At 34.6% G+C, this 72,089-nt stretch overlaps 2 protein-coding genes across 5 annotated transcripts; one reads left to right on the top strand and one right to left on the bottom strand.

Moving 5' to 3' along the window:
• The first annotated feature begins 17,509 nt into the window (after nucleotides 1-17,509).
• On the top strand, nucleotides 17,510-23,883 carry LOC110660279 (geranylgeranyl transferase type-2 subunit beta 1). 3 transcript variants are annotated; one of them, XM_021818528.2, is made up of 10 exons: nucleotides 17,510-17,740; nucleotides 19,133-19,186; nucleotides 19,328-19,478; nucleotides 19,668-19,784; nucleotides 20,124-20,187; nucleotides 20,340-20,488; nucleotides 22,807-22,940; nucleotides 23,024-23,122; nucleotides 23,227-23,302; nucleotides 23,620-23,883. In XM_021818528.2, exons 2-10 carry the CDS (start codon nucleotides 19,133-19,135, stop codon nucleotides 23,712-23,714), a joined length of 939 nt encoding a protein of 312 aa, XP_021674220.1. In that variant the 5' UTR covers nucleotides 17,510-17,740; the 3' UTR covers nucleotides 23,715-23,883. The 3 variants fall into 3 exon arrangements, with proteins under 3 accessions (XP_021674220.1, XP_021674218.1, XP_021674219.1); XM_021818526.2 differs by having other exon boundaries at nucleotides 17,515-17,740; nucleotides 20,121-20,187; XM_021818527.2 differs by lacking the exon at nucleotides 17,510-17,740 and adding an exon at nucleotides 17,759-17,889 and having other exon boundaries at nucleotides 20,121-20,187.
• A 4,370-nt stretch (nucleotides 23,884-28,253) lies between these two features.
• On the bottom strand, nucleotides 28,254-42,650 carry LOC110660281 (probable RNA 3'-terminal phosphate cyclase-like protein). Of its 2 annotated transcripts, XM_021818531.2 has the most exons (8): nucleotides 42,381-42,650; nucleotides 42,184-42,240; nucleotides 41,155-41,433; nucleotides 40,726-40,875; nucleotides 30,017-30,195; nucleotides 29,763-29,938; nucleotides 29,431-29,641; nucleotides 28,254-28,934 (listed from the first exon to the last, which is right to left on the bottom strand). In XM_021818531.2, the coding sequence occupies exons 3-8, from the start codon at nucleotides 41,357-41,359 to the stop codon at nucleotides 28,725-28,727; spliced, it is 1,131 nt and encodes a 376-aa protein (XP_021674223.2). In that variant the 5' UTR covers nucleotides 41,360-41,433; nucleotides 42,184-42,240; nucleotides 42,381-42,650; the 3' UTR covers nucleotides 28,254-28,724. The 2 variants fall into 2 exon arrangements, with proteins under 2 accessions (XP_021674223.2, XP_021674222.2); XM_021818530.2 differs by lacking the exon at nucleotides 42,184-42,240.
• Between the last annotated feature and the right edge of the window lie 29,439 nt (nucleotides 42,651-72,089).

The raw sequence follows: 72,089 nt of genomic DNA on the forward strand, positions 1-72,089 counted from the left end.
GTACCACAACCTAAACACAATTCACAACATATTGTTGGTCATTTTGGTAGCTTACAATCACACTCAATATGCACCATATAGTACAGAATTTTTCAAGCTCAAATTACAACAATTCAATCACCTAACCTAGCTCATTTACATGTCCAACCTCAAACCCTTATACACATATACAATCTGCCATAACAAGCACCACAATTCAACATTAATATTCCATAAACCAAACATAAAATAATATTTTTATGGTTCACCAAATCAAGCTGTCGATTCATACATCACACTCCATTAGTTTCTAAGCTTCTAAATTCAAGTACACATTTACATATACTTAATATACATCACCCAAATAAATTCCTACACACATAAACACTTAATCAACCCTTTAATCTACCATTTACAAGCAAGAATAAACTGTCCTTAAGGAGTTTCCATGGCTGCCAAAAATTCACCTCTCCCTTTAAACATCAAACCTCAAAAATCTCTCCATAATTCAAGTACCCATAACATTCCTACTAACTTTAATGAAGCAATAACCCAAAAACACAAACTTACCACTTTGGAAACTCTTCAAAATCTCTCCAAGACTTGATCTTCTTGCTTCCTACCTACTGCCCAAGTAGTGTAGAACAGTTTTTGTGAAGGAAGCTAGTGAAAAATATGGCTAAATCATGGTTGCATGGCTTGGTTAAGCTTTGGCCATGGAGTTTCTTCAATGGAGGCTCACGGCTGGTTCTTTAGCAAGGTGAGGAAGAAGATGCAATCTGCCCAAATGAGGAGATAGTGGTCCACTTAGGTGAGTTAGTGGAGCACTATGTTAAAATTTATTATTAGTTTAATCTTAACTTTCCTTATTCCCACATTAAGCTCCTAACTTTAGTTATTTACATTAGGTACCACCAATTTAATTTTTCATGACATTTTTCAAGTGTAATATCATTTATTTTTAATGGACATTTAGGTCAAAAGACAACTCGGGGTGTCAAATGACCACAATGCCCCTGTTCGGATTGCATTCTCGATTTTTCGGTAACACTGGATTTTGTCCGTTTTTCGATTTCTCACTTTTCTTTGTACTAATTTTTTTTTTTTAATATTTCTAATGGCATTTATACTTCAATAGACATTTATTTAAGTCCTAAAAATATTTTCCATGGTTCCCCGTGGTCCAGGGCTAATCAACGGTCCACGCCGCGACTTCCCAATGCGGTCACCCATCGCTAGGGTTCTCGGCTCGCTTAACTTGGTTACATTTCTTTGCTATTATTTTTCCTTTGTTTTTTTTGTATTTTCTTTTCTTGTATTTTATTATTTGATGTCTCCTCATCATATCTAAGTGTAGTTCTAGGCATCCTAACTGTCGGGACAACACTGGTCACCAGAACAGTAGAACGCACTACCGAACTTTGGGGTGTTAAAGGAAGTAATTTGGTAAGTGTTGAATATGTAATTGGTAAGTGATGAGGAGTGTGTAGTAGGGCAGTGTATGTTTTGGCATAGAATTTAAGTGTGTGACTTCAATTGGTATGAGACCAATTGGAGGTGAAACTAGGCACAAAATGTGCCAACTTTCATGAAGGAAGCTTACCTAAATTCTGCCTAGAAGGTGACTTGAAAAATGACCAAATCCGGATTAGTGACTTGAAAGCCTGAAAATTGACCATTTGAGCAGTAGTTAGTGTTTTGATCATAACTTACTCAAAACAGGTCCAAAAGACCTGAAATTTTTACCATGAATAGTTTAGACATAGATCTACAATTCTTATGAAGACACCAAAGCCCAGAAATGGCCAGAACCAAGCCAAATAGCTTGCACAAGTTCAGGTACCAAAACTGGCCAAACCAAAAGTGACCTAAAAATGACCTAAGCCTACCATTTTAGTGCATTCTGTCCAGTATTGGTAAATTGACTATATCTTGGTCTACACAACTCAGAATGACCTGAAATTTTTCCCAACATGCAATAAGACATAGACCTAAAAGTTTGTAGTTTGGACCGAAACCCGAAAACCGAGGGCACTAGGTCGTCCAGGTAGGTCAAAAAAGTACATCGAAATCTAGTAAATTGCAATAAAATGCAATACACTTAGAAATGAAATCGGTAACATATACAAATTCTAAAGGGCTATAAAATGTGACATATTGGTAACAGTAGAATTGACTCACTTAGAGTGCATTAAGGGTTAATATTATAGGTTGACTAATGAAATGAATTGAAGGGAATAGTGCCAAGAAAATTTAAATATTAGATTTTATTGTTAGAAATAAATTCATTGAGTACCGATGTAACACCCTCCTTGTAGCAACTCCGTACATTCTACTGTTCCGGTGACCAGTGTCGGTCTGGACAGCTAGAACGTTCGGAAAAATATTTAAACTAAAGTGAGGGACCATAATTAACTCAAATATTAATAAGAAAAATTTAGTAAAAATTTTAGAAATAAAATACAACTAAGTCAAATGAGCCTGCCCAAGCAATGGGTAACCTGGAGGAAGTTACGGTTCTCGCAACTAGGAGCCCTAGACCTGGGGAAAAATTCATAAAATAATTTTTGGGACTCCAGAGAAGGGTCATTGAGGTTATTATGGCATTAGAATGCCAAGAAAATATTTAGAAAAATTTTTCAATCGGTACAGATAATTTTGACCCGTTAAGCCAAACGGAGGGCATTTTGGTCATTTCGCCTTCAGAGGCGATTTTTGGCCGACTTGTCCAGTTAAATAAATAATTATTATGATCTAAAATATGAATAAATATTGCTAAAAATTAAGTTGAAATTTGGTAGAATAGAAAAGAAAAGAAAAATAAAGGAAATTAGGGATAATGACATCACATGATGTCATGTACTTACTCCCAACCAATCAAGTTTCAACAAGCTATTAAACACCACTTAAAAGAAGATAAAAATGAAGGAAATAATTAAAACCTATCAGCCATCTTCTCCCATTAAACCAGCCGCACCACATAGCCATGAAAGTCCTCCATTTTTCCTTCTTCATTCTAGCTTGAATATCTCTCTAATCTTACCCTAAAACCCTTAGGTCCCTTCACTAAAATTGGTCACCCAACCTTGCTAGAGTGTTTGGCAGCCTAGAAAAAGAAAGAAAGTGAAGTTCAAGCTTGGGAAAATTCTGCTCTACTAAGGTTAGTGCCTATTTGTACATACATCTCTCTTATTCCATGTTAAAGACTTAAAATGAGCAAGAATTTGTAAATTAAATGAATAAAATTTATATGCATGTCCACCATGGATTTCGGCAGCCCTAAGGAAGGGATGAGATTGATTGTTTTTTTGATGGACTTAGAGTGGACTAGAGATCATGTTTAAAGTATATATATATGTGGATAATGAATTAGTGATTTAACTAAGGTATCTTGTGTAAATTTGAAATGGGAATTAGGGTTTTGGAGAGAAACTTGGACTTTGCTTATGTAATGGTGAAAGAACATTATAATGGTCAATTATTGACCATTTGAGGTAAGTTGACCATAATTTGGAGTGAAGTATAGTATTACAAACTGATTGGGTATGCTGCCTAGTGAGAGCAGCAGGTGAGGCTGTGAGTCCAGCCTGTTTGAACTGCCATAACTTTGGCTATGTAGGTTCAATTGGTGTTTGGCCAATTGGACATGAAACTAGACACATAATGGCACAATTTTGGTGAAGAAACCATGCCCAAAAGTGAAGGAACGGAAGCGTGAAAAACACAAGTTTATACCATTGAATTCAAAAATTTTCACCTAGGGTCACATGCATCATGCAAGATTTATTTTTATCTATTTGATCTCAATGATAAACAACATATTAAAACTCTTTTAATATGTTTTTGGATCTGTATTTGCCATTTAAGATTTTAAAATTAATCAGATTAATTTTAGAACCCTAGATTAAATCAAGAACGATTACACTAACCTCTTGATGCACTGCAGCGTGTCTGCGCCTTTGAGATTCGTCTTTAGGACACCAGATGTTGTCCCTCTAGCTTGTCCACACCAAGAACACCTATGGCAGCCCTTGAATAGCTTCTAAAGCTTTTTCTATTAATTAGAAAATCAAGTTCTGCCTTTTAAGAGATTAAAGATGTAAACAGGACACTAGAAACAATTTCTAGTGTTCTTAATTCAAGAGATTGATGGCTAATCTCTTTGAATTGATAAGAGATGAAGAAGAAGAGATAAAAACCTTCAAAGTGGCGTGACAAAGGAGTGTGGCTGCTGGTTGTGTTTTATTTTCTCATAACAACACTTCAATAGCTAGGTTAACACATTAAACCCTTGCCACATGTCACCCTTTGATTAGCTCTAGGTTTAACTGACCCAATCACATTGTGCCAAGTGTCAAACCTATATTTAATCTTGATTTTAATCATCTTACATGATTAAAAAACATTTGGCAAGCTTATGTGTTATGCCATGTGTCACCATCTCATGGTGCCATGTGTCACACTGCAAAATGACCAAAATGCCCCTGTGTCTTAATTTTGAGTTCTTAACCCAAAATAATTATTTTTCTTCTTCTAATTAATTTATATCAAATATAAATTAATTAATTAATCTCTATTAATTAATTTCTCATTAATTAAATTCATATTTAAACACTTTAAATATAAATTTAATTTATACTACACATCCAATAATCTAGATTTGGTTTCAAGTCATGCTAGGGACTTTGCAATTTAATTGCAAACCAAACCTATTTAATTAATCAATTAAACTCTTTAATTAATTAGTTAAATCATATTTAAATAGGTGATAACTTGTGTATGTGTGTGACTTACTAGGCTCATCACTAATTGGCAATGAGACATGATATCAACTCTTAATATCATCAGAACTCTTTCTTACCATAAATGATTTCTCTAAATCATTTTATGAACCTCATAGACCATGGTTAACACCTAGCATAGCATGCCATGGCCACCCAATTAGTAATAAGGTTTACCTTAAATGAACCTATAATCATATGTTACCATGCACTAGAATCTCTCTGTTATAAAATCCCAACTCAAGCCGAGTCATGGTTTATGTCAAACTCCATTTGCTATGAATATTATGTTCTCTTTTAATTCCAGTTCTTGATTAAAAGATTTTCTCATCAAAAACTCTTTTACGAATAAATCTATCTGTCTGGCCAGAACTTGAAACATCAAGAACAATTAAATGAACATAGGATTTTATCTCTATTTACTTAGAGGAACAGATTCCATCTTGATCAACACCTACCTCCATATATAACTAGTAGGAGCCAACACATGCCCATATACCCATACAGTACAAGTATGAAAGCGAGATCAAACTCAAACTACCTATATACAAGATAACTGTGCTATCTCAGTCTAAAGATTATATGCATCGATATGATTTATGACAAAACATTGACAAGAGTAAACTCCATGTGTTTGTCATAAGTGTCACTGGTTCGGCCTACTTATCATTTATAAGTGCCTATCATGTTTGTTATATGGCATGAGACTCACCATTCCATCTTATTTATATCTCATATAAATAACTTGGGAACAAACATGAATACAATCTTTCTGGATAAGTCATGTCCTTATTATGAAGTATCCTCGATTGTGAACCTATTTATGATACTTTGTGCTAGAAATATTGTCACTCATATTCTTAACAACTTAAGAATAATATTTCTAACAAAATATCAATGGACCTTTTCTATTACACATAAATATATTATATAAACAAAAAAGTGGAAATGCCATTTATTAATAAAATATGTACAAGATACATACTAAATGATATGCTCTAGGGCATACTACTAACAATCTCCCACTAGCACTAGAGCCATTCATTACAATATCTTAGACCTATCTTCTCAAGATGTCGGTCTAACTGAGTCTGTGACATAGGCTTAGTGAATGGATCAACTGGATTTTCAGCTGATGCTATTTTCTGCATGGTTATATCGCCTTGCCCAACTATATCTCTGATAATGTGGTAGTGCCTTTCTATGTGTTTGGATTTTGGGTGAGACCTTAGTTCCTTAGCTCAGTATGATCGCTCCATTGTTGTCACGATGTAGTGGAACTGGCGACTCAATGGAAGGAACTCTGTAAGTTACATCACGAACTTCTTTATCCAAACGACTTCCTTTGCGACATCGATGCGAGAATATACTCGACCTGCGTAGTGGAATCTACGATGCGTGCTCTGCTTGGAACTCTTCCAACCGATCGCACCTCCATTACAAATGAACACATATCCAGAGGTAGACTTTCTATCATCGATATCGATTGGAAATCGTAATCGGTATAACCATCCAATTGCAAGTCTCTACCTCCATAAATCAAGAATAAATCCTTAGTTCTTCTCAAGTACTTAAGGATATTCTTGGATGACTATCCAGATGTTCCAAACTGGATTGGATTGATACCGCTAGTCAAACTAACGACATATGCGATATCAGGCCTAGTACACAACATTGCATACATTAAACTTCCAATAGCGAAGCATATGGAATCTGGCCATCTTATCTCTTTCTTCAGGTGTCTTTGGAGACATCTCTTTAGAAAGATGGATACCATGTCTCACTGGTAACAATCCTCTCTTGGAATCAAGCATGTTAAACATCTTTAACACCTTTTCCAAGTATAGACTTTGGGATAAACCAATTATTCTTTTCACTCTATCTCTATAGATGTGAATCCTAAGAATATAGGTTGCCTCCCTAAGTCTTTCATGGAGAATGTATTTGACAACCATACCTTTATAGTCGTCAACATACCGTGTCATTACCCATCAACGTATGTCATCCACATATAAGACAAGGAAAGTGATAGCACTGTCACTAACCTTCTTATATACACATGGCTCATCCTCATTTTTGATAAAACCAAAGGATTTAATGGCTTCATCAAATCGGATGTTCCAACTCCTCGAACCTTGTTTCAACCCATAAATGGATCGCTTGAGCTTGAATACCTTGGAACCATCTTGGGATTCAAATCCCTTAGGTTGTTCCATGTAAATGTTTTCTTCAATGTATCCATTGAGAAAAGTCGCTTTGACATCCATCCGCCAAATCTCATAATCATAGTACGCAGCTATTGCTAATAAAATCCTAATTGATTTAAGCATGTCAACAGGAAAGAAAGTCTCCTCATAGTCGATTCCTTGCCTTTGTCGAAACCCTTTCGCTACTAGCCTTGCCTTATAGGTCTCTACCTTTACATCATTAACAATTTTCATCTTGAAAAAACATTTGTTCCCTATAGGTATAATACCTTCGTGGGTCAACAAGATCCCAAACTTGATTCTTATACATGGAATCAATCTCGGATTTCATAGCATCAATCCATTTTGAAGAGTCTATATCTGATATAGCTTCTTCATAGGTAAGTGGATCATCTCCATGATCTACTTCTTCATGAGTAGACAACTCTTGTTCTTCTTCATGAAGAAAACCATATCTCACTGGTGGGTGAGATACCACAGTTGTTCTACGAGGAATAGCCAGAGATGTTTCATCAACGGGTATTGGTTGACTAGATGGATCTATATCCATCTGATCTGTTGGTTGGTCAGAATTCTACAATTCTAACTCTATTTGCCTTCCTTTGCCTCCTTCTTGAACAAACTGTTGTTCAAGAAATGTGGCATCTCTACTTATCACAACCTTTTGTGAAGTAGGCAAATAAAAATAATATCCAAAACTATCTTTTGGATATCCAACAAATCGACCTTTTCTCGATCCGTCTCCAATTTATCGTTGTTTAGCTTTTTGATATAAGCTGGACAACCCCAAATCTTAACATGCTTAAGACTTGGTTTTCTTCCATGCCATATCTCATAAGGTGTGGAAGAAACTGATTTTGATGGAATCCTATTCAGAATATACAAAGCTGATAAGGAGATTGGCATATCAGTATAGCTCATCATACTACGTACCATATCCAATAGGGTACGATTTCTCCTTTCAGATACACCATTCACCGTATGGCGTTCTGGAGGAGTCACCGAGAAATAATGCCATGCTCTCTCAAGTATTCATCAAATTCAGTACTCAAATATTCACCTCCACGATCTGATCGAAGAGCTTTAATATTCTTTCCTGTTTGATTTTCTACTTCAGATTTAAATTCTTTGAACTTTTCAAAAGATTCATGTTTGTATTTCATCAAATACAAATACCCAAACCTTGATTTATCATCAGTAAAGGTAATAAAATAATGAAAACCCCCTCTAGCCATTTCTTTAAATGGACCACATACATCACTATGTATTAGCTCCAAAATATTTTCACTCTTAGCCCCGTCCAACAAAGGGTGATCTAGTCATTTTGCCTCAAGGCAAGATTCACAAGTTGGAGTAGGCTCAGAGCCCAATGAGGATAGAATCCCCATTTTCTCCAGCTTTGCAATCCTATCTTCTCGCAACATGACATAACCTTAAGTGCCAAATATATTTTGAACTTGAGTTGGTTTTCACCATGGCATTGCATTCATTTAGATTGCTATACTCGCCGATGGAAACACTTTCTTCTTGCAATGGAAACACTTTCCTATTGGCAATGGAAACACTTTCTGTTGGCGGTGGAAACACTTTCCTTTGCCTTCATCACTTTAGTCTTCCTTTTCTGCTTAGCTATTTTCTTAGAAGGACCAGAATCGAGGTTTCTTTTTCTTATTGCCCTTCTTCTTGTTGGACTTTCCAGTAAGAAGATGCAACCAAAGCTACCTCTTTTCCTTTATTGCACAGCATATTCTTTTGGGCAATAACCAGATGTTGAGTAAACCAGCTAAGGTGCATTCTGTTGAGTCATATGGAAATTTGTCACAAAATTTCCCAAAAGACCTGTGAAGGGACCGAAAGATCAAATCCGTCTGTAGTTGGAAATCCATGTTGAAGTCAAGATATTCCAACCGCTCAATCACCGAATCATCTTGTGGACATGATCCCCAACATTCTCATCCCTCGGACATCCTCAAGCGAAATAGTGCCTAGATATCTCATACCTAGCATTCTCTTTGTGCTCACCATACAACTCTTGTAGGTGAAGGAGGATCTCACTCGCACTCTGCATGTTCTCATGTTGCTTCAGAACTCATTACTCATGGAAGCAAGCATGTAACACTTAGCTCTCATATCATGCTCCTTCCACTTGTCCAAAGTTTTATGTTCCTCTTGTGTGGCCTCTGGAGGTAAGGGACCAGAACATTTGAATCTAGAACATATCCTATATGTTCAAGGTTCAGACAAGTTTCAAATTTCTTAGCCAATTAGATGATTAGGTTCTGTCAACCTATTGTGATCAAGTATGCTTGCAAGGATATTGGATGGTGGTGGTTGTTTTGTGATCATTTTTATCAGAAAATTAACTGCAGAAAATAACCAGATTAATTAGTAAATGTATCATGTAATTAACCAAAATGATTATGGTCTTTTAATCAAATTGGTCCTCCCACTAACTTAGCGAATCCTACACTTCCAAAGTAGAAAACGGAAATCCTAATTGGATGGATTTCTAGTGGGTGATTGAATTCTTATAATTCTATTGATCATCCTCAGGTACATCCATTATTGGAATTACAATAAACTATAAGTGAGCAACTCTTTGCCCATCACATCTCATGTGAGGTTCAATCCTTTACCTAGCCCCTAATGCTCAAAATCTCAGGTACATCCATTATTGACTTATCTTGCATTAGTTAAGTTGATCCCATTGAGCCAGTAATTATGCAAATAATTTTAATGTCCTCAGGTACATCCAATATTGGCCACTAAACCATTTACATATTTACAACATCTCATGCTTAACAATTATTCTTAAGAAAATCTCTTAAATAAATTGCATCTTATGCAACTATTTAAATTTCTTAAAATAATTGCCCCAATGGAGGGTCTATGTTATAATTACTTTAATTATAGCATTTCCAACTTAATCATTTGTTTGGAAGATTTTATGGTCATTCTATTTACTATTAAGGTCTCACTTTGCACATTATCCATTTAGCATGCATATATCATATAATTGCATACATTCCCATACATCTCATGCATTCATGGATAAGCAGTAAATATGGTATGATGATGGACTTTCTAAGGGATTCAATTCTGAGCCACCAAGAATTGAATCAGGGCATTCCTAGGTGCATTTCATTCATTCATTTTACAAGAGTTGCTGAAGGAGTACATAATCAACACTTGATCTTGAATTCCTCCCACTGGTCCCACCAATGCTCTTGACCTCCTTGAACTTCTTGCAATCCAATATTACATAGTAATCCTTGGCATACCAAGGCGAATTTACAAGAACTTAAATAAATGAAATTACAACCCAAAAATTATTACAAACTTAATAATACATGCCCAAAATAAATTAAAATAAATTAATTAATTTACAATCCCAAAGAAACATAAAAGAAATAAATCCAATCACATTGGTCTTTTATAGTCCATGATCATCCATCATGCATATCACTATTTAACAATTAAATAAAACATACATACTTAAATTAAATTGAATATCTCATATTCAACTTAAAAATTCAGATTTGAATATGATTCAAATAAATTTAAAAATTCAGATTTGAATCTCATTCAAACAAATTTAAAAATTCGGATTTGAATCACATTCAAACAACTTTAAAAATTCAGATTTGAATCACGTTCAAACATTTTTTAAAAAATCAGATTTGAATCACATTCAAATATTTTTTAAAAAAATCAGATCTGAATTTTATTCAATCAATTTTAAAAAATCAGATTTAAATATGATTCAAACAACTTTAAAAATTCAGATTTGAAATACATTCAAACAACTTTTAAAATTCAGATTTGAATCACATTCAAACAATTTTTAAAATTCTGATTTGAATCATAATTTAATTGTGTGATAAAAATTCTAATTAAACAATTTAATTAGACATAAAATGGATCTTAAATCATACAACAACTGTACATTCACCATCCATTTACCTTTGCACACCATTGTGATGCATCAACCATGCACACCATGGTGTTCATCATTTGTGCCGCCACTTTGACTTTACAACCAGCAATAAACTCTTGATCTCATGATCAAACACACAATTAAATCATATAATCAACAATCTAAATGGCAAATATAGTGGCTCTGATACCAATTGAAGGAACGAAAGCGTGAAAAACACAAGTTTATACCATTGAATTCAAAAATTTTCACCTAGGGTCACATGCATCATGCAAGATTTATTTTTATCTATTTGATCTCAATGATAAACAACATATTAAAACTCTTTTAATATGTTTTTGGATCTGTATTTGCCATTTAAGATTTTAAAATTAATCAGATTAATTTTAGAACCCTAGATTAAATCAAGAACGATTACACTAACCTCTTGATGCAATCGCAGTGTCTGCGCCTTTGAGATTCATCTTGAGGACACGGATGTTGTCCCTCTAGCTTGTCCACACCAAGAACACCTATGGCAGCCCTTGAATAGCTTCTAAAGCTTTTTCTATTAATTAGAAAATCAAGTTCTGCCTTTTAAGAGATTAAAGATGTAAACAGGACACTAGAAACAATTTCTAGTGTTCTTAATTCAAGAGATTGATGGCTAATCTCTTTGAATTGATAAGAGATGAAGAAGAAGAGATAAAAACCCTCAAAGTGGCGTGACAAAGGAGTGTGGCTGCTGGTTGTGTTTTATTTTCTCATAACAACACTTAAATAGCTAGGTTAACACATTAAACCCTTGCCACATGTCACCATTTGATTAGCTCTAGGTTTAAGTGACCCAATCACATTGTGCCAAGTGTCAAACCTATATTTAATCTTGATTTTAATCATCTTACATGATTAAAAAACATTTGGCAAGCTTATGTGTTATGCCATGTGTCACCATCTCATGGTGCCACGTGTCACACTGCAAAATGACCAAAATGCCCCTGTGTCTTAATTTTGAGTTCTTAACCCAAAATAATTATTTTTCTTCTTCTAATTAATTTATATCAAATATAAATTAATTAATTAATCTCTATTAATTAATTTCTCATTAATTAAATTCATATTTAAACACTTTAAATATAAATTTAATTTATACTACACATCCAATAATCTAGATTTGGTTTCAAGTCATGCTAGGGACTTTGCAATTTAATTGCAAACCAAACCTATTTAATTAATCAATTAAACTCTTTAATTAATTAATTAAATCATATTTAAATAGGTGATAACTTGTGTATGTGTGTGACTTACTAGGCTCATCACTAATTGGCAATGAGACATGATATCAACTCTTAATATCATCAGAACTCTTTCTTACCATAAATGATTTCTCTAAATCATTTTATGAACCTCATAGACCATGGTTAACACCTAGCATAGCATGCCATGGCCACCCAATTAATAATAAGGTTTACCTTAAATGAACATATAATCATATGTTACCATGCACTAGAATCTCTCTGTTACAAAATCCCAACTCAAGCTGGAGTCATGGTTTATGTCAAACTCGATTTGCTATGAATTTTATGTTCTCTTTTAATTCCAGTTCTTGATTAAAAGATTTTCTCATCGAAACTCTTTTACGAATAAATCTATCTGTCCTGGCCAGGAACTTGAAACATCAAGAACAATTAAATGAACATAGGATTTTATCTCTATTTACTTAGAGGAACAGATTCCATCTTGATCAACATCTACCTCCATATATAACTAGTAGGAGCCAACACATGCCCATATACCCATACACATTACAAGAATTAAAGCAGTATCAAAATCAAACTAACTATATAAAAGATAAAAGAGCTATCTCAGGTCTAAAGATTATATGCACTGATATGATTTATGACAAAACATTGACAAGAGTAAACTCCATGTGCTTGTCATAAGTGTCACTGGTTCGGCCTACTTATCATTTATAAGTGCCTATCATGTTTTTTATATGGCATGAGACTCACCATTCCATCTTATTTATATCTCATATAAATAACTTGGGAACAAACATGAATACAATCTTTCTGGATAAGTCATGTCCTTATTATGAAGTATCCTCGATTGTGAACCTATTTATGATACTTTGTGCTATAAATATTGTCACTCATATTCTTAACAACTTAAGAATAATATTTCTAACAAAATATCAATGGACCTTTTCTATTACACATAAATATATTATATAAACAGAAAAGTGGAAATGCCATTTATTAATAAAATATGTACAAGATACATACTAAATGATATGCTCTAGGGCATACTACTAACAAAACGACCAAAGCAAGTGGACCAAAAACTGGCCCCAATCCGGATGCCCTGCAACCAGATTCTGCAGAATGACTAAATGAACAGTAATTGTTCATTTGGCCATAACTCATAGTAGAATGGCCCAATTGACCTGAAATTTTTACAGCAACAAGTTAAGATATAGACAAACTACTTTCATGAAGAAACCTACCCCAAATTATGACCAGAACCTATCCAACAAGGCAGTTGCAGTCACTGTTCACTGCACTGTAGATATGGTCAGTTCTGCAATTTTTCAATCCGACCAGCTGTGGTTTTTGGACCATAACTGGAGCTACAAAACTCCAAATGAAGTGATTCAAAAAAATAAATTCAACTAGACAAAATAAGGAACAACTTTCATGTTTATCACTTTCTCAAATTCTCATTGCAACAGTAACTAATGGAACAGTAAAGTTAGGGTACAAAAACTGAAAATTCTGCTTCCTTAGTTTTAAGCTTAGGAATGGTATTGGTGATTAATTCCAACAAGTTTTGAATGCAAAATGTGGTACATTGGGAGTGTTAAAACCAATGTACCTATTTTCTATGCAAAAGTCAACATTTTTATTGACTAGTGAAGTGAATAGTGACACCAAAACTTGAAATTCAAAAATTGAAGATTTCAAAAGTATCAAATGCCCTAGTATACCTAACAAGATTGGTTTGGATAGTTTGGCATGCCAATAGGGTTCAGTTAGCAGTACTGCACATGGCATTATGCCATTCTGTGATTTCATGGCTTTTAGTCATTCTGACATTGTGTTGATATTTGGCCTTGTGCCTATTGTCATTACAGTTTATTAACTGTTCTGTTGCACACCAGGAGATGCATATGTGACCAATGGTGTGACGGCCCGAGGTACTAGATACCTAGTGCCAATTTACCCGTTTATCCGTTCATCCAGTCCAGTCGTCCAGTATAGGTTACTTGGGCAACCAAAAATGAAAGTGGATAAATTTAATGAAATCATGAATATAACAAGTACAAAACAAGTAAGACATCGATACATTCAATACATATTTATTTTCTGTTATTTCCTTTTATTTTATTATTGCACCACTAAGCATTATTGCTTAGCGCGTTGCTTTTACCACGCGTAGGTTCTGGAGATACTGACCGAGAGCCCAGTAGACCGCAGACTGGGTGAGACCTCCTGCAGCTCTGCATAGTGTCGGTGTCACCTCACCATCCACAGTGCATTGGTAGGACACTAGGTTTCATTTTGGTATTTTGTAATTAACTTTTATTTCCTTTTGTATAATTGAAACTTATGTAATGTATTTTGATGTTCATGTAAATAATGAAAATTGTGGTTATGAATGGAAAATTTAAGTATTTATTTATTGTTTGTATATGAGTACCATGAGAAATGAATGTTTGAGTAATGGAAAGGTTGTTGAAAATCATATTGAGACTTTGTTGATGAAATGGAGTTGGGATTGTTTGGAAATGATTTTGGAAGTGTTTTTCACAGGTTCCGAAGAACTGTTTTCTCCATTTTTAGCCGGTACTCTGCCGGATTTTCTATAAAATTTTCGGAACCTCCAATAAATTATGATTTCAATAAATGACTTAAATAAATTATATTCCACAAGTTATATTCAAAACTATGATAAAAATTAATTAAGATAAAATAGAGTGTTCCGGTACACCGTATGACATAACTTACTCGGATATACTGTAGACGGGTAAAGGGTGTTACAACCGAAACACTTTAAATTGTGTATTTTAGTTGAAAAGGATATTGAGAAGCGTAAGGAACACTGAGTCAGGGCTAAGAGACATATATCAAAGGTTTGTGCACAATACTTTTTATATTCACTGCTTTTACCAGAAAATTTATTTGGAGAAATGAGTTATGAATAATTTTTTATTGTTTTAGCTTTGGGAATATTATTTAGAAATTATTGTGTTACCTACTTTATAAATGGAAATTTTGAGATAAAATGTGATTTGTGGTTTGCATGAAATATTGCGATTTGGAATTATTTTGATTCACACTTAGCATGACAATGTTACTATGTTCCTCCTCCATTTATGGGGTGAGTGTGATTATATTCCTCCCTCTTTGACTTGCCAGTCTGAGGTGAGTGTGGATGAGTTCTCATAATCTAGCTAGCTTCCTCCCTCATTGATTTCGATTATTGGGGTGAGTGTGCCTTGTCGTGATGTACACATGGCATGTTCGGAAAAATTTCTGTCATGGCTTAAATTGTGTTATTGATTGGCAAAACTGTGTTACTCAGTTATTTGATCAAATTGTATTATTGATTAGCAACATTGTGTTATTCAATTGTTTGATCAAATTTGTGTTATATGAGCTTTGAAAAATTGTGATTGGATTGTAAATTGTCAATAAAAATTTTACACACCGCATTTTAAATTGTTATTGTACACCACTGAGTAAATTTTACTCAGCGATAGCTTTTCATTGCTGTCGCAAATAGACAGACTGACAGAGCAGCAAACTAGGCTGCTAGTGCTACATTGAGAGTTCATCTGGTATATTGAGTATACCATATTTGCATTTTGTAATGTAATGTATGTTCACTGTATATATATATATATATATATATATATATTGTTCTTGGTTTTGAGCAGTTGTAAATTAAAATTGTAAATTAAAATTATACATTAAAATGATACATTAAAGTTGTAAATTAAAATTATAAATTGTTTTGCCTTGTAAAAATATTGTGATATATTTCTTTTATCTCAGCTTTTAAAAACACAGGAAAATTATTGTGGATTTGAGTTGAGAAATATTGAGAAACTTATTGTGTTGACTAGATATTGGAGTTTGGGGATTGAACAAAATATTAAAAGTGCTTTTTACAGGTTTTTGAAGAACTGTTTTATTCAAAATACAGATGACACTCTGCTAAAATTTTTACAGAAATTATTAATACTTTAAATGTGTTATCTGGTTTCATTTCAGTTAAAAAAAAATTTTAACACCTGTAAATAGTGCTCACCACTGTAAAAAGAAGTAAGAAAATGTTTAAAATCCCTTATAGGGTATTTAATGGGTTATCAGTAGACGAAGTTAGTAATTCATTAGATATATTACGAGATCATGTTTTGCCTTACGGAAGGGAAGGGTGTGACATTTTCGCCAAAGCCAATAGATTTTATTTTTTTTTGACATAGTTACATTTTAGAAAACCACTAACCCAAAACACTTATTTCTCTAAAATTAATACATTGGATTTGCTTCTACCCAATCATTCTTCACTGCCTTGAGGATTACTCTTTCTTGTTGATGTTATAAATAGCTTTCATGTTTGATAATAGAGATAAAAAGAATTCTCACGTTGTTAAAATGCAAGAAAGGGAAGAAGTGAAAAAAAAAAGTAAAATATATAGAATTATATATATTTAAATAATTATTTACTATTTTTTTATAACACTTAATATGTATGTGTATAAAATAATATTATTATTTTATTTTAATTTTATAATTAAATTATTAACAGATGTGTTTGTTAACAAGTAGATGTATCTATTAATAAATAAATTTATCTATTACACAAATAGTTACATCTATTTATATGAATAGAATTTATAAAAACTAGAAGAGAAAAAAAAAATAGAAGTAATATATATAATTTGAAAACCTTATCTATATTTATAGATTCATATAAAATTAAAATAAAAAATTATTTTATTTCACATACATGAAGTGTCATTATAAAATAATATATATTTATTTAAATATATATAATTTTATATATTTCACTTTCTTTTCTATTCTCCTCAATTTTTTCTTTTTCTATCATGTAGCATACAATTTATTTATAACGGTTGATACCTGCTATTGTGGAATCAATATGCCATTTTCATTCAGTTATTTTTCAATCATAGATACTTTTGAGAATTAATTTATATTAGAGATTGAAAGAGCGATAATGTCATTTAAGAAAAAGAGACGACGAGAAAAGAAATTTACATGAGTAGAGAGAGAAAGAGGGAGAAAGAGTAAGGGACAAAGAAATTTTTAAAAGAGTGAAAGAGACCGATGTGTCCTATGTTCCGTACTCAAATAATTTTTCTTGACTTTACGGAGAGAAGTTGTGCGATCCCAATTTTTTCTAACATAAAATTTAATTTAAATTATAGAAAAAATTAAATAGTGTACAAAATAAAAGTGCATGATTAATGATTAAATTTTAAAATAAAAAAATTAAAATAATTAATTTTATTAAACTAATATAGAGGTTAAATAATAATTTTCTATTGAGAAATTGTCAACTGAATTGCCACCCCATTAGTTTGCCTAGTCCCTGTGGAATTTGGCCAGAAAAGTATCATCCAGTATCAATTTGAAGTTAGAGGATTTTTCGACTGAGAAACGATCGGTGAAGTTTAGCTCAACCGAGAGATTAAGGCGGTCGTCTTCCTCTCTTTTTCGCCGCCCATCATCCTCATCCTCCTCTTCTGATCTTATTGACTCCTATTCTCCTATCACTAGGTCTCACTTCACTCGACTTCTCTGTTTGGCGGCTCACGGCAGCTGAAGGTATCGTAACTTACAACCCAATTGATTTTCCTGGGTCTTTTTTTCTCAGGAATCCGATTCCATTGTAGAGTTGAGCTCCAAAGGTTTTGTTGAATTTTGTTTGCAAATTCTAAATCTGTCTTCCTGCTTTGAGATCTTCATAGGGAACGGTAAACTGGAATTAGATGTTTCAATTTTTAATTATGCAAGGCAAAAGTGTTTCTGGGATTCAATTTGGAATTCTTGATTTCATTTTCTTTTCTTTTCTACTGGCTGATAGCTTGAATGTTAATCATGTTTTGAATTTTTTTTTTCTTATTACTTGTGAAATTGGGATTTGGGATTTGCATGATGTTGGTGAGCAATCTGGCGTGTGTTGGATAACAATATGCTAAGATTGTTTCCTTTGACCGATGAGTTTGAGACGTTTCAGATCAGATTGTTTCCTTTTGCTTTCATTTTTGTGATTTTAGCCTCGAACCGATGGACCGAACCTAATGGTTCAATTCGGTTAGGTCATGTTATTCGGTTTGATTGGATCCATTATCCTATTAAATGCGGTTTATTTGGTTTTTCCTATTTTAAACCGAATCGAACCCAAAGAGGCTCAGCCCTTTCATCTCTACCCGTCTTATTCACATCCTGACTCGCTTACTGTCCCTCATTTGTCTCTACCCTTCCTTACCATCAATTCCTATAGGCTCTATCAAGTTCAGTCTTTTTGAGTGCTTTTTGTTTTTGTTACTGTTTTGAATATGATGTACCCTTTTTAGTTTTTTTAGTATTGATTAATCAACTTCAACATTGCTTTTCTTCTGATTGTGAATTCTGAGCAAATGATTTTTTAGAATAAGTGCATTTATTTTTTTGTCGTAATTTCTTTGGCTGTGTTATGATTAAAGTTTCAGAAAAATAAAAGAAAATAAACTGGTTCTGGAATTTTTCCAGTAGTTGATATCGGTTTTGATATGAGTTCAGATGGGAAGGTGGATTTCTAATCAGGGTTAGACTGATTTGGGCAATTCAAAATATGTGGATATGTAATTCCCATTTTATTATAATTGTTACTTTAAACTATAAAATTAATAGTTAGTTTGGATATTGGGAGTATTAAAGATTTCACATATTTAGTTAAATTCTTGTCAAACCATAAATCTTATCCATTTTCCTAATCTTTTTATAAAAAAATCACTGGAGTTCTAGCTGATTCTGTTTTTATGGTCCAATTTGGGGATTGTGACTGGGGTTGGGACTGATACTGTTATTCAAATCCTATATCTATTTCAGTTAAATTTAATTCAAGTACCCAAGTTCTTTTTTGAGCTCAACTTTATTTCTTGGTGTCTGCCATTGAAAAGTATGCAAAATTAAAATTTACTGTGAGTGTGAAATAAAATTTTCTTAATGTTACAGATGGGGGAATTAGCAGTTGATAACCATGTTGAATACATTTTATCAGTTCGAAAGGTTTGTTTTATTTAACACTCCCTGCTTCTATATCTGTATTCTTCTTTCTACGTTACTTAAGTACATAATCGTGTCATTGAACCTGACTGCTTACTGCTTTGATTACATTCTCTGGATTTATGGTTGATTATGTAACAAAAGAGGAAGGATAGTTTTGAATCTTTGGTGATGGAGCACTTGACAATGAGTGGAGCATACTGGGGATTGACCTGTATAGATCTTTTAGGAAAGCTTGATGTAGTTGATTCAGAAGAAGTAACTGAATGGATCATGCAATGCCAACATGAATCTGGTATGTAAAGAAACTTCATTTTATTTGCCTTATCTGTTATATTTATTTTCATGCATTAGTCACAGGGAAAATCCACTTACAATGTGGAAGTTCTGAATCCAACAAACATTATGGCTAGTTATTAGTATGAAGGCAAAAGGATAAAACCATTAGATGTTTTTGGTAAGATGATCCTTGTTTGTTTTGCAGGTGGGTTTGCTGGTAACATTGGACATGACCCTCATGTTCTGTACACCCTTAGTGCTGTACAAGTTTTAGCTCTTCTGAACAAGCTAAATGTTCTTGACATCGATAAAGTTTCAAACTGTATCCTTGTTGTTATTGTGGGGTGGACTTTGAAATTGTTAACAGAATTGGTATAGTGTGTAAGAGATAAACAATTGTTACCAAAAAAATCCTCATGATAACTATGATTTTTTTTTTCCCTGCAAATACCTATTTAGCTTATTATAACATGTCTAAATTACCTTTTTGGTAAAGTAACTATTTATTCTTTTTGGTTGCTGAAATATGGAAAAATAGATATAGGCCTTGATAACTCCCTATGAGAAATCTGTGTATCAACAGAACTGATGAATTGAAACAAGAATCCAAAAAGTATCGTAGGCCATCTATTTCTGGTTTTACTTAGTTCTAAGTCAGATGTTGTTGGACTGCAAAATGAAGATGGATCCTTTTCTGGGGACATGTGGGGTGAAATTGATACACGGTATTTTTTTTTTCTCTTGTTATTAAATTCTATGTTATATCTTTGCCGCCCCAACCCCGGCCCCGCGCCCCCACACCCCCCCCCCCCCCCCCCAAGAAATAATTGTTATACATGTAAATTCACTTTACCAAAGTAATTCTATTTTTTTACAGGTTCTCTTATGTTGCTATATGTTGTCTCTCTTTATTGCATCGTCTGGATAAAATAAACGTGGAGAAAGCTGTGAACTACATCTTAAGTTGCAAAAATGTGGATGGTGGATTTGGATGCTCTCCCGGTGGGGAATCTCATGCTGGACAAAGTATGTTCGATGTTACCATAGAATTTTACATGTTTTAGTTTATACTTTGGTTCTGTACATATTTTGTATGTGTTTAGCTTCTTATCAACTTAATATGCGTTTCTGGGTTGAAATTCTGTTTAGAATTGATATTATCAGTTTGTTGTTGTGTTTGTTTGTTTTTATTTTATTTTTAATTTTTTTAAGTATGCTTATGCACTAGCAATGCAAAAATAATTAATACAATTTTAAATGTCAATTAGCTATGCCCTTTGCCCTCTGGTCAACACTCGTGGTTAGTGGAAAGTATATCTTCTCCTGTTAAACTCTTTAATTGCAACTCTTTTTTTTTTTTTTTTTTTAAATACCTATCTTTATTGAAAAAGTCATTTAGGCTGCATGAATGGATTTGGCAATTGAATTTCAGGGTGTAAGTGAGCCAAGTTGAGTCTATACTGTATGTTACGTTGACTAAACTCCAAACTGAATTTTAACTTGGTTGAGCTTTATTTTCATACTCAAATTTGGCTTGATGTTATACTTAAGCTGATGTTGATTCAATTGTCATAAAAAAATTCAAATTAACCTTGTAACTGATGTTGATTTAAAACTCAAATAAACTAAAGTTAGCTTGAGTTTAAGCTCAAATTGACATTTTGCTTTTACATATTTGGGATAAATTGTACATATCATAATTTATGATTTAAATAGGATATTTAGTTTGAAATATATTTAGTTATATAAAATTAAATACTTGATTAGACTTGTGAGCAACTTGGGTAGAGTATTTTAATCCCTAAGTTTGAGCTTGACTATAGAATTTGAGTAATTCAAAAGTTGAGTCCGAGTATTCTATGAGTAACATGATTAATTTACACCCCCATTGAATGTGCATTATTGATGTTTACAGGTTCCTGTAAAGTATAATTGCATTGTTTGAAATTCTATTTCTGAGAAAGTCCCTGCAAATATTGTACTTTCTGAGAAATTCTGCAAATATTGTACTAGGCTAAAAGCGTATATCGTTCTGTTTTATCCTCCAATGGAATAATTGACATGCGATCATTAGTTTTTAGTGTTTTTATTAAAGATTACTCATGGAACCTTCAAAATCCTCAAGCACAATTTTTTCTCATCACTACCTTTCTTACCAAATGCCTCAATTTCTTTTTTGTGGTTTCACTTTTGAATCACTCAAATGTTGAAAACTTTACATTTCACTTCTACAAAATTTAAGTTTTGGTGCGCTTGAACCTATTAAAATGGTTCCTATGATAAAGGTTCTTCTTTCCTGTAAGTTCTTGGCTACCTAAACTAAATATGATCCAAGTCATAATCTTCTTAATTTAATCTTCAGTTATACCAAACTCTGGCAGATTCCCTAGTCATCATTATATGTTAGTAATATGAGTAGCTATGGTGATATGAAATGTCATTATGTTAAGGTTTTTTTTTTTTTTTTTTTTTTTTTTTTTTTTCTAGGGAAGGTTACTTTTTATTCTTACCATAATATCCCATTCCCATTTGCACATGCTATTTAGAGCTCCATGTGTTGAATTAAAAAACTAGTTTTCATTCATCCATGAAACATGTTGCCTTTGAAGGGGAAAAGATAACATATTTCACTCCCATTCAATTCACTAGAAAATAGTAATTTCAAAGAAAAATGCTTCCTGCAGATCACTTTTCAACTACCCAGTTTTCGACCCAAGAGTTATTTCTAATTTTCAAATAACAAAAGAATACTTTTTCTTTTCAACCTGTAATGTAATTATGTAACACTTCCTTCTGCAGAAGATGCCAAGTACCAACACAGCACTTTCTGCTTTTTGAAGGGAACCCTGAAATAGTTTGTGAAAACTTTGAAACAGCAGATTCTCTCTCTGAAATTGCACCACGTTTGCAATAGTTATTTAAACTCTCAAGTCTCAACCTCAGATGACCTACAGTCTCATTTTTCTTTTTATTTTTACCCTCTTATTTATTTGTTTATTTGTTTTATAAGTGGAAAAGGAAAATAGAAAGAAAGAAATAAAATTGCTTTTCACCCTCGTGTGAACAATTTCTACCTGGTTAAAGTTGCTAATTTAGTTTTTGCAGGTGACAATTTCATAAGCTTCAATTTATGGCTTGTTACAGCTTACAATTAACAATAGATTTGTTGATTACTATGATATCTGCAAAATTCAATGATGGGACATCAAGGAAAAATTATCTTTATTTGTTGCAATAGTGATGTCAGATAGGTGGATTGATCATTATTCATCTGTAGTGTTTGCATGTCAAAAAATGAGACACTAAATTGGTAAAAATTTTGCTCCACTCCTTGTGACTTGCAGTTTTTTGTTCTTTGGCTGCCCTTGCTATTACGGGGTCTCTTCATCTTGTTGACAAGGACCTCCTTGGGTGGTGGTTATGTGAGCGGCAAGTCAAGTCTGGAGGTCTAAATGGCCGCCCTGAAAAACTTCCTGATGTGGGTATTTCTCTCAATATGAGTTGCTTTCTGTGAACATCTCTTCAGGCCATTGTGATTATGATTGTATTAAATCATTTCAGGTTTGCTACTCATGGTGGGTTCTCTCTAGCTTGACTATGATTGACAGAGTTCATTGGATTAACAAGGAAAAGCTTGTTAAATTCATCTTAAACTGTCAGGTGAATGTCAAATTTTTGGAATATGTAGAGAACCTGGGGATGATATTACTGGCATTTTGATTTCTTAAATGGCAGTCAAGACTTACGTGTGTTGAAATTTGCAGGACAAAGAAAATGGAGGGATTTCAGATAGACCTGATGATGCTGTGGATGTGTTCCATACATTTTTTGGAATTGCTGGTAATTTTAGCATCATTCTGTTTTATTTGAGTATTATATGATGTGCAAGTGTGGTTTTCTAATAGCCATTAGGCAATTCTTCTTAAATCTCTTGCTCTGTTTAGGAGTGACAAATATTTTATTTCCAGGCTGCAAATGTAGATTCTTCTACCAAATTAGGATAAATCTCCTTTCCTATTTAGGCATCATTGAGTTTTTCACTATTTCTTATTAAAAAATACATAATAATATAACTTGGGAATGTTTGTCTGCCTTTTTTATCGTATCCCATGGTCAAGGTTTTGATAATTTCCACTTCTGGCTTCTTTTTGGCGCAGGTCTTGCCCTTCTTGAATATCCTGGTTTGAAGGCCGTAGATCCAGCTTACGCTATGCCAGTTGATGTTTTAAATAGGATTTTCTTTGGGAAGTGACTGTCATTAGATGGCAATCTTCAACATTGACATCATGAAATCATTTTCATTTCATAAACTAAAGTTGCTCTGCACTGTACCCCTGATCTATTTGGATTTACATGGAGTATTTCAGAAACCTATCACACATTTAATATGGTTATTTAAAACAAGATAAATTCACTTTGAATTGACTTATCAACTTTGAATTATCATTAGTTAACTTATCAAGCAAACACGTGGGAGAAGGAATCTATTTATTATTGCAATTGAGGATGATTAATAAATTGATTGAAAGAGTGGACGAAAGTGTCTTTCTCGAGTGATTTAAGTTAAGGAATTAATACTGATATGACGCACTCGAAAAAACCGACTCATATGGTCAAATGTCTCAGTCAGAGAGTCAAATAGTCAAATAGTCTACTTAGACAGTCAGTGGTTGCCCGATGGAGAGACTTGGCGCTTTAATATTCAGTAAAGAGATCCGACTAATGACAAATGGAGCATTGGTTGAATTTGGTTCAACAATTTGGGTATCTTGGACAAATCATAGTCGAATAACTTGAGACTTTGTAGGAATAATCTCCAACGCTTATCAATATCTTACTCTATAAATTTTGATATAATTTCACATGTCAAGTATGTTTATTTTATATAATTTTTTTACAGGCTCACATTTTCTTAATGAAATTACTAATTTAAACGTCGATGTAACTAATTAGTAAGCTACTAATCATACCCATTTTTTTTATTACTAGCTGACATCATCCGAAGATTGATCGCGTGGATTCACAGTGACATCAAATAACATCTTAAATTGCTATGAGGGGCGCAAACTTCTTTTGTGCTTTTTCCACGTTTTGTATGGAAATAACCTCAAATATCACTCTCGATAGCTAGGGCTGAGCAGAATTCAGTTCAAACCGAACCGAAAAATCGAATCGAACCGAATCAATTCGGTTTAATCGGTTTGGTTTTAAAATTCAATTGGTTCGGTTCAGTTTTAAATTATAAAAATTTCTGTTATTTCGGTTTGATTCGATTTTGAAGAGAAAAAAAAATCGATTAAACCGAACCGAACTGAATAGTGATTTATATAGTCAAATTAAACTAAATTGAACCGAATTGATTTTTGAATTGATTTATTTTTATGGAAAATTTATGAATTATATTTAATTTTATATATATTAATTGTTTAATTTCATTGATTAATGGTTATTAAGTTCAAACTAAAGTTAAAATTAGATCAAATAACTTGAAAATCAAGTCTAAATTACAAAATAATAAAAAATCAAACCGATCGATTTAAATCGAACCGAACCGAAATAGAGCGGTTCGGTTCGATTCAATTTTTCACCAATTTAGGTTCGGTTCGATTTCTAAAATTTACGATTTGATTTTATAATTTAATTCGGTTCGGTTTAGTTCGGTTCGATTTGAACCGAATACTCACCCCTATCGGTAGCGTCACTAATCCCACACCAACAAATTCCATTCGAACAAAATATATACATTTGTAGCCCAATTGCTCTTTACTAGTGTCTCTCTCTTCTCTGTCTCTCTCTCTCTCTCTCTCTCTCTCTAGTCGAGCTTTCTTCCTTATGTGAGGGCTTTCCTCTACCCCTCCAGGGTCGAGGAAGGCCATTCCCCTACCTGGAGCTTGGATAGCTCCCTCCCCACTACCCCCACTTCCAGATTGGGTTGTATTTGAACTTTTTGTGTTGTTTAGGGCAGATCTCTTTTGCTTTTTGGTGAGGGTTTGATAGTGGGTTTGTGTTGTGTATGTTGAGGTGGCCTTAACCAGTGCAAGGGGCCAAAATTCTAGGTTGTTTCCGAGGTAACAACCGTCTGGGATGTTAAAAATGCTGTATGCGCCCCCCTTAAGGAGATTGGCTTTGTTTTCTCATCGTTTGGTGGGTTCTGGCAGGGCTCAGCCTATTTGCTTGGTATGTAGATTTAGGCTCTTCATCCTCTCAGGCGGCAAAGAAGATGAAGACTTGGTTATTAGTGTGCTTGGCTTTATTTCCTCCGAGTCTTTGAGTTTTCTCTATTATTGGTTTTGTTTGGGGCTGGAGTGGCTCTATTTGTTCTACTGTGTTTGCGATGTGGTGGTTATGGGTCCTCGTCTGTGGGACAATTTTCCTCACCTGTTGGGTGTGCACAATGGCTGCTCGTGGGTAGGTCTCTGAATATTTCTCCAGTTAGAGTTTCTAGAGCAAGATTTCAGGTTCAGCCCCCAAATCCCATATCGGCAAAGCACGGAGATAACATTGAGTTAAAAAAGTAATGATATATAAGATGGGGAACTAATCACCAGAGTCGCCTTTTGGTGGAATGGCCTGAAGAGTTAAAAGAACTCCAGGGTTAAGCGTGCTCGCTTGAGAGAAATCATAGGATGGGTGATCTTCTGGGAAGTTCTCCATTCTACCACCTATGAGACAAAACCGTGAGGCAACCTTCTGGGAAGTTCTCCATTCCACCTATGAGACAATCGTGAGGCTTATGGCCAAAGCGGACAATTCCTCTAGTGGTTGGTTCCCGATCGTTACAATTTTATCGGATGTCCCTTTTAATTTTTTTTATTTGAACAAAAATTAAAGAAAGAAAAAAAAAATGAAAATTAGATGTCTTTGTTTTTTTTGAAATCTCTAAAAAAAATTTCGTTAATTTAAAATGAAAATAAAAGTAAAAAAAAAAAATTGTAAACTCAAGTATTGAATATATGCCTACATCATATAAATAGTAAAAGGTTATTTGATAAGAGTATTAACAATAAAAATGAACTCCATAAACTTTTTTTTTCCTTCCTATTCACCTTTTTTATATAAAGTAATCAGAAAATATAATGGGAACTATATATTTTTTTCTTCTTCTTTCTTTTCATTTCCATATTGCATAAGTAAATAATTAAATAAATGCTAAGATTATTTAACATTCATGTTACATTGAAAGATTGATCGGTTCTAGATTACATAATATGGGTAGCTATTTCCCCTTAAAATTCTACTCCTCACCAATTAAAATTTTAATGATTAGACTTTAAAATTTGATCACAAGACCTCTCACTAAAGTGTTTAGTCCTTGCACAGTAATGGATGTAGGCTTTCATTCTAAATTATGGTAAAAAATATAATAATTTTATATGATAATTATAATTCACATAGATATGTAAAAAATATTATTTATATTTACAAACATTTTTTTACATATTTGTGTAGGGGATGACATCAAACTTTGCAGTGCTTCATCCAATATATGGTCATTCATAGTCTAAAATTTCTTTTCTCAATCTTGGAAACTAAAATTTTATAAGAATTTAATTAAATTTTTTAAAAAAATTTGTATATTAATAATGAAAAAAATTCAATATTTTTATTTAAAAATTTATTTAAAAAATAGAAATCAATGATAATTATGTAAAAATTCGATTGAATTTTTTTTTTATTATATGATTCCTAAATAAGCTTTTGCGGTTTTTTGTATTATTTTATTCATAATTTTTAATTTAGCAATTTTATTATTATTATTATTATTAGAAATTTCATTCAAATTGTTAGACATTTAACTGATTCAAGGACATTCATGATAATTCAATTTCACAATTAGCACATTTTAAATCTTTTTACTTCAAATGAGATGAAATTTCGCAATATTGGGTCAATTTTCCATATACGGATGAAAGGGGCTTTCTTCCTGTTCAAGATAAATTGCACCACAAGGCTGTGGACATTGATCTAATTTGTGCAATGTGTGGTGATGCAGTAGAAACCTCGGATCACTTGTTCGTTGAGTGCCCCTTTTCTATTAGAACTAGGTATGTTAGCCCATTAGGCCTTCAGCTTCCTTTGCCTCGCGAAAAAAATTTTGCTGGACTTCTAAGTGAGCTACTGCAATTAGATGAATTAGATTTTGTGGAACTTTTTGCAATGTTTGCATGGTGGCTGTTGAAGGAACGCATGCTTCAGTATTTCAAGCGAAAACACCCGATGTGCACATCATCTCCAAGGGCTTGGCTTCATAGGATGAATTTACGGAAGCAGCTATGGTTCCAAGAATGCACTATGTACACGAAATCAATCCTGCTGCCTGGACTCCAGTAGCACATCCTTCTCTTAAGCTCAATACTAAAGCCGCCCATATTGTCTACAGGATACCCGGGGCTGGGGATAGTTATTTAAAATGAGCTTAGACAAATTCTGATAGCAGCCAGGAAAAGAATCAAAGCTTGTTAAACTTGCTGGATTTGAACTTGAGATCTCTCAAAATACAAGTGAAGTGAGATATAAACTCGAAATCTCAAAGTACTAAAAATAATTCCAATAACATTTAAATAAAACTGGTTGATTCCATTCAATGAAACTTTATGTACTCGATTAAAAAGTTGCATAAATTCAATTAACAAAACGGGATGAAAAACAAAATGAGTTTTTCATCGAGATCTTCCCTAATGCTGTCTCTTCCAAAATTTCTTCAAGTTTCTTTTTCTTTGTTTTATTTGACGCAAGATGAGAGCGATTCAATATCATTAAACTAAAGCTCATCAATAACAATAACTAAATCTTAATCCCAATAATTATTCTAATTCATTATTTTAACTCCTTTGTCAAACATGTTACTAAAGCATAAACCCAAATATTCCAAACATAACGCAACTGAATGTTCCTACTTTTACAAATAAACTAAAGGAAGCACAAACACCAAGCCCAACAAAACTCCACTGGCAAGGCCACACAATTGCCCGAATTTTGCTCACTGAACAACCAGGTTTTCGTCTACTATAAATTAAAATGATGTATTAAAGATAAGATTAAAGAAAAGAAGAAATAAAATAAATAATGATTAAACAAGAATAAAAAAGAGTAGGTGCTCTCCCCTTATGCTTAAGGGCTAATGAGAAAACAAAATTTGAAGGAGATGGATTTCATGAAGCTGCAAGTTTTCTACTCCACATTAAGCCGTCTCATAAAGGAGTCTACAAAAAGCCCATCCTCTGACAAAGAATCATTATCTCATGTAGTAACTGATCAATCATTATGAGCTCTTTCTTGAGAGGTTCTTCAATCCACTTCCCACACATTTGAGTATAACTGTCCCTGTTGATGGGTCTGGCTTAATAACAAACTTAACCCCCAGAAAATCTTTAATATGTCTCAGAGTTTCTATTCCATACGGTGAAAGCTTTCCCACACGAATCTTTGACACATCTTGAGGACACATAGCACAGAGAAGAAACAATAGACCCTACAAAAGAAGATCAAAGCAACAATTATAAGAAGGTAAGAACGAAATGACGGTAAGAAAGTGTGTATTATTGGAAATTCACAAAAGAGTGTATTATTTGAAACTCAACCAACAAAAATCCATTTCACTTTTAACTCTTCCTGTCAGCAATCAGAATTAGATTGCAGAACTTCTCTTCCTCTCTTTTGCTGAGAAGCATACTGTTCAGTATAAAAGCTACTTACTTTAGTAGTCTTTAGAGGGGTTTAATCCACAAACAGCATTCACATCCCCCTTTTTATGCCAATGTAATATTAATTTCAACCATATATCTTAAGAAAAAAAAGATTATTAGAGTTGCATATATGTTCATCCAAGAGAGAATGAGTCAATAGAATTTTATGGTCAACAAAGTTTCAGGATTAAACAGCAAAATAAATTTTTTCTGCACAAAATTTACCAAAATCGATAGAACAAATAATTAAAAACAACGAGAGGAAGAAGCAATAACACAGACCTGGTGTGTTGAATCTACAACTCCACCTTGCTCAATCTCCTGAAGAAGAAAAGAAGCTATTTGCTCACCAACATTCTCTGGAGGCATCAACTCCTTTTCATCTTCCATTTCATCTATATCATTCCCCCGCACATAAGAAACTGCTGTATCAGCAGAGATGAAGCAGCCAGAGGTAGTTTCGGCAACCAAGGAAATCCCATAACCAGGAGAACTGTCATCAAATTAGATCTTTGTAAATACTACCCTAGCATACTAAAAAATACATTTTCTACTATATTTCCACAGTAAAACAAAATTTCAAAAGTGAAACATGACAGTTAAGGAAAGCATACTTTCCAGCTTGAGGGCCAGCTTTATGATCAGTAAATATATGAACATCAGGAAGCAAACGATTAAAGATACCACGGGCAGCATGTATCATAGTATTTTCAAACTGAGAGGATACCCTGGTTGAGAAAGTGACTCCTCTAATCCTCTTAACCATTCCCTCATCAGACCAGGTCACTGCCTGTAAAGCAGAACACATAAGAAAATAGACAATAGTAAAATACATGATAAATAACTACCACTGGATTCACAATCTCACCTCTAGACTTTGAACAATAGGAATCGATAAAACAACTTCTCCACCTCCATGAGGTGGAACACCACGACTCTCTATTTTTAGTTCCAATCCTTCTGAAGGAACTCCGAATTGCCTCAACATTGGTAAGGTAGCAGAGCGAAAAGTGTCAACAGATGGATCCTTTGAATCATTTGTAATTCCTGACAACAATACAAAATGCATTAGTTAATGCACAAGTTCTTTATTAAAAAATGAAATTTCCTCCAATCAGAGCCAATTGCACCTAAAAATTAAAAAAAAAAAGAAAAATCCTAGCTCTGTTCACAACATGAAAATCACAAATAAAAACATCGTCATTTAAGTAACATGTCAAGTTTTGAAGGCTGTTTAGTTTTTGGGCAAAATCAGTGTTTTAGACCATTATTAAATTTTTTCTAGTTATAACATCGCAGCACAAATTCCATCTTTCTGTATTTTTTTTCGCAACAAGTTACTGGCTTGTTATTGAGCATGTTATGGAAAGTCAATCACTATATTATTTCTCTGTATATTCTGTATTCTGTATTCCTATTTAGGATTTCTTATTTAGGATTTCTTCCTAATTAGTAGAACACAATTATAGGTATATATACCCATGTACAGATTAATTTAAATCAATGAGAATCATCTCTTTCTACATGGTATCAGAGTAGATCATCAATCTAGGGTGACTATTTGTTCTCACTACCCAGCTCAGGAGATACCTTGGCCGCCGAACGACCATTTCAACCCCGATCAACATCACCGGCGTCGCCTCAACCCCCTCATTCCACCACTGTGTGCTGTTGCCTGATCCAGTATACCATTAAAGGACTTCTGAGGTTTGGCTCTCAGATCTTATTTCGGTATTTGCTTGATTTGTGATTTTGGGTTATTTTGCTGCTATAAGCACTTTGGATTAGCGTTTCGATTAATTTTCTTTGTCTCAACAAATGGCAGACAATAAGAATGTTATTTCTGATGTAATTCCGGTGATGACTAAGATCACGGAACACAAACTTAATAGTTCGAATTACCTGGAGTAGAGTAAGACTGTTAGGGTCTATTTGCGTAGCATTGATAAGGATGATCACCTTACTAAAGATCCACCCACTGATGATACACGACAAACTTGGCTAAGGGAGGATGTTCAGTTGTTTTTGCAGCTTCGGAACTCGATTCATAGTGAAGTAATTAGTTTAATTAATCACTGTGAATTTGTTAAGGAATTGATGGATTACTTAGATTTTCTATATTCTGGTAAAGGGAATATCTCCCGTATTTATGATGTTTGTAAGGCATTCTACCGTGCTGAGAAAGAGGATAAGTCTCTCACGGCTTATTTTATGGATTTTAAACGGGTATATGAGGAACTTAATGTATTGTTGCCTTTTAGTCCTGATGTGAAAGTTCAGCAAGCCCAACGGGAGCAACTGGCTTTTATGAGTTTTCTTGCAGGCCTTCCTTCAGAGTATAAGACTGCTAAATCTCAGATTCTCTCCAGTTCTGAGATTTCATCTTTGCATGAAACGTTCACACGGGTCCTTCGTACAGAGAGTACTCAATCTTTACAGCCTGCCAGTAGTGCTCTTATTAGCCGTAATCCAAATGGACAACAGGGTAATAGAAGAGGAAGTAGAGGAAGAATTATAGGCAACAGAAGTAATCAGCGTAATGGAGAGGCTAGTTCTAATCAGGACTCAAGAGGAGTCATTTGTTATTATTGCCATGAGCCTGGCCATACAAAATATAATTGTCCGCAACTTCAGAGGAAAAATCAGCGATCACAGATGGCAAATATGGCAGCAGAGAATTCTACAGTATCTTCCTCTGAGAAAACTATTTTGGTATCTGCAGAGGATTTTGCACAATTTTCCCAGTATCAGGCATCTCTAAAGCCTACCAGTTCCCCTGTCACTGCGATCGCTGAGTCAGGTAAATCCACTACATGCCTTGTGTCTTCTTCATCCAAATGGGTTATTGATTCTGGTGCGACAGATCACATGACAAGTAATTCTAGTATTCTCTCTGCTTTTCAGTCTAATCTCACTTCCTCTACTGTTACTTTAGCTGATGGTTCTACTTCTTGTGTCATGGGTTCTGGAACTGCGAACCCGACTTCGTCAATTTCTTTGTCTTCTGTTTTGTGTCTACCAAAATTCTCTTTTAATCTACTTTCTGTTAGTAAACTTACTCGTACCTTAAATTGTTCTGTTTCCTTTTTTCCTGACCAATATTTGTTTCAGGATCTTACGACGAAACAGATTATTAGTAGAGGACGCGAGTCAGGTGGTCTCTATATTCTGGAAAATCATGTACCGCGATCGCTTGTTTGCTCCAGTACCTTAACACCTCTTGAAGCTCATTGTAGATTGGATCATCCTTCTTTGTCTACCATGAAGAAGCTGTGTCCTCAATTTCAGTCTTTATCAGTACTAGAATGTGAGTCGTGTCAGTTTGCAAAACATCATCTTTTGTCTTCTGTGTCTAGAGTTAATAAACGGGCTTCATCCCCTTTTGAGTTGGTTCATTCTGATATTTGGGGTCCTTGTTCTGTTACATCTAAAACTGGATTTCGTTATTTTGTTACTTTTGTTGATGATTACTCTCGTGTTACCTGGTTATATTTAATGAAAAATCGTTCTGAATTGTTTTCTATCTTTTGTGCCTTTTGTAATGAAATCAAAACTCAATTTAATATTTCTGTGCGCATATTAAGAAGTGACAATGCCAAAGAATACTTTTCAGCACAATTTCATCCTTATATGACACAAAATGGCATTCTTCATCAGTCTTCCTGTGTGGATACCCCATCCCAAAATGGCGTGGCCGAAAGAAAAAATCATCATCTTCTTGAGGTAACTCGTGCTCTTCTTTTTTAGATGAAAGTACCTAAACACTTTTGGGCGAATGCAGTTTCTACGGCATGTTTTTTTTTATCAATCGTATGCCGTCTTCTGTCCTTAACGGGGATATTCCTTATACTACTTTGTTTCCTACAAAATCTTTGTTCCCTATTGAACCCCGTATTTTTTGTTGTACCTGTTTTGTGCGTGATGTTCGTCCACAGGTTACTAAATTGGATTCAAAATCTCTCAAATGTGTCTTCCTTGGGTACTCTCGTACCCAGAAAAAGTACCGTTGTTTCTCTCCTACTCTTAATCGTTATCTTGTTTCTGCAGATGTCACATTTTTTGAGTCCACTCCATTTTTTCCTCCATCATCTGTGTATGAGAGTCAGGGGGAGGAGGATGATCTCTTAATATATACTGTCCAACCAATGTCTAGTCCTCTCCCACAGCCTGTTCCTTCTGTCTCTAGACCTACTCGACCTCTCGTTGTTCATGTTTATTCCAGGAGATTGGAGATTGCTAGCTCAAATCCTCCACCAGCTACTTCGTTGGAGATCCTGTACCTCATACTGACCATGATTCTGATCTAAATTTACCCATTGCTCTTCGTAAAGGTAAACGTTCATGTACTTACCCTATCTCTTTTTTTGTTTCTTATAATCAATTGTCTTCTTGTTCTCGGTGTTTTGTTACTTCTTTAGACTCTGTTCCTATCCCTAATCATTGATGAGGCAATTGTCTCATCCTTGAGTGTGATGCTATGAAAGAGGAAATTGAGGCTTTAGATGCTAATGGTACATGGGAACTATTGCCTTGCCCACCGGTAAGAAAGCTATTGGTTGCAAATGGATATTCTGATGAGGTAAATCCTGATGGTTCTGTGGCTAGGTTAAAAGCACGCCTTGTAGCAAAAAGATATGCTCAGACATATGGGGTTGATTACTCTGATACTTTTTCTCCTGTAGCTAAACTTACTTCTATTTGCTTGTTTATCTCTTTAGCAGCTACATATGATTGGCCCCTGCATCAATTTGATATCAATAATGCTTTCCTTCATGGTGATCTTCAGGAGGAGGTGTATATGGAGCAACCACCTGGGTTTGTTGCTCAGGGGGAGTTGGGTAAAGTTTGTAGGCTTCGGAAGTCTCTTTATGGCTTGAAACAAAGTCCTAAGGCATGGTTTGGGAGATTCAGTGAAGCAGTACAGGAATTTGGTATGCAAAAGAGTAAGTGTGATCACTCAGTATTTTATAAGAAATCTGAGGCTGGTCTAATTCTCTTGGTAGTCTATGTGGATGACATTGTCATCACTGGGAGTGACTCTGCAGGTATTTCATCTCTTAAAACCTTCCTCCAAACTCAGTTTCAGACCAAAGACTTGGGATTGTTAAAGTATTTCTTGGGTACCGAAGTTATGAGAAGTAAGAAGAGTATTTTCTTTTCTCAAAGAAAATATGTCCTCGATCTATTGACAGAGACAGGAAAATTAGGTGCTAAGCCTTGTAGCGCACCAATGACTCCAACTTTACAACTGTTAGCAGGGGATAGTGAGTTATTTGAAGATCCAGTGAGATACAGGAGATTGGTAGAAAAATTAAACTACCTTACAGTCACTCGTCCTGACATCGCTTATGCCGTTAGTGTGGTAAGTCAGTTTATGTCTTCCCCAACTGTTGCTCATTGGGAAGCCTTGGAACAAATCTTGTGTTATCTGAAGGGCGCTCCAGGAAAAGGTTTGCTATATGGTAATCATGGGCATTTGAATGTTGACTGGGCTAGATCTAAGGTTGACAGGAGGTCAACTACTGGATATTGCGTTTTTATTGGAAGAAATTTAGTGTCTTGGAGAAGCAAGAAGCAGAGTGTAGTTTCTCGATCTAGTACTGAATCCGAATACAGAGCCATGGCACAATCAGTATGTGAGGTAATGTGGATACTTCAATTACTAGATGAGACAGGTTTTAAGACCTCTCTGCCTGCAAAATTGTGGTGTGATAATCAAGCTGCTCTTCATATTGCTTCGAATTCAGTGTTTCATGAGCGGACTAAACATATTGAGATTGATTGTCACTTTATTCGTGAAAAGATTCAACAACAGATCATCTCATTAGGACACATCAAAACTGGAGAGCAGTTAGGAGATATTTTCACAAAAGCTCTGAATGGAGCTAGGATTGACTACATTTGTAACAAGTTGGGCATGATTAACATCTATGCTCCAACTTGAGGGGGAGTGTTATGGAAAGTCAATCACTATGTTATGAAAAGTCAATTACTATATTATTTCTCTGTATATTCTGTATTCTGTATTCCTATTTAGGATTTCTTATTTAGGATTTCTTCCTAATTAGTAGAACACAATTATAGGAATCAATTGTATATATATACCCATATACAGATTAATTTAAATCAATGAGAATCATCTCTTTCTACAGAGCATAAGAAATGAAAATGGTCAATCTCTTATTGTGAATATCCAAACTAATTTAAGAGATCTTTTAGAACTGATAATTCTTAAGCTCAACAAAGTAGGCTTTGAACATCCTACATGCTAGATTGCCCTCCAATTCTATCATAGTTCAAAAGTCAGAACCAAGTAGCAGGCCTTGGTTATTTAATAGAGTATGTGCAATAATTAGCATCCCAATAGCTTTATATTTATGAATAATTAAGATATATAATTCAGAAATGCATATCAATAACCACAATTAATTCTTCTTGGAGATTTGAATCGAATGGGAAGAGGTCAATTCACACTTGAAAGGTTTAATAATTCAGGATGCAGCAGCATCCACATCCAAAACTCAAAAGAAGATAACAAAATGCCAGATAAATTAAAATCTAAGACACCAAGTTAGCTGAAGTTCACTTGAGGATGGATTTGAATTGGATTGAACAACCTGCACCAGCATCTTGTCTTATTGCAAGGCCATTCCACGTCCTGACCATAATTGATACCTCAGGAATTGACAGTTATATAAATATAAAAGGCAAAAGGCTCTTTTAGGCCCTTGAGAATTGGTCAAATAGTCACCTGAACCCCGGTCAATTTTTTTGGGCCATTTAAACCCCTAACATCATAAAAAAAGCACAATCAAGGACCAAATCCTTATTAAATCATATCCATTAAGCCAAAATGAAGTCACATGCATGTCACATGGGAGAATGACACTAACATGCATCGAATACAGTTATTGCAGCTAAATTCATCTCTCTCCATCTAACCCCTGTCCATCTCTCTTTCTCTCATGATTTGTAAAGGAGTATTGAAGGGTAATGGCATCATCTGCTTCGTTGAATCAATCGTTTTCATCTGTTAGGGCAAATTCAAGAATGGGAAGGCAGATGATTGAAAATGTGGCCCCTGTGATGTGTTACTATCAGCTAAATGCAAAGATTTGGACACCATGGATAGAAACGAACCTTGGAATTAGTTTCTATGGCTGCAACTCATATAGAGTAAAAGTGTAATCTTCATTGTTGTGTGAATATTGTAAGATATATGGGTTGTTGTTAATTGATTTTTTTTCTCAGTTATTTGATTTTTAAAATGCTGACAACAAAGGTTGCGTGTATTTTGAATGGCTTGATTGTGTGTCACCAAAATGGACCAAGGAATTGATAATTGGCCTAGTGAAGGAGAAGAAGATTCTTAAGATCAAAAATATTGAGCTAAGGAAAATGCAAAAGGCTAGAGCAATTTTTGATGAGCTGAACAAAATAAGGTAAGAGCTGAATAACTTGAAATTGGAGAAAAAGAAAGATGAAAGTGAAGCAGTAGTGACATATAATAGCAGTAAGGAACATTGGTAAATTCTTAGCCATTTTCATATGTTGGGTCTTGCTTCTATTTGGTCTTGTTGCAAAGTAAATTAGTTTGGATATCATCAGGGACATTTTGTTTGTTGGGGTAATGTACTCGGTTTAGGAACAAGAGTTTAATAATGTTGCTGTAAGTGTTGGTGAAGAGAATACGCAAACCAAAGTTGAAATCAATGAGAATTTTATTGGTTTAATAAATTGTCATATATTGCCCTTAATTTGGCTTTTAATTAATTGGCAAAAATTTGGAATTTAATTGCTTGGCAGAAACTTGATTGGTGTTCCTAGCATATTGGAAGGTGGTGTATTGTCAAGATTGGCAAATTGACCATTTGGCAATTTTGAAGGTGGTATATTGTTAAAATTGGCAAATTGACCATTGAGCAAATTGCACCATTTTACTGTAAATAAATTCCTGAATATGGACTACAATCAACATATGCAACACATCACTTAAGTCGACTAGGACTCAGGGATATGATAGGTACCTGGACTATTTAGGGAGGCATCTCTTCCACTGCTGCCATGGGCAGAGGCAAGTGATCGATAGATAATTAAGAAGAAGAATTATGTAATTAGTTCAATTTCTTTTTTTGGTAATTGTTGTTTGATCAACTTGAATTGTGTTTTGCAGGAATGACTGAGAAGCAATTCAAAGAGACATGGACTAGGCCAAGGACCATGGAAATGAATGGGGTAGGAAGCGAGGTGATTGCTAAGACAAGGATGTAGGTGAAAGGGTCTTAAATTTCATATTTGGAATATTAACCAATTTCTTACATAATGGAATTGGGAGTAAATAATTTGTAGAAATAATTTCACAGGCGATTAGCCCGTCCTGCAAAGCTATCCTTTTATCTTTTCTACAAAGCCACTGGGTTATTGTTGGTTCTTGGCATAGTTACCTGGAACGTGGTACATTTTGGATTGTGGTACGGGTACACGGTACACCACTTAACTAAATATGGGATACGAGGGAAGTAGGCTTAGATGGAATGCCAATTAAGAAAACGGTTCATGAATCTTATAATTCGGTTCGTGGTACGTGAATTACACTTAATTAGTATAATCCTAAGTTCAAAAAAACAAATTAAATAATATTTTTTGTTTAATTTTTCATTCTTTTTTAATTTTTTTTAGTGAATATATTTTACAAGATTAATTTTAATAGAAAGAAAGTCTTAAAAATTTATTATTTTCTTCAATTTACTTCTTTTTATTAATTAAATTTAAAAATACAGTAATACTTGAATATGATGGGCTTTTTGTAGAGCATGCCTTATAATTTAGTTTCCTTATTATGCAACCAATGGGCTTTTCCTTATTATGAAAAAAATGGGCCTTATATTTGCCCTCTAAAACTCATTAAACCAAACATATATTAATTCAAAAAGTAGCCCAATTTTATCATAAAGAAAACGACGCCTAGAGAGTAGAGAAACCATTGCTTCTTCTTCTTCTTCTTCTTCTTCAGTCAAATGCTTCTCATTTTCCTCTTTGGGCTTTGCTGCTACTTGTTATTATTCTTTGTTCTCTGTTCTTATTCTTCCCTTATATTTTGGATTTGTGGCGAGCGATTGAAATGGGTTCGCTTTATTTAGGACTCAAACCTTCTTATTCTTCGGGCTTTACTGCTGTTTCTTATTCATCTTTGTTCTTTCTTCTTCTTCTTCCTCCTCTGTTCTTTGTTCTTCTTATTATTCGTTTAGATTTTGGATTTGTGGCGAGTGATTGTTATTCTTCCCTTAGATTTTGGATTTGTGGTGAGTGATTGAAATGGGTTGGCTTGATCCAGCGATCTGGATCACGTACCCAAGCAATTTGGTACATAAACATTCCACAAATTGGAACACACAACCCAGATCACGAAACCCAAGGGGAATTGGCGAATCTGGTAAGCTCCAAAGCTTTTCCCTTTTCCTTTTCTTTTTTGACCTCTTTTTGTTAGAAATGGAGCCTCCTTTTGTTTATTGCAATTTGGTTCATTTCATTTGTTTCCAACACATGAACGTGTTTGTTTTCTTCATTGTGCTGCATAGTTTTATAAGATTTTTTTTAATAATTATTGTAACGAAGGTATAGTAACACCAACTTTGGGCCTTGATGGTTTTTTTTTTATGACATTAGGTTTAAATGGTCTGAAAAAATTAACAGGCACTTATGCGACTAAATTATGAAATAGATTAGACCACTTTTTTGAGTTTGTGAACATTCAAAACCAAAATATGGTACATTGTCACACTTAACATTTCCATATGGAATGTAATCCCCATGCCTACATAAATATGTACATGAACACACAAATATTGAAATCATAGTTGCCAGATTTTTCTATCCCCTTTGGGTTCCGCGACCTAGATTGCTTGTTCCAAAGCGTGAGACAATTGTCCCAAATTGCTTTAGAACGCGTTCTGGGTCGCCAAATCAAGCGATCCCATTTCACTTTGCTCAACACAAAATCAAAAGGAAGAAGAAGAAAAAGATCCTATTCATTTCTCCTAATTTTTTCTTCTCTTGCTTTTTAATAAAATAAGAGTGCCTGGGATGTTAGTATACAAAGAAGAAAAGAAAAAAAGAGGAGAAGAAGTAAGAACAAAGAACAATAAGCAGTAGCACCGAAGTCTTAAAAAAAGAAAGGAGGAGAAATTGTCTAGAAGCCTCATATCTCTTATTCTCTCTCTGCGTCATTGTTTTAATCTTTGTTGGCTTAGGTGATAGTGAATATTGGTTGCTGGTTTCACACGTTATTAAGTCTACCAAGGCCCATTAAGTAATTATAATGCGTTATACATATCATTAAGCCCTAACTTATAAGGTCCATTAAATGTCAATTAAAAGCTCATTTTATTTAAAATACTATTATTTTTTTAAATTTAATTGATAAAAAAGTTTAATAGTATATTATAAAAAAATAGATTTTTGAAATTTTCTTTTACTAATATTAATCTTGTAAAATATATACATCATAAAAAATTTAAAAATTAACAAAAAAAATTATTTTATTGATTGTTTTTAAAATAGAGATTATACTAATTAATTGTAATTTATGTATCACAAATTGAATTGATATAATTCATGTATCGCATTCTGAATTAGCGTACTGACTAAGTCTACCCCTTACGTACCCCATATTTAGCTAAGTAGCGAATCGCGTACCCGTCCCACGATCCAAGACATACTGCATTTCAGGAAACTATGATTAAAATATTTTGCTTCACAAAAATGATATAGATAAAAGAAGAGCATGCATGAAAAGAACTTTAGATTCTAGTCCTTCAAACCAGTGGGTCAAGGCTTGTGGTATGAATTTTGTGTTGAAAGAAGAAAGCAATTAACATTTTTAACAAAAGCAAAGCCCAATCAAAGTGCAATGCTATAAAAGTTCAAAAAAAAAAAAACTATCTACAATACTATAGCAATAAGGATCTCATGCAACATGGAAATAGTATATATTTCCAAAACCCACCAAAAAAAAAATGTTGCATTATGCTTTCTTTTTTAGCACAAAACATTAATAAACACACTCAAGCAGAGATTGTATTAACTAAAAGGGTTAATCACACAAGAGTCTCACTATGCAATAATTGCTTGTAGTATGAAAATGACAAATTTTGGCCAATCCCTTATTCATAAGTTGCAATTGCAGCCAAACAATTAAAAGCCCATTTAATCATATGTAAAATGAGTTTCTGGTATATCTATTACGAAAACATACATCAACCAAAGGATGGGCCTATTTATAATAGGCCACCAAATATATTAGTATATGGACTCAATTTTTCCTTTTCTGAGTTGAAGTTACAGGTAATTAAAGGGTTTTAAACGACTTAGATAACTAATAATTGTAGGCTAAAATTCGGTATTTTCAAACTAATGGCTATTATTGCAAATTAGAGAAAGGTTTAAGGCTTTTTCAGTGATTATCCCTAAATACAATGGCAAAGAGTCCACTGCTGATAATAACAGTAATCAACAGAACAAGAAACCATGTAACAAAAATGAACATAAAATTGCAAAAATCCAATGGACATGCCATACCTTTGAGTCTTACCATAAGGGATTTCTTTGCAAACAACCCAAGAACAACCAATGGCTCTAGGAAATAACTAATTGATCGACTAACACCACAATCGTGCACAAGATGTTTCCCACCCATCACGATTCCAGGTTTGTATTTAAGCTTCGTGCCTGCCACATACATTTCGTCAAATTTAAAAATAATAATAATAAAATAAGTGAAACTAAAAGCAAAAGTAGCCATAGCAAATTGTTCCATTAAACAAAATGCTTATCTCAAGCCAATAAGCATACAAATAGAAACCCATTTTTTTATTTTAAACAAATTAATACACAGATAAATCCCATAAACCACAACCCCTAATCAATACTGATTCAAATGAAAATATACTCTTCCTACCTTTTTTATCAGAATACATAATGGTTGAAAGAATGTAGCAGAGCAATTACCAGTTTCATTTATTTCAATGAGGCAGTCATCAGAGACTCTCTCAAGGAGGCGGAGGAAGGAGATCTCATGGGGTCGGAGGCCTGGCAGTGTCTCATCAGCGCGAATGTCCTCGATAAGAACAGGAGTGGCAGAGAGGGTTGCTAATAGCAGTCTCAGGCGGAGGTTTTGGCTGCCTTTGAATCTCTTATAAGTTACCTTCCCCATCTTTGCAATTTGTAGCTTTGATTTGTGGATATGAATCCCGAGTAATCAATTTCTGTGTTGGTGAAATTGAAAACCTAAATTTGAAAGGAAAAATTCTGTGAGTAGGCTTTAGAGCCGTAGGGGTATTCATTAACAGTTTGGTTTTATGGTTTTCTTGAAGGAAAAAGGAAAGGGAAAAAAACTGTTCACTCAGTCATTCCCAGTTCCCACAAATCCCAATATGGTTTTGCAAATCAGAAGAATATTTTCACAGTTTCAAAATTGAATTCATTTTTGGCAACTAAGTTCAAAGATGAAGCCAAGTTTGCCGTTCAAAGAAATTACAAAAATTATTATTGCAGAAATTAAACCAACAATAGAAGTCAAGACTCTAGAACAGAATTACACAGAATCATAGAGCATCAGTACAGGAAGTTCTAAGTTTATAATTCCAGAAACTAAAACTGAACAGGAACAAACAATTTCTAAAATTCATGTAACATTAAATACCCAACTAAAGTACCAAACCCAGCACACTGGTGGAAGGAATGGTAAACAGACTTGAGATTACCCGCATGAGCAAGAACCGGTTCTAAAATTCCGAACTGAGCGGAACCAACAAAACCGAAATAAAGAAATCTAAAATTATAGAAACTGAACCGAAAAGAAGTTCATCGGTTTACAGAAAGCCACGATAACAGAGCAAGACACATATCCACAATTACAGTCTCAAATCCTCAATTGGCAATGAAACAAATATATACAAGATAAATCAACAACAAATAACAGAAGAAAAATTCCAATCTACAAAAAGAATCCCAATCAACAACAACAATATCGCATACCCAAAACAATATCAACGTACAAGAAGACCCATCAACAACATGAATCCCAAGCAAGAACTGGCGGGACGCAACATGAAACCCACATGCAAAACAGCAAAAGGAAGCAGCAAAACAGCTTTCTGGTAAAACAAAACATAAAACCCTCATGCTGTCTGGTAAAACCAAAAATAAAAACACACAAGAAACATAAAACTCACTATTTTATAGAGGTGAGATGAGGCAAGCGAGATTCCAGATTTCTAGCTTTCTAGTAATGAGGTGAGCTGAGGGGCAGGTGGCTGGCGAGACGGCAAACGAGGGGGCAAGGCGACGAGGAAAGCCGATAAGAATGTGTCACAGCAGAGAATCGACAAGATGAGTCACAGCATAGCAGCGAGGAGGCGCCGCGAGGAGGCACAGAAGCGATGTGGGGGCACTGGCCTGTCGGGCAGAGAAGGGGAGAAAAGATGGGGTGGGGGCAGTGTGGGGTCGGGGAGTAGCGCAGAAAGAAAGAAAGAGAGAGGAGCAGGGAGAATTGCGTCTGGTTTTAGTTGTTTAGGTTTAGGGCCTCTGCAGCTTGTATTCTCAGACAAACGAAGCGGCTCGAGGTCGACTCAATAAAATCTCGGTCCAATTTTCAGCTTGTTAAATAGAATCGCGAGGTTAAGCGCATGAGTGGACTCGTTATACTAATTATCATATTCTATAATTAAAAATATAATATAATTAATATAAAATATATTTTAAAAATATAATTATTTATATTTTAAATTTAATTTATAAAAAAAAAGTTAATACTTATAATAGGTTTAAAATTGCAACATTAAATAAATACATGCTCTTAATATAAAATAATATATTATTATTTCAAATTATAATATAATCAAAATATAAAATTATATTTATAAAATATAATTATTTATTATTTGAACTATTTTATATATACTAAATTAATAAATAAATCAAAATTACGTAATTTTGATATTGGCGTGATTTAAAATATGAATTATCTCTCTTCTCTTATATTTTTCTCTAAATTTTAAATTTATGTTCAAATTTAACACTAATATATCCAACTATTATAGTTACTTTCTCCTTATATCAAGTCTCACTCCCTCTCCTTCCTTTCTCTTTGACTTGTTCTCTCTTTACACATCATTTAAAAATCTCTCTCTCGATACACAGACCTTTAAACTTTTATATATGTATTTTAATGATTATTTTATTACTTAATAGTCCATTTATCCCATAAAAATTAAATTGTTTATATATTAAATTTGAATCATTAATAATATTTAGTTTAGTTAACAATAATAAAATTAGATAAAAGCATATGTATATGTAATAAAATTAAAATTTTCTTTCACTATAGTTTATATATAATAATTAAAAGTTCTAATTAGCATTTGAGGGAATGTTATAATTAATTATCGAAAGAAAATAAAAAATAAAGAAAGAACGACAAAGAGTAAAGGAATACACACATATATATAATGCCAAAAAAAAAAAAAGGCCTAACCATGAAATTGGGAATCAAACCTATGCCAAGTTAACAAATATTGGCAAACTTCTACCACCATAATCATATGCTGGTTCAATGTTTAACATAGTTATTTATTTACATATGTATTGACTGGATGAGAATTATATAACCTTTGTCTAACATCGAAGGCTTTAGTGACTAAGGAGAGGTTGACTTCTCTATAAAAAGAGAATCCCATTGTAATATTCACCATTTTTCAATGTTACAATATCTGTCATTGATGGGATATTCTGGTGAAAAGTAAAACTTCATTAATAAGGGAGTGACAGTAAGATGTAAAAATATATTTATATATCTGTGACGTGTTCAAATGTATTTAAAAACAAAAAATGTTTTAAAAGTTTTATTTCTCAAAAGTGGTTGTTTTGGGCAAAAAAAACTTCGGCAGCCGAAGGACGGACTTTCAGTAGCTGAAGTCCTTTTTATGGTTCAAATGCCCATTTGGATAAAACAGACTCCAGTAGCCAGAAGCTAAACTTTCAGCAGCTAAAAGCCCCTCTACATAAAGGGTATAAAAAGGATCTAAAGCTAATTTTGTTGCAAAAAATGTTCGTAGTATGCCCTAGAGCATATCATTTTGTATGTATCTTGTACATATTTTATTAATAAAAAGACAATTTTACTTTTTTATTTACATAATATATTTATGTGTAATTGAAAATGTCTATTCATATTTTGTTAGAAATCCTATTCTTAAGTTGTTAAGAATATGAGTGACAGTATTTCTAGAACAAAGTATCATAAATTAGTTCACAATCGAGGATACTTCACAAAGGACATGACTTATCTAGAAAGATTGTAATCATGTTTATTCTCAAGGTATTTATATGAGATATAAATAAGATGAAGTGGTGAGTCTCATGCCACATAACAAACATGATAGACACTTATACATGATAAGTAGGCCGAACCAGTGACGCTTATTACAAACACATAGAGTTTACTCTTGTCAATGCATTGTCATATATCATATCAGTGTATATAATCTTTAGACCTGAGATAACACAGTTATCTTGTATATAGGTAGTTTGAGTTTGATACTGCTTTCATACTTGTACTGTGTATGGGTATATGGGCATGTGTTGGCTCCTACTAGTTATATATGGAGATAGGTGTTGATCAAGATGGAATCCGTTATCCTAAGTAAATAGAGATAAAATCCTATGTTCATTTAATTGTTATTGATGTTTCAAGTTCTTGGCTAGGACAGACAAATTTAGTTAGAAAAAAAGTTTTTGATAAGAAAATCTAATTAATCAAGAACTGGAATTAAAAAAAAACATAATGTTCATAGCATGTGACACCATTTACCCGTCTACTGTATAGCCGAGCAAGATATGCCACACTGTGTACTAGAACACCATATTTTATCTCAATTATTTTTATCCAGTCTTAATTTATTTCTTTATGGTGATGAAATGCAATTTGTAAAATTTGACTCATTTAAGTCATTTATTGAAATTATAAATTCATTTGAGGTTCCGAAAATTTTATAGAAAATTCGGCAGAGTACAGGCTAAAAATGGAGAAAACTGTTCTTTAGAACCTGTGAAAAACACTTTCAATAGTCATTCTATTCTATAACTCCCCAATCTTCACATCAATTTTCAACAATTTTTCAATAATTCTTTCATTTGTCATTTATTCATTTAACATCATAATCATGTACATTTCATTTATAAACACAAGTTTACAAATACTGATATTCATACCAAATTATATTACATAAGTTTCAATTTATACATGAGAAAATAAAAATTTAATTACAAATAGTATAAAATGCCAAAATGGGACCCAGTGTCCTACCAATGCACTGTAGCCAGTGAGGTGACACGGATACTATGCAGAACTATGAATGGCTTCACCCAGTCTGTGGTCTACTAGGCTCTCTGTCCAATCTTCAGTACCTACGCATTGCAAAAGCGATGCGCTAAGCATAAAGCTTAATGGTGCCAATAATATAAGAAAATATAATATGCAAATAAAAATAAAAATTTTCTAGTTATTGTGCTTATAAGAAATAAATAATTACTAACTTATTGTTTAGTCGAAGGCTAATTACATATTACGATATTTACTCTTTCTATCATTTTATTAATTGTTTTCTTGATGATTTTGAGCCTCTTTTTATTGTAATCATTCTTGATCTTTATCTTGATATTTAATTTTCTTACTTCCTTTAATAATCAATTCAATTACATTTATACTTTTTCATGCCCAAGTAAACTATACAAATTGATCGGACTGGATAAATGGGTAAACTAGCACTGGGTACCAGGTACCTCGGGCCATCACACCATCGGTCACAATGTGTCTCCCGGTGTGCAGACAGAATGGCTAATAAGCCATAAAAGCAATAAGGCATAAAGCCAAGTATAACATCATAATCAATATAACCATAGGCTATCATATCACATAATGGCATGGAGCCATCCATCATAGCAGTACTGCTATCAGAACCCTATTGGCATGCCAACCTATCCAAACCAATCACATTAGGCCTACTAGGGCATATTACAAAGTTATTTCTTGAATATTTGTACTTAACATATAAGGTTACTATTCGTTTGGTCATTTAAGTCAAAATATTAACTTTCTTATATATAATAGTTACATGAGTTTTAATCACATAGATTTACTACATTTTGGTTCCCAAAAGTGTTGGCATTAGTTGCCAATCATTGCTTCTAACTAATGGAGAATAAATCAAAATTTTCAGTTTTGGGTGCTAGAGTTCACTGTTCCATTAGGTCATTCTATAGTGAGAATTTAGCCAAGTGTTCTCCATCAAAGTTGTTTCTTATTGTGTCTAGTTACATTTCATTTTTTGAATTACTCTATTTGGAGTTTTGTAACTCAAGTTATGGCCTAAATACCATAACTGGCCGGATTTCAATTTTTCTAGAATTTCTGGGCAGAATCAATTCTGCAGTTTTTGTACACTGACTACAGGTCAGTTTTGTGGACATGTTATGATCAAAATTTGGGTTTGTTTTCTTCATGAAAGTTGTAGGGCTATGTCTCAGCTTTCTACTGGTAAAAATTTAGGTCAATTGGACCTTTCTACGTTGAGTTATGACCAAATGAATGAATACTATTCATTTAGTCATCTTGCCTAGGTAGAATGTAGGTCACCTGGATTTGGTCAATTCTTAGGGCATCCTAAGTTTGCTTTCTGGATAGGGTTCCTTCATTAAAGTTGTGCCATTATGTGTCTAATTTCATGTCTAATTGGCCTTGCACCAATTGAACCTACACAACCCAAATTATAGCTATCCAAACATACTGGACTCACATCCAGACCTGCAGGGCACTCAAGGGCAGCATACCTAACTTCAATTCTCTTGGAACAAATCACTTCAATTCCTACTCAAACACAACCAAATGGTCACTAATTGACCATTAAAATTTCTTTTCACTAATACATGAGCAAAATCCTAAATTTGTTGCCCAAACCCTAACTCTCAATTCTAGGTTCACCCAACACTTATCAAATTAAGCAATTAATCAATTTCTAATTTATGTTTACACATTAATCACTAGTTCTAAGCCTTTCAAATCTATCAAAACTATCAAACTACCATTCCCATAAAGCTGGCCAAAAATCCAATTCTTCATTCATGCATCATTTATATCATTTTTCATGAATTTCACCTTCATTCAACCTATTTCAACATATGAAAAAGAAAAGAAGCAAAAGTGAGGTACTAACCTCTTTGAGCAGAATTTTCCCTCACCAAATCTTCAATTTTTCCTTCAATTTCTTTGGTTTTCTTGGCTGCCAAACACTTCCTCAAGGTGTAAGAATAATTTTTTGTGAAGGGTCTTAAGGGTTTTGGGGTGAAAAACTTGGGGAAATCAAGCTTGCAAGACCAAACAATGGTGGAAACCCTCTCCTCTCTTCCATGGATTCGGTAAAATGAAGTAAAAATGAGGAAGAAGACCATTTTTCTTCCTTTTAATGAGTTTTTATCTTTCATTTTATGTGTTGTCAAGTTTTAATTGGGTGGGAGTGGTTTGATGACATCATGTGATGTCAAAATTCAAATTTTCATCCATTTTCTTTTCTTTTCTTTTCTACTCATTTTCAATTCAATTTTTAGTAATATTTATTCACATTTTATGTCATAATAATTATTTATTTAACTAGACAAGTTGGCCAAAAATTATCTCTGAAAACGAAATGACCAAAATGCCCTCCGTTTGGCTTATTGAACCAAATTGTCTGTACCAATAGAAAAATTTTTCTAAGCCTTTTCTTGGCATTCTAATGCCATAGAAACCTCAATGACTCTTCTTTGGAGTCCCAAAAATTATTTTATGAATTTTCTCCCGGGTTTAGGGCTTCTAGCTGCGAAAACCACAACTTCCCATTAGGTTACCCATCGCTAGGGCACCGGCTCATTTAACTTGGTTGTATTTTATTTCTAAAATTTTTTCTAAATTTTTCTTATTAATATTTGAGTTAATTATGGCTCCTCACTTTAGTCTAAATATTTTTCCAGCCATTCTAGCTGTCTGGACCGACATCGGTCACCGGAACAACAGAATGTACGGAATTGCTACAGTGAGGGTGTTATATAGCAAATGGGGTTTGATATTAACCATGACTCCAGCTTGAATTGAGATTTTGTAATGGAGAGATTCTAGTGCATGGTAACATATGATTAAAGGTTCATTTAAGGTGTTCCTTATTACTGATTGGGTGGCCATGGCATACTATGTCACACCCTACTCCTCCGTAAGATGTAACATGATCCCATAGTACACCTAATGAATTACCGTACTTCGCCCACTGGTAACCCATTAAATATACTACAAGGGATTTTAAATCAATTTTTGTGAAATTTAAATTATCGATTAAAATCTGGTGTTATAAAAATTTTTCAAAATTTCGGCAGAGTGCCGGCTGTGTTTTGAGAAAACAGTTCTTCAAACCTGCAAGGAAACACACTCCCAGTATGTTTTCTCAAATACAACTCCAATAACTTCATTTCAACTCACAATTCAAATCTCAATAATCAAATCAATTCATTTTCAAACCAATCTCATCATAAAAGAAACATTTCATTGATTACAAGACTCAAAATTTATATTACAAAACTATTCAGGTAAATGAAATCTCAAATTTACATTTACAATAATTTACATTTAATTACATACCAAAATATTTTACAAGAGTTTTTATACAACTGCTCAAATAATTTACATACATATTATTACATGCAGATATCAAAACCTATGTACATGGGTAAACCTGGAGCTGATCTGAATGTCTCTTCAAAGAAGCTTACTCAATTGCTCTATGCTCTTTTCACCTACGACAGCATACAAAGCTATCGCTGAGTGGTGAACTCAGTGGTGCACAACTATAATTTAAAACATAATACAATATACTTTAACAAAATTACTGTAACACCCCGTTTGCATAGCCTGGTAGATTTCACTGTTCCGGTGACCGGTGTTGGTCCGGACAATTAAGGAGATTAGAGCCACATTTAAGACAACTTGAGAAGCCATAAACACAAATAATTAGTAATGTTTAATTAGTTAACTATAAATAAGAAAAACAGAACATAAGAAGTTAAACGAGCCGAGAGTCACAGCGATGGGTGACCTTCTCGGGAATGAATGCGAAGTCGTTTTAAACTCAAATTTCGAACCATAAAAAGTGACGCTGCGGTCCTTAGGACCCTTATGAACACAGTGGAAAAGAGAAAATCACGAAAAAGAACTGTTAAGCCAGTCAAATAATTAGGTTAGGGAGCCGGAAGAAATATGGAATTAATTGCAAACCGGGTTGAACCGGCGAAGGGCAATTTGGTCAATTGACCCCGAGAGCTGACTCCTGACCTAACTGTCAAATAAAATCGGAGAAAAGAAAACTTCGGGATCGAGAATTAAATTAAAGAACTAATAGAAAAAAAATTCATTGTCTTCTTCTTCCCTTCCAAAACGTTTTCTCTCTCCCTTAGCTCTCTCTCTCAAACTCCATTAGAGCTCTTAAGCCAAGCTTCATAAACCTTCAATCCCACCATAAAAACCTTACTCTCCAACATTAAATCTTGTAGTTAGACCTAGATAAAGAGCTTGACAACAAAAAGAAAAAGAAAGGAAGGAGTTTTGAAGAGGGAGAAATTCAAAAAAAAAAGGTTAGTGTGCTAACTTTCAATTTTCTACTTCAAATGCATGTTTAGGTAGTTAAGTGAGCTTAGAACTTGATTAAATGAAACAAATATGGGGAAGGACCATTGCTGAAATTTCGTTCAGCTTAGAGGGAGTATGATTTTGTATGGCTTGAGGGTTTTAAATGAGTTTAGGAACCTTACTTAGTTGATTGATTAGCATTAAAACCATTAGATGTAGTTAATTACATGAAATGTATGAGTTAGGGTTTGAATGCTAGAGTTTGTGAACCAAGTTTTGGAGAAATACATAAATGATGACCTTGGTCTATTTTGAGATGAAAAATGGTCAATAATGACCAAAAGAGGTGTGTGGGAATTGTTGGAATGAAAACCAAATTCGTAGGTCCAATGGTCATGCTGCTGGCAGCATGACCAAACCTACTTTGAAGGACCAAAATGGGAATTTTACAAGCCCAATTGATATGCCACCAATTGGAGATGAAAATAGACATAAAATAGCAGAATTTTCATTGAGGAACCATGGCCAAAAACTGACTAAAACTTGGTGAAACAATTGACCAAAGTGAAATGAGAGCAGGCTGCCTCTGCACCAAACTGACCAAATGAACAGTAACTGTTCATTTGGTCATAACTCGAGCTAGGAAGGTCAAAATGACCTGAAATTTTACCAGTAATTAGATAAGATATAGATCTAAAACTTTCATGAAGAACACCACCCCAAATTATGCCATTAACCTAATCAAATGATTGAGCAAAGTTGAGCTACTGTACCTGCGATTCTGCAGAATTGCCATTGAGCAGTAAAGTTCCAATGGCTATAACTCTCTCTACAAAACTCCAATTTAGGTGATTCTTGAACCGATGGAAACCTAAGACATAGTAGAACATTTCATATGAAGAAGTTTAGACCAAATTATGAACTTAACTTAATCAAATTACTGACCAAAGTTGGATCAAAATCTGCCAAAACCCAAAATCTCAGCATGAGCGATTGCGTGAACAGTAATTTTATTTTGGCCATAACTTGAGCTACAAAACTCCGATTGAGGTGATCCAAAAATGAGAATACACTTAAGACAATAAGGAACATTTTCTATGAAGGAAGTTTTGTAAAATTCCCACAGTAGATTGACCAATGGAATAGTGCAACTTAGAACTCCAAAACCGAAAATTGGCAATTTTGCCAAAATGACCAAAGCTTTGAGAAAACGACCAAAACCAACAAGTTTAATGACCAAAATGTGGTATGTGGGTGAAGTTGGAGTTCCCATACCTATTAAGCCTTAGAAAGTCAACTATTTGACTGGAATAGTACAGTGAATAGTAACCCGAAACACAAAATTTCAAGAACGTCGAAATTAGCATGTTAGAGCTAGGTATAAGTGAAGTTAAATTTATTTTTGGATTTATGTTAAATTATTGTAACACCCTCCCGGTAGCAACTCCGTACATTCTACTGTTCCGGTGACCGGTGACGGTCCGGACAGTTAGAACGTCTGGAAAAATAATTAGACTAAAGTCAGGAACCATAATTAACTCAAATATTAATAAGAAAAATTTAGGAAAAATTTTAGAAATAAAATACAACCAAGTTAAACGAGCCGGTGCCCAAGCGACGGGTAACCAGAGGGAAGTTGCGGTTCTCGCAACGAGGAGCCCTAGACCGGGGAAAAAATTCATAAAATAATTTTTGGGACTCCAGAGAAGGGTCATTGAGGTTCCTATGGCATTAAAATGCCAAGAAAATATTTAGAAAAATTTTTCAATCGGTACAGACAATTTTGACCCGTTAAGCCAAATGGAGGGCATTTTGGTCATTTCGCCTTCAGAGGTGATTTTTGGCCGACTTGTCCAGTTGAGTAAATAATTATTATGACATAAAATATGAATAAACATTACTAAAAATTAAATTGAAAATGAGTAGAGATGAAAAGAAAAGAAAATGAAAGAAAATACCTAATAATGACATCATATGATGTCATTAAAAACCTATCCACCAATCACAATTTGTTAAACTCATTAAAAGAGATAAAAGTGACCAAAAATTTGAAAAACCAATCTGCATCTTCAACCTTTGGGCAGCCTAAAAAACGTTGAGAGAGAGAGAGAGAAGAGGTTCCACCATTAAAGCTCCCTTAAGCTTCATTTCCCACTTCAAACCACCTCAAAACCTTGTCCTCCCTTCACTAAAAATTTCCCTTACCACTAGAGCAAGACTTGGGCAGCAATTAGAAGAAGAGAAAGTGGAAGAAAGTGAGGTGTGAACAAGCTTAGAAAATCACCAAAGAGGTTAGTGCCATAACCTTTGCTTTTACATATTTCTAATCATGAATTTGAGCTAAGTTAAGTTAAAAATTTGACAAAAATTGAATTAATGAAGCATGGTTATATTCCATGAAGTTTTGGTAGCCTTGACATGAGTTAAGGTTAGGAGAAATCTTTGGTTTAAAGTGACATATTGCTGCCCCTCTTATAAATTATATGATTAGTATAGCAAATTAGGAGTGGGATGCATGAATTGGAGGCTTGGTCAATTAGGGTTAAGGTTTTGGAGAGAAACTTGGACTTTGCTTGTGAAATGGTGAGTGAACATTTTAATGGTCAATTAATGACCATTTGAGGGAAGTTGACCATAAATTGAAGTGCATTAGAGTGTTACACACTGAATTGATAGGCTGCCTAGTGACAGCAGCAGGGTGGCTGTGATTCCAGCCCACTTGGACAGCCATAACTTTGGCTGTGTAGGTTCAATTGGTGTTTGGCCAATTGGACATGAAACTAGACTTATAATGGCACATTTTTGCTGAAGAAACCATGCCCAAAAGACCAAAGCAAGTGGACCAAAAGTTGGCCCCAATCCGGGTACCCTGTAAGCCAATTCTGCAGAATGACCAAGCCATAACTCACTGTAGAAATGGTTAATTGACCTGAAATTTTTACAGAAACAAGATAAGACATAGAAAAACAACTTTCATGAAGAAACCTACCCCAAATTATGACCAGAACCTATCCAACAAGGCAGTGGCAGTCACTGTTCATGGTACTGTAGATTTGGTAAATTCTGCAAAATTGAAATCCGGCCAGCTGTGGTTTTTGGACCATATCTGGAGCTACAAAACTCCAAATGGAGTGATTCAAAAAAGGAAATTTAACTAGACAAAATAAGGAACAACTTTCATGTTTACCATTTCCTCAAATTTCCACTGTAACAGTCCCTAATAGAATAGTAAACTTATGGTACAAAAACTGAAAATTCTGCCACTTAGTGTTAGGCTTAGAAATGGTAATGGTGATCACTTCCAACAAGTTTTAAATGCAAAATGTGGTATGTTTGGAGTGTCAAAACCAATGTACCTATTTTCTATCCAAAAGTCAACATTTTTGTTGACCAATGAGGTGAATAGTGACACCAAAACTTGAAATTCAAATGTGAAATTAGAAATGCATTTAGGAGACTTTAAATTGCAATTGGCAATTAATACTAGCAAATGTAAAACTCAAAATGTGGGATCTTGGTGTAATTAGAATTAATATATCCATTAAGTATAAAAAGTCAACATTTTGGTTGACTAGTAAGGTGAATAGTAATCAAAATGATTAGTAAATTAAGATGAAGACCTAGAACCAATTCTAAGCTTAAATGCTTAGAATTGTATGACAAATGTGGACTATGCATCCTAGTCAAAATTGTTAAAAAGAAATTAAGGCCATAAATTTGAAATCCATGAAATATTTATGGATTACTTGAAACATGAAAAATAAGTCACCTAATTGATATGAATAGATAGTTAGGGCTTATATGCCCATCACAAATGGAATTCATAAAATATTAGTAACTCAACTTGAAATATAAAATTTGTAATTACATAAGTAGATTCTTGAATGTATAAACGAGAAAGGAAAAATGTTTTGAATACAATGGAACATGTGAACCATTGTTTAGAATTGTGATCAATATGAATAACATAATGAATGAATAAATGAACCATATTAATGTATGAATGAGACATTAGTTCTCATTATTGTAGAGAGGAGAAGTATTTTGAGCACAATGATATAAAAGGATAATTAATGTGAATTGTGATCATATAAATGATCAAATGAATGTATGAATTATAATTGAAATTTATCATGAAATAATAAACTCATAAAGCACAATATATTAATATTTAATGATATTATGTGCCATTGTATTGCCTAGACATGTGTGTCAGATTGGATAGTTTGGCATGCCAATAGGGTATTGTTTTAGCAGTACTGCAAAAGGCTTTATGCCTATATTCATAGCTCTATGCCCGTATTCATGGCTTTATGCCCGTATTCATGGCTTTATGCCAACATTCATGGCTTTTATGCCTCATTATGTGTTATCATGGCTTTTTAGCCATACTGACTGCATACGTGGTTGACGTTCTGCGTCCCATGGTATGACGGCCCGAGGCATGGTGTCGGTCTGCCAACGACCCGTTATCCAGTTTAGTCAGCCTGTCATAGGTTACTTGGGTAGTGTAATCTATTGAAATAAATTAAGACTATTAGTAATTAAAAATATTAGAAATCAAATAAATGAGTTAATAAGACTTCAAAAGAATTAGTTAGAATTATGAAATGATCCAAACCACATAAAAAAAAATTGTTAAGTAAAATGATAAAAGAGTTGCAAAAATAGGTATAACTTAACTAAATATTTTAAATGTACCTTCTATTGCCATATAAATATAAACTGAGTATTTTTATTAATTCTGTATGTTGTACATTATCCCTGTGAATTTCGGAATTAAACGCTTCCAAAGCGGAACAAATTAGAACAAAAGATAATTAATATTAGACACATTGTATTAAATTAAATTGATTCTTAAATATTCAAATTATGCTTCGTTCTTTCTTTATTTGTATATTTTATTTTCTTGTTCTATTATTGCACCACTAAGCAGCAATGCTTAGCGCGATGGATTTGTTTTCTCGCGCAGGTACTTTGACTAAGATTTTTGGAGTCCAGATCTGCAGAAGTGGCTGGAGTATTCAAGGTTGTCACCTCCTCAACAATGCATGTAGATAGGGCCCATATAGATCATATTTTGTATTTAGTATAAAATGCTAGATATTGTATTATAATGTAGATTATGAGCAGGTAATTAATAGAAATGTAATGTAATTTAATAAATTAGCTCTTTCATATGTAATTAGTTTATACATCATGTAAATTATGAAATTTTGTAATTATTTTGTAAATTATGTAAATTAAGAAAATTTGAAAATTTTGCTCATTGAATTTGAGAATGTTTACATATGAATTGAGTATGAATGGAAATGTATGGAAATGATTATGAAATTGAAATGTATGGATGAGATTTGAAATATGAGAAAATTATGAGAATGATTGATGAGATAATTATGACTAGCATGGATAAGATTTTATTTTGAAAATATTATTGAAATTTTCAAACAGGTAAATAGTAAAATACGTCAACTGGTAATAAAATAGGGGAAACTCTGCTGGTTTCTCCGACGAAAAATAATTAATATTAAAATATAATGAGATCAAATTATGAAAGAAATAAAGTAAGATAAGATAGGGTGCTCCGGCACCGAATGTAGCACACTGTTTTCTCCATTTTTAGCCGGTACTCTGCCGAATTTTTTTTAAAATTTTCGGAACCTCAAATAAATTATAATTTCGATAAATGGCTCAAATACATTATATTTCACAAGTTATATTCAAAAGCATGATAAAAATTAATTAAGGTATATTAGAGTGTGCCAGTACACCGTATGACATTGCTTACTCGGGTATACTGTACACGGGAAAGGGGTGTCACATTTAGTGGTATCAGAGCACGGTTTAGGCGTTTCTGGGCCTAGATTGAGTCCATACCATGCATTGCATTTGTAAGAGTCGAGGTGACACTAATGCAGATCTGTTTATCTTTGTTATTTTGAATAGGATATGGACCCTACATCTCAGAGAGCAGTTGAGGAAGAAGTGGAGAGTCATGCTCCACCTGCAGCAGCTGAGACTGGGGGTAGGAGAGAACCTACTCTGCCAGCTCAAGCGAGCACCTCGGCCTCCACAGGCCATGTTCCGACAAATGGCGAATTTTTTTGAACAAATGGCTAGGGTAATCTGGCACCACCACCACCACCACCGGCTCCACAGTAAATCACACTGGAAAGGCTAAGAAAGTTTGGAGCTGTGGTTTTCTTTGGCAAGATAGAATATTATTATTTTGAAGCAGAAAATTTGTTGAACAGAACAGGCAGAGTCTTAAAACAACTCCACTGCACTCCTGAACAAAACCTAGAGGTGCCATATCTGTTGCAAGATGATGCCTATGAATGGTGGGACACGGTATCCAGTGAAGTGCAGTCAGAAGCTATAACTTGGGACTTCTTTCTCTCAGAATTCAAGAAGAAATATGTGGGTACTGTATACCTGGAAGAGAGAAGAAGAGAGTTTATTAATCTGAGGCAGAGATAGTTGTCAGTGGCCGAGTATGAGAAGGAATTCGTCCGATTAAGCCGCTACGGAAGGGAGATAGTCCCTAATGAGGCCAAAAGGTGTAAGAGATTTGAAGAGGGATTAAATGACAACATAAAGATCATGATCACTGCCTTGGGAATCACCGACTTCACCAAGTTAGTGGAAGCTGCAATAAAAGTTGAAAAAGTAAGAATAAGTGAGCAGACCAGAAGAGAGAGATAGCAGAAGAGGGGCCCAGGTCAGTCTAGTTCATCTCCTGCATTTGGGAAGAAGTTCAAGGGTCCACCTGCACAGAGTTCAGGTCAATCACAAGGTCAGGGTCAGTCTCAGGGGCCCAGGCCATAGTTTACCCCTAGGAGAGGTCAGTCAACACCATCAGTGGCGGCTCTCGGGGATGGGGTTCGAGGACCAGCCCGGCATCTTCTGCATGTCCACATTGCCTGAAGTGGCATAAGGGGGAGTGTTGGAGAGTGACTGGTGCCTGCTTAAGGTGTGGGTCGACAGAGCATCAGCTAAGGAATTGTCCACGCAGAACTACTACAGCTGCTCCAACACAAATAGACAAACCTGCTCCTCCACCACAAAGGGGAAGGAAATTTGGCAAATTTGAGGCAGTGGGACCATCACAGAGGCCTGCATCTGAGCCAGCAGTGAGGCCTGACAGCAGACCACCTGCAAGAGCTTATGCTATTAGAGCTCAGGAGGAGCAAGATGCCCCGGACGTCATCGAGTGCGTTCTCCTCTACAATACACTGTGCATGCATTGGTGGATCCGAGATCCACTCATTCATACATCTGCATCAACTTACCCGTAGAAAGGGGATACTAGTAGGGAGAGTGACCAAGACATTACGGTCACTAATCCATTGGGCCACGATGTGGTAGTGAACAAAGTATACAAGGGTTGCGTTAAGGATTCAGGGGTATGAATTCTTGGCAGACCTGATTGAGTTGCCCTTCCACGAGTTTGACGTGATTTTGGGAATGGACTGGTTGTCACGTCATTAGGCAATAGTTGATTACAAATTGAAGAGAATTTCTCTGAAAACGCCTGAGGGTAATGAGATCACTGTTGTGGGTGAAAGGACAGATTTCCTGTCCAATGTTATCTCAGCCACAGTTGCAAGAAGAATGATGAGAAAAGGCTGTAAAGCCTACCTAGCACTTGTGGTGGATACTAGGCAGGCTAAGCCAGATCTGTGTGATATACCCACAGTAAAAGACTTCCCAGATGTATTCTCTGAAGAATTGCCTGGTTTGCCACCAGAAAGGGAAATCGAGTTTGCTATTGAGACACTGCCGAGTACAGCACCCATTTCCATTGCTCCTTATAGGATGGCACCCACTGAATTGAGGGAGTTGAAAACTCAGTTGCAAGAGTTACTTGATAAGGGGTTCATACGCCCCAGTGTGTCACCATGGGGAGCTCCAGTGCTGTTTGTGAAAAAGAAGGATGGGACTTTGAGGTTATGCATCGATTCTGGCGATTGAATAAAGTGACTGTGAAGAACAAATATTCGTTGCCTAGAATTGATGATTTGTTTGATCAGTTGAAGGGAGCAGGAGTATTTTCTAAGATTGATCTCAGATCAGGGTATCATCAGTTGAGGGTGAAGGATGTAGATGTGCCAAAGACTGCATTCAGGACCCGGTATGGGCATTATGAGTTTCTGGTGATGCCCTTTGGCCTAACGAATGCACGAGCAGCATTCATGGACCTTATGAACCGTATCTTCCATCCATACTTAGATCGGTTCGTAGTGGTCTTTATTGATGATATTTTGGTGTATTCCAAGACCAGGGAAGAACATGATGAACATTTGAGGATTGTTACGCAAACCTCGAGAGAAAAGAAGCTGTATGCTAAGTTGTCCAAGTGTGACTTCTGGTTAAATGAAATTGTATTCCTTGGACACATAGTGTCAGCTGATGGGATTAGAGTGGATCCCAAGAAAATAGAAGCAGTGATGGAATGGAAGCCTCCCAGAAATACAACTGAGGTCAGAAGCTTCTTGGGGCTAGCTGGGTATTACAGAGATTTGTGAAGGATTTTCCTTAATAGCCGCTCCAATGACCAAGTTGTTACACAAGAATGTCGATTTGTTGGAATGACAAGTGTCGCACCAGTTTTGAGAAGTTGAAGGCTATGTTGACAGAGGCACCGGTGTTAACACCAATGTCGAGAAAGGACTTTGTGGTCTCTGATGATGCCTCTCATAATGGGTTAGGGTGTGTATTGATGCAAGAGGGAAGGTGATCGCTTATTCTTCCAGCACTAAGGCCACATGAGCAATTACCCTACCCATGATCTAGAGCTTGCAGCAATTATCTTCGCACTGAAGATATGGAGGCATTACTTATATGGTGAAAAATGCTATATTTACACGGACCACAAAAGCCTAAAATACTTGCCAACCCAGAAGGAGCTCAACCTTAGACAGAGACGATGGATTGAGTTCCTGAAGGACTATGATTGTGTAATTGACTACCATCCTGGGAAGGCAAGTGTAGTTCTTGATGCTTTGAGCGTAAAATCCATCACGACTTTGAGATCATTGAATGCCGTCTATCTTTGGTTCAAGATGGAGCTATTTTGGTGAGTTGCAAGTAAGGCCAAACACACTCTGCAGATTTTAGATGGGCAAAAGGCAGATGAAAAGTTAATGGCTATTATGAGCAAAATCCTAGAAGGGAAGGCAACTGACTATGAAGTGAAAGCAGATGGGTGTCTATACTACAAAGGAAGAGCATGTGTACCAGATAATGGGGAATTAAAAGCCAATATTCTGAAAGAGGCACATGCCAGTGTTTATGCTATGCACCGTGAAGTACAAAATGTATCATGATCTGAAACTTGATATTGGTGGCACAGTATGAAGAAGGACATAGCTGACTATGTGACTAAATGCTTGACATGTCAGCAAGTCAAGGCAGAATATCAAGTTCCATCAGGTTTGCTACAGCCTATACGCATACCTGAATGGAAATGGGATCGGGTCACCATGAATTTTGTAAGTGGTCTACCTCTCACCTAGAAGAAACATGATGCAGTATGGGTGATAGTGGATAGATTGACAAAGTCAGCACACTTTCTGCCAGTTAGGACTGACTACTCACTGGAAAAGTTAGCAGAATTGTATATCAGTGAGATAGTTAGACTGCATGGAATTCCACTTTCCATCATATCTGATCGAGACTCAAGGTTTACATCGAGATTTTGGAAGAAGTTGCATGAGTCCTTGGGTACACAACTCCACTTCAGCACAGCTTTCCATCCTCAGACGGATGGGCAATCCGAAAGAGTAATCCAGGTAAACAATTGAAACCAATGGAATTGATACAAATATTGAATTAAAATGATAATAATAACATGAAATATATGTCAGGTCCCTGAGGATATGCTGAGGAGTTGTGTCATTGAGTTTGAGGGAAGTTGGGATAAATACCTCCCACTGGCAGAATTTGCATACAACAATAGCTACCAAGCTAGTATCCAAATGGCCCCATATGAAGCACTGTATGGGAGAAAATGTAGAACTCAGTCTTTGGGTGAATTAGGTGAAGACAATTTGGTGGGGCTGGACACAGTGAAACAGACTGAGGAAAAAGTGAAACTAATCAAAGCCAATTTGAAGGTTGCCTCAGACAGACAGAAATCTTATGCCGACCTGAAGAGAAAAGAAATAGAATATGCGATTGGCGACAAAGTGTTCCTCAAGGTGTCACCATGGAAGAAGGTATTGAGGTTTGGAAGAAAAGGTAAGTTAAGCCCTAGGTTCATTGGCCCATATGAAGTCATTGAACGTGTGGGTCCAGTAGCCTATAAGCTAGCTTTACCACCAGAGCTGGACAAGATCCACAATGTGTTCCACGTGTCCATGCTCAGAAGATACCGCTCAGATCCTTCACATGTCATCTCCAGGGAAGAAATTGAAATACAACCGGATTTGACATATGAAGAAGAACCCATACGGATCCTAGCTCGGGAAGTAAAAGAATTGAGGAATAAGCAGATTCCACTGGTGAAAGTGCTTTGGAGGCACCACAACATCGAGGAGGCAACTTGGGAAAGTGAAGAGACGATGAGGCAACAGTTCCCTCAACTGTTTGCATCAGGTAAATTTCGAGGACGAAATTTAAATTAAAGGGGAAGAGTCGTAACACCCTCCCGGTAGCAACTCCGTACATTCTACTGTTCCGGTGACCGGTGTCGGTCCGGACAGCTAGAACGTTCGGAAAAATATTTAAACTAAAGTGAGGCACCATAAATAACTCAAATATTGATAAGAAAAATTTAGTAAAAATTTTAGAAATAAAATACAACTAAGTTAAATGAGCCGGTGCCCAAGCGATGGGTAACCCAGAGGGAAGTTGCGGTTCTCGCAACTAGGAGCCCTAGACCCGGGTAAAAATTCATAAAATAATTTTTGGGACTTCAGAGAAGGGTCATTGAGGTTCCTATGGCATTAGAATGCCAAGAAAATATTTAGGAAAATTTTTCAATCGGTACAGACAATTTTGACCCGTTAAGCCAAACGGAGGGCATTTTGGTCATTTCGCCTTCAGAGACGATTTTTGGCCGACTTGTCCAGTTAAGTAAATAATTATTATGATCTAAAATATGAATAAATATTACTAAAAATTGAATTGAAAATGAGTAGAAAAGAAAAGAAAAAAAATGAATTAAATGGGAATTTATGACATCACATGATGTCATTAGTGTGCCTTTACCCACTCAAATGTTGACACATGGCATAAATGTGTTTAAAAAGCCAAAATGGGCTGGAAAATGGAAAGAAAATCAGACTTCTCTTTCTTTTTCTTCCTCTTGCCGTGAACCTCCACCATTGTTACCCATTTGCAAGCTTTTTCAAGCTTGATTTTCCCTAGCTTTCTTCCACCAAAAGCCCTAGTTGTCTTCACTAAAATTTGTCACCCAACCTTGCTAGAGTGTTTGGCAGCCAAGAAAACAAAAGAAAGTGAAGTTGAAGCTTGGAAAATTCTGCCCTACAAAGAGGTTAGTGCACATATATACTTAAGCTCTTTATTTCCATGTTAGTAACTTGAATTGAGTAAGAATTTGTAACTTAAATGAACAAAAATTATGTGTATACACACTATGGATTTCGGTAGCCCTATTGAAGGAATAGGAATGAGTATTTTTGATGAACTTGGAGTGAACTAGAAATCATGTTTGAAGTTTATAAACATAAGAATAATGAATTAGTAGCTAACTAAAGTAAATTGTGTAAACCATGAATTTGAACTAGGGTTTTGGGAGTAAAATGTGGACTTAGCTTATGAAATGATTAATGGACAATCTAATGGTCAATTAGTGACCATTTGAGGCAAGTTAATCATAATTTGAAGTGAACTAATGAATGGCAAAGTAAAATGTGTAGGCTGCCTAGTGACAAGAAGAATGAGGTGTGATTCCAGCCCACTTAGACAGCCATAACTTTGGCTGTGTAGGTCCAATTGGTGTTTGGCCAATTGGACATGAAACTAGACTTATAATGGCACATTTTTGCTGAAGAAACGATGCCCAAAAGACCAAAGCAAGTGGACCAAAAGTTGGCCCCAATCCGGATACCCTGCAAACTGATTCTGCAGAATGACCCAATGAACAGTAACTGTTCATTTGGCCATAACTCACTGTAGATATGGTCAATTGACCTGAAATATTTACAGAAACAAGTTAAGACATAGAAAAACAACTTTCATGAAGAAACCTACCCCAAATTATGACCAGAACCTAACCCAAATGGCAGTCACAATCACTGTTCATGGTACTGTAGATTTGGTAATTCTGCAGTTTTTCCAATCCGGCCAGCTGTTGTTTTTGAACCATATCTGGAGCTACAAAACTCCAAATGGAGTGATTCAAAAAAGGAAATTCAACTAGACAAAATAAGGAACAACTTTCATGTTTACCATTTCCTCAAATTCCCACTGTAACAGTGCTTAATAGAACAGTAAAGTTAGGCTTCAAAAACTGAAAATTCTTCCCTCTTGGTTTTAAGTTTAGAAATGGTATGGGTGCTCAATTCCAACAAGTTTTAAATGTAAAATGTGGTACATTGGGAGTGTTAAAACCAATGCACCTATTTTCTATCCAAAAGTCAACTTTTTTTGTTGACCGATGAAGTGAATAGTGACACCAAAACTTGAAATTCACAAATTGAAGAATTTTAAAGTATCAAATGCCCTAGTATACCTAACAAGATTGGTTTGGATAGTTTGGCATGCCAATAGGGTTCAGTTAGCAGTACTGCACATGGCAATATGCCATTCTGTGATTTCATGGCTTTTAGCCATTCTGACCTTGTATTGAGATGTGGCCTCGTGCCTAATATTATTCTGACTTGTTAGTTACATTACCTGTCGGGAGATACATATGTGACCGATGGTGTGACGGCCCGAGGTACTTGATACCCAGTGCCAGTTTACCCGTTTATCCAGTCTAGTCGTCTAGTATAAGTTACTTGGGCAACCAAATGAATGAAAATGGACAAAGTTAAAGAAATAAATGAATATAATAAATACAAAACAAATAAGACACATAATTCAATACATGTTTATTTTCTGCTATTTTCTTTTATTTTATTATTGCAGCACTAAGCATCATTGCTTAGCGCGTTGCTTTTGCCACGCGTAGGTTCTGGAGATACAGATCGTGAGCCCAGTAGACCGCAGACTGGGTGAGTCCATCCTGCAGCTCTGCACAGTGTCCGTGTCACCTCAACTTCTGCAGTGCATTGGTAGGACACTAGGTGTCATTTTGGTATTTTGTAACTAAATTTCTATTTTCTCATATGTAAATAAACTTATGTAATGTATTTTGAGGTTCATGTAAATAATGAAGATTTATGGTTATGTATGGAAGTAATTTGAGTATTTATTTGTTGTTTATATATGAGTACCCTGAGAAATGATGATTGAGAACATGATGTTGAAAAATATTGAGTTTGTGATGATATTGGAGTTTGAGATGATTGAATATGGTTATTGGAAGTGTTTTTCACAGGTTCCGAAGAACTGTTTTCTCCATTTTTAGCCGGTACTCTGCCGAATTTTCTTTAAAATTTTCGGAACCTCAAATAAATTATAATTTCGATAAATGACTCAAATACATTATATTTCACAAGTTATATTCAAAAGCATGATAAAAATTAATTAAGGTATATTAGAGTATGCCGGTACACCGTGTGACATTGCTTACTCGGGTATACTGTATACGGGAAAGGGGTGTCACAAGTGGGGGTAATTAGTTTCGAATTTTAATTCCTTCTCTGGAGAAGTGTTGAGGTGTGCCAGTAGAAGAGGATGTGAATGGATATCCATATATTTGAGCAAGCTAGCCTTGTGATGTGATTTCTCTTTAGCCTCTGGCTATTGAGATTCTATTTGTTTCGAATGGCATGATCTAACTGTGGGTTTTATGAAATGTGTTTTGATACTTCGAAATGAACATGGTTTGCATTAAAATCTCATAATTCATGTTTTGTGTTTAATGCTCATGTTTAGTCAAATTTTTGAATAAATGTGATTTTATTTTTGCATAAAGATTATTTTAGTATGTTGTGCACCACTGAGTCCTAGTACTCGTGATAGCTTTATTCTTTGTCAGATCTGAGAGACTAGAGGAGTAGCGGTAAATGCTATAGATTGAGGAGCATTCAGCCTAAAGTCTTCGGGTATAATTTATACCCTAATTGTAAATATTCTTTTGATGTATATATTGCACATAAATGTATGGACATGTAAAAATGGGTCTTGAGCAGTTTTATAAAATTTGTATAAAGTTGTAATATATATTGTAGTTTGAAATTCTCTTAATGTGAATTATGTAATGATCATTGGATACTGGATTTGAAATTGAAAGTTGATAAATGTGTTGAGAAATTGTTTGATATTGAGTTTGAAATTGAAGCAGTTGTTGAGAAAATTTTTAGAAGTGCTTTTTACAGGTATTTGAAGAACTGTTTTCTCAAAATACAGAGGGAACTCTGTCGAAATTTTTATAAAATTTGCGGAAAAATAAAATAGGCTAAAATTTCCAACTAGCTTTCAACTTAATTACATGTTTAAAAGACTTATTAGAAATGCTCACCACTTATCAAAAAATAAGAAAATTATTTTAAAATCCCTTGTAGGGTACTTAATGAGTTATCGGTAGGTGAAGTTCGGTAGTTCATTAGGTATTCTACGGGATCATGTTATGCCTTACAGAGGGGTAAGGTGTGACAATTACAGCAAATAATTTGGAAATCTGGATACTCATCAAATTCCAAAACTCAAAATATTCATTGCCAATAATATAAATCATTTGTATAAAATGGCTTTGATTACGAAGTTCAATTTATCAAATCATAACTAACCATTTAAGGTAATTCCAACAAAATCAATTATACATAAATCATAATTGAAATCACAATTCTTTACTATTCAAAAACCGTTCTGTATCTCAAAAACCGTTCTGTATCTCAAAAACTAATTTTTATCTCAAAAACCATCCTTTATCTCACTAATTATGCAAGACTAATCCGAAAGGGCCATCTTCGGGGTGATTCTAGCTCCCTATGGTCGAGGAGGTCGAATCATCGTGCACAGTACACATCACAATAATGAATCTTCCGCAAGGGCCATAACATAAAACTTAGATCTAACCTCTAATAAGAGGAGAATCTAAGCCTATGCATGTACCATGGTAATCAAAACACAACTAACTCCATTGTCTTCTCAACAAATGAGAGAGACGGGTAATAACCTAGTCAAGCATCTATAGTGAGACATAAAACAATATTACAATCCTTTCAGTGAGCATAAATCATAATACAATTCGATTCAAAGTCAATTCCAATATCCAATAATTTTTATGCTCATTATAATTCAAATCATAAATTTGCATTTTTTCATGCAAATTGTCCATCACAATTCAAAAGATTTTCTATCACAATTTTTCAAAACATAATTTATTCAATTCACAACAATGCTTAATACTTATGAAAATACCATTTCACAAAGGTAAATTCATATATACTATAACAATTTCAAAAATCATTGAATTAAATCCAATGCTTGTTAAACATAATACATAAGAAAAATATGTCATTTAATCATATGAAATATTCAGAACAAAATCAGTTAAGAACTAGTTGTGCACAAACCTCTGATAACTGTCTCTTGGCCTTGATTCAGTGTTTCTTTCCCTTTCCCTGAGTCTTTGCTAACTGAGAAACATAATTTGAAGTGTTTCAGTACTCATTTAAACCGTTTCTAACAATAAGGCTTAATACTTAATTTATTGATGTGACACCCCTTACCCGTCTACAGTGTAGTCGAGCAAGTTATGACACTCAGTGTGCCGGAGCACCAATTTATGTTTCTATTACAATTTATCCCTTTTAATTCATTTATTTTCAATTTTGATAAATCTGAATTTTTCCGCAAATTTTATAGAAAATCCGACAGAGTGCTGGCTATAAATTGGAAAAACAGTTCTTTTGAACCTGTTTAAAAACACTTCCAATGTAATTTCCAAATCCAAACTCCATTATACACATTTCAAGTCAATCTCAAAATCTCAATCTCAAATCGCAATACTATTTTCAAAACTTTTCTGTTCACTTCATCACTTGAAGCATATTCATAAATATTTCTCAACATTTCATTTATCAACATATATTATGCAGAAAATTTCAATAATATGAAATTTTATATAATTACATTAATACATAATTACAAGAGTTTATAGTTACAATCCAAACTAATAAAAAATGCCAAAATACAAAATGCTCCTAAAATCCTATGTCCTACCATATGCACTGCAGGTGTGAGGTGACTCGGGACTCCGGATGCAAATCTAAAAGCTCACCCGGTCTGATGTCTGCTGGGCTCACCAGCGAGGTCTCCAGCACCTGCGTGTGGCAAAAGCGACGCGCTAAGCAATTCTGCTTAGTGGTGACAATATAAAATAAAATAAAATAAAATAAAATGAATATGCAGAATGTGTGTTTACATTTTTTGTAGACTTAACTTCTGATATTATTTGCATTATTATTCGATTAAAATTTGGTAAGGTTTATTATCATTGCCCGAGTAACCCATACTAATTGACTGGACTGGATAAATGGGTAAACTAGCATTGGGTACTAAGTACCTCGGATCATCATACCATCGGTCACATTGTGTCTCCCGGTGTGCAACAAAATAGCTAATAAGCTATAATAATTATTGGGGTTAAAACCCAAGTGTAATAATTCAAATAACATAGCCAAAGGCTATTATATCACAGAATGGCATAGGAAGCCATGAAACACAGAATGGCATGAAGCCATATGCAGTACTGCTAACAGAACCCTATTGGCATGCTAAGCTATCCAAACCAATTTTGTTAGGTATACTAGGGCATTTTACACTTTTAAGTTTCACAATTTTTGGAATTTAAGTTTTAGTGTTACTATTCCATTCATTGGTCAACAAAAATATTAACTTTTGCATAGGCAATAGGTACATTGGTTCCAATATCATCAATATACCACATTTTGCATTCAAAATTTGTTGGTATTGATTGTTAATACCATTTCTAAGCTTGATGTTAGTTGGGCAGAATTTCCAGTTTTTATGCTTTATTTTTACTGTTTCATTGGTCAATTTTGCAGTTGGAATTTGGCAAACTGATCAACATGAAAGTTGTTCCTTATTTTGTCTAGTTGCATTTCATTTTTTGAATCACTCCATTTGGAGTTTTGTAGCTCAAGTTATGGTCCAAAAACCACAACTGGCCGGATTGAAATTTTGTCCAGAATTTCTGGACTGACCATATCTATAGTGTAATGAACAGTGACTGCAACTCACCTTTTGAATATGTTTTGGTCATAATTTGGGTTAGGTTTCTTCATGAAAGTTGTTGGTCTATATCTCAGCTTGTTGCTGGTAAAATTTCAGGTCAATTGGACCTTTTTACACTGATTTATGGCTAAATGACCAAACACTGTTCATTTGATCATTTTGCCCAGGTAGACTGCAGGTCACCCGGATTAGGGCAAACTTTTGGTCCACTTAGTTTGGTTTTATGGGCATGGTTTCTTCACCAAAGTTGTGCCATTATGTGTCTGGTTTCATGTCCAATTGGCCTCGTACCAATTGAATCTCTATAATTCAAACCTGCTGGACTCATGTCCAATTCTGCAGGTCACCTAGGGCAGCCACACCAAACCCAAATCCCATCACTCAACACACTTCATTTTTGGTTTAAACAGAACTAAATGGTCACTAACTGACCATTAATACCTATTTTCATCATCACATGGTCAAAGTCCAATTTCTCCACCCCAAACCCTAACTCACACATTACTATTCATGCATTTTCATTGCATTTCTTCAATCCACTTACAAGATGCACATTAAGGGCAGCCATAATAACCTTTTAACTTCATTAAACTCATCACAAACAAACCCTAACCATAGCTGCCAAAAATTTAGGGTTTACATACAAATGGTAATCCATCAATTTCCTTATCATTTGCACTCATTCATAAGTATTAAACATGAATTTAAAGTGAAATTTAAGTTTAAGTCACTAACCTCTTAGGGAGCTAATCTAAAGCTTGTAAGAACTCTTCCTTTTTAATTCTTTTTGCTCCCAAAAGCTTCACCAAGATGAAAGAGCAAGTTTTTGTGTTGACAATTAGGGTTTTTGGTGGAAGAAAGCTAGGGAAAATCAAGCTTTAAAAAGCTTGCAAATGGGTAACTATGGTGGAGGTTCATGGCAAGGAAGAGATGAGGAAGAGAAATCTAATTTTTTGTTTCATTTTCAGCCCATTTTGCCTCTTTAAAATAAGTTGATGCCATGTGTCCATATTGGATAGGTTGAAAAAACTTTAATGACATCATTATGATGTCATAATGCTATTTTCTTTCATTTCTTCTCTATTTCTTGTCTAATTAATTGCAATTAAATTTTTAACAACATTTATTCATATTTTATGTTATATAAATTATTTATTTAACTGGACAAGTCGGCCAAAAATCATCTCTGAAGATGAAATGACCAAAATGCCCTCCGTTTGGCTTAACGGGCCAAAATTGTCTGTACCGATTGAAAAATTTTTCTAAGTATTTTCTTGGCATTCTAATGCCATAAGAACCTCAATGACCCTTCTCTGTAGTCCCAAAAATTATTTTATAATTTTTCCCCTGGGTCTAGGGCTCCTAGTTGCGAGAACTGCAACTTCTCACTGGGTTACCCATCACTAGGGCACCGGCTCATTTAACTTGGTTGTATTTTATTTCTACAATTTTTCCTAAATTTTTTTTATTAATATTTGAGCTAATTTTGGTTCCTCACTTTAGTTTAAATATTTTTTCGGGCATTCTAGCTGTCCGGACCTACATTGGTCATCGGAACAGTAGACTGTGTGGACTAACTAAAGTGAGGATGTTACAACTCTTCCCCTCTAAGAAAAATTTCGTCCTCGAAATTTACCTGATGAAAATAGTTGAGGGAACTGTTGCCTCATCTTCTCTTCACTTTCCCAAGTTGCCTCTTCAGTGTTGTGGTGCCTTCAAAGCACTTTCACCAGTGGAATTTGTTTATTTCTCAGTTCCTTCACTTCCCGAGCTAGGACCTGTATAGGTTCTTTTGTATATGTCAAGTCTGGTTGGATTTCAATCTCTTCCATGGAAATGATATGTGAAGGGTCTGAGCGATATCTCCTCAGCATAGAAACATGGAATACATTGTGTATTTTATCCAGTTTTGGTGGTAAAGCTAGCCGATAGGCCACTGGTCCCACACGTTCAATGACTTCATATGAGCCAATGAACTTAGGGCTTAACTTACCCTTCCTTCCAAACCTCAGTACTTTCTTCCACGGTGAGACTTTGAGAAACGCCTTATCACCAACTGCATACTCTATCTCTTTTCTCTTCAAGTCGGCATAAGATTTCTGTCTATCTGAGGCAACCTTCAGATTAGCTTTGATTATCTTCACTTTTTCTTTAGTCTGTTTCACCAGGTCTGGTCCTACCAGCTTATCTTCACCCAATTCAGTCCAACACACTGGGGTTCTACATTTCCTCGCATACAGTGCTTCACATGGAGCCGTTTGAATGCTAGCCTGGTAGCTATTGTTATATTCGAATTCTGCCAGTGGGAGGTATCTATCCTAGCTCCCCTCAAACTCAATGACATAACTCCTTAGCATATCCTCCAGGATCTATCACATAATTCACATTGTTACTATCATTTCAATTTATTAATTGCAAAAATTCAATTAGTTTTTAGGTTTACCTAGATTACTCGTTCTGACTGTCCATCTGTCTGAAGATGAAAAGCCATGCTAAAAAGAAGTTGTGTGCCCAAGGCTTCTTGCAACTTTTTCCAGAATCTCGATGTAAACCTTGGGTCTCGGTCAGATATGATGGAAAGTGGGATTCCATGCAGTCTAACTATCTCACTGATATACAATTCTGCTAGCTTCTCCAGTGAGTAGTCAGTCCTAACTGGCAGAAAATGTGCTGACTTCGTCAATCTATCCACTATCACCCACACTGCATCATGCTTCTTTTGGGTGAGAGGTAGACCACTAACAATATCCATAGTGACCCGGTCCCATTTCCATTCAGGTATGCTTATAGGCTGTAGCAATCCTGATGAAACTTAATGTTCTGCTTTAACTTGCTGACATGTCAAACACTTAGTCACATAGTCAGCTATATCTCTCTTTATACCAGGCCACCAATAATGAGGCTTCAAATCATTATACATTTTCGTGCTTCCCGGGTGCATAGCATAAACACTAGTGTGTGCTTCCTTCAGAATACTAGTCTTCAATTCCCCATCATCTGGTACACACACTCTTCCTCTGTAATACAGACACCCATCTGCTTTCACCTCATACTCAGTTTCCTTTCCCTCTGGAATTTTACCCACAATGGCCATTAATTTTTCATCTACCCTCTGTCTGTCACACCTTACCCCTCTGTAAGGCATAACATGATCCCGTAGACTACCTAATGAACTACCGAACTTCACCTACCGATAACTCATTAAGCACCCTACAAGGGATTTTAAAACTATTTTCTTACATTTTGGAAGTGGTGAGCATTTTGTTAGGAATTAAAATCATTTATTCAAAGCTTATAAACTAGTAAACATTTTTATCCATTTTAAATTTTACCGCAATTTTATAAAAATTTTGACAGAGTTCCGTTTGTATTTGGAGAAAACCATTCTTTAAAAACCTGTAAAAAGCACTTCTAATAAAATTTTCATAACTCCCAACATCCAAATATTCTCAAGTCTACACATCTCAAATCAATTCCATAATTTAATCCAAAATTTGTCATCTCAAAATTCTCAAAACAAACTATTTCATATCATTCCATCAATATTGTATGCACAAATTAAATTTACAGATATACAATCCAAAAATAAAATTATTACAATTTCTTATACAACTGCTCACTTTACATTGACACATACAACATCACAATATTTACATTAAAATAACTACAAGGGTATAAAACAATACCCATACAAAAAGATCAATGGAATCTTCAATATTGATAGCAGCTCACTCTGCTGCTTTCTCCTTGCTCTTATCTGCGACAGCAAAACAAGCTATCGCTAAGTATAAAAATACTCAGTGGTGCACAATAAAAATTTTAAATACAATACATAAATCATTCATTACCAAAACACAATTTAAATATTTTTCAATCACATTTCACAAATTATCAAAACTGATAATAACACAATTTAGTCAAATAATTTAAGAACACAGTGTTGCCAATTCATACACAACTTAAGCCATAACACAAAATTTTCGATCAATGCTGCATTGTACACCACGATAAAGCAATCTACAACCCCACTAATCGAAATCAATGAGGGAGGTGGCTAGCTAGCTAATGAGTACTCATCCGATCTACAACCTCAACTGGTAAACCAGAGAGGGAGGAAAGATAACCGATCTCACCCCATAAATGGAGGAGGAATAATAAGATATTGTCATGTTAAGTGTAAATCAAAAATCAATTTCAAACATTTTATTCAAATGATTTGTGAGAAATCCAATAAATTTCCAAAGTCATAATTTCATTTACAAGATGGCAACACAATTCATAATTAACTTCAAATTTTCATAAATCACACTAAATTAATTTTTCAATGACAAAAGGCTCAAATAAGCTTTATTGTGCACAAACCTGACGTGAGTCGCCTCTAGGCCTTGACTCAGTCTCTTAGAGCTTCTAAGTCTTTTTCAGCTGAAACACACAGTTTCACAGTGTTTCAATACCATAACTTAGCATAAATCCAAAAATAAATTTAACTTCACTTTTATCTAGCTCTAATGTGCTAAACTCGACGTTCTTGAAATTTTTGTTTTTCGGGTTACTATTTACTATACTATTCAAGTCAAATTGTTGACTTTCTAAAGCTTAATAGGTATGGGAATTCCAGCTTCACCCACATACCACATTTTGGTCACCAAACTTGTTGGTTTTGGTCATTTTCTCAAAACTTAGGTCTTTTAGGCAAAATTGCCAAATTTTCAGTTTTGGTGTCTAAGGTTGCATTGTTCCATTGGTCACTTTTCTGTTAGAATTTGGCAAAACTTCCTTCATAGAAAATGTTCCCTATTGTCTTAAGTTTATTATCCTTTTTGAATCACTCCAAATGGAGTTTTGTAGCTCAAGTTATATCCAAATTACGGTTACTATTCATGTTGCAGATTTTAGTTTT

The sequence above is a fragment of the Hevea brasiliensis genome, chromosome 1, assembly GCF_030052815.1.
Source record: "Hevea brasiliensis isolate MT/VB/25A 57/8 chromosome 1, ASM3005281v1, whole genome shotgun sequence".
NCBI classification, from domain to species: domain Eukaryota; kingdom Viridiplantae; phylum Streptophyta; class Magnoliopsida; order Malpighiales; family Euphorbiaceae; genus Hevea; species Hevea brasiliensis.

Excerpts from the sequence above, each read along its gene's own strand:
- LOC110660279 (XM_021818526.2), top strand. The coding sequence starts at position 19,133 with ATGGGGGAATTAGCAGTTGATAACCATGTTGAATACATTTTATCAGTT. Across the intron at positions 19,785-20,120 it reads CATCGATAAAGTTTCAAACT|ATGTTGTTGGACTGCAAAAT; the intron begins GTATCCTTGTTG and ends GTTCTAAGTCAG. Across the intron at positions 20,489-22,806 it reads GGAATCTCATGCTGGACAAA|TTTTTTGTTCTTTGGCTGCC; the intron begins GTATGTTCGATG and ends TGTGACTTGCAG.
- LOC110660281 (XM_021818530.2), bottom strand. The coding sequence starts at position 41,359 with ATGGGGAAGGTAACTTATAAGAGATTCAAAGGCAGCCAAAACCTCCGC. Across the intron at positions 40,876-41,154 it reads CATTGAAATAAATGAAACTG|GCACGAAGCTTAAATACAAA; the intron begins GTAATTGCTCTG and ends TGTATGTGGCAG. Across the intron at positions 28,935-29,430 it reads TTGTAGATTCAACACACCAG|GGTCTATTGTTTCTTCTCTG; the intron begins GTCTGTGTTATT and ends CTTCTTTTGTAG.